This window comes from Anarhichas minor, unplaced genomic scaffold, assembly GCF_050575085.1.
Source record: "Anarhichas minor isolate MPS153535 unplaced genomic scaffold, ASM5057508v1 ptg000020l, whole genome shotgun sequence".
NCBI classification, from domain to species: Eukaryota; Metazoa; Chordata; class Actinopteri; order Perciformes; family Anarhichadidae; genus Anarhichas; species Anarhichas minor.
This window is the reverse complement of record NW_027466466.1, coordinates 1,341,647-1,413,144: the sequence shown is the minus strand read 5'-3', so window position 1 is coordinate 1,413,144 and position 71,498 is coordinate 1,341,647. Positions and strand designations below refer to the sequence as shown.

Below are 71,498 nucleotides of genomic sequence, written 5' to 3'. Positions count from 1 at the left end.
GGTGTCACATAAATATATGATAATTGGTGTGTTAAAATAGACAATATTGTTAGCTAACATCTCATGTTTAGCTCTCTGTTAGAAATAGCACAGAAATCAAGCACATCTAGACGCATGATCAGCTGATCTGACCCATGCAGCTCTTTTCCATCGCAGGAACTAGATATAAGAAGCCAGTGAGCTGGACCTGCTCAGCAGCAAACAGCAGACGGACACAGTTAAGAGACGAGCGGATGAACATAGTGGAGGAGTTACTGTATGTTTGTAAAGAGGACACAAACATCACTCCAAATGAATTCTAATGTTGCTTCTTAATTGCTAAATGTGTATGTCGCTGTTTTCTGACACGTTCATTACAACAACCCTCATAAACCATTCATGAGAATAATAATTACTCGTGATAAAACCTTACCAGGTTCTTAAAACAGGCTTATACCCACCGATAGTAATTATATATATAACCCATGTAACCTTGAGACAGGTCGTGCAGCACTGTCTCTGAGGAACTAGGGTGACATATTTGAAAGAGACAAAGTGCACGTATGGAGGAGGTCCGGGTGGATGGACGGGTCAAACAAACACAACTTACACCCAGGAGACCGCTGTGTGTGTCCTGTGTGAGACAGAAAGTCAGCGGTGACTTATTTGGCCTTACTTTTGTTTAATTTAACTGACTTACTTAACTCACGGCAACATTATTAGATCTTTTTATGTTAGAAACTTACGTATTATAACCAAAACCCCAATATTTTCTTAAGCACTAACCAAGTAGTTTGTTCTGCACTGCGCTTTTGTTGCTTTACGTTTGTAGGAAAACGCAGGAAAAAGTATATCATATGAACCATTGTATGAGGATATGTTGACTAATTTGCTGGAAAAGGCCAAACAGACAGCCGCAGTAAAACCTACTTGACTACTGGCAAAAAGGAAAATGACTGAAAATCCATAGCGCGTCATGTGGTACACTCCATTTGTCTAGACTGGGATGGTAAACAATGCAGTGTTGTCGTTTGTTTGACCTTTAGCAGCCGTTTACAAACACCATTTTCCACAAGCCCAAGTCCATCGTGGCTTAAACATCACCAGAGGGATGGATTGAGGCCAGCGTAATGCATGTAATGACACTTTGATCCAGAAAGAAAGCTCGGTGAGAGATTCCATTGAGATCCAAAGGCTAGCGTAACAGCAGCTAGCCCAGAGATGGAGCACGGACCTCAGCTGTCTGGATGTCAACCAGCGACTCTTTGTTTCCCTCCAAATCAGTTTGTGATCCCTACTTGGTAGAGAATGTACACCACAACAGTCAGTACCAGTCTTTCAAACTGGCTGGGTCCAATCCGGTAACTATAAATATTGATCTTTTTCACGAGGTCAAAGGTCACGATTTAACGGTCGCCATTCTTTGAAGGGGACTCTTAGAGGTGGAGGGAGCCCCGCTGGTTGTGGTCTTTGTTTTAATCCTCCTGCGAGACGATGAAACTTTGCTTTTCCGTCGGAGGGAAGGCTGCGTTTTCTTTCTGTAAGCTTCCCTCTTTGGACTGTCAGGAGCTCCCAGGTGCTCAGAGAGTCTCTTCTGAAAAACTGCTTGGAACTGCTGAGTCTGCAAGACAAAAGATTAGAATAAGGAGTTGATTCAAGGACATGTTGCCTGGCTGTAGCAGGTAAACTTGGCACCAAAGACTGTCCTTGACAGAAACAGGGGTTACCCTCCCACTCCACGTAACATAAGTACATGTCATCATGTGACCAAAGCTCTAAACTTAGATCACGCGATGACACCTGAGTCAACTCCAGTCCCTGCTGAGGACCATAAGATAGGTTTGACAGCCCTGGGAAAAACTAACAAATGAACTCTGAGTTAAGAGTTAAGACTACGTTATCCAGCTACCGCTCAAAGGTCAAGACTGAACCCTCACGCTCAATCAGTAGAGGTCATACCGTGTCCAGCTGTGTAGTGGTGTGACGTGCCGTGGTTTTGGTGTGAGGTGCCGTGGTTGTGGTTGGGTAAGCTGTCGTCTGCTGCTGGCTCTTTGGTTTGGCACAGTACATCTCCAGAAGCTGAAGTTCACAGCCAGCCGACCGACAGCACTGGTCCACTATCCCCTTCCCCCTGGGCCGAGTGCCGTAACCAGACCACGTACCTTTACCTGCAGAGAGAGAGAAATGTCCAACGTGGGATTCATGTTTTTAAATTTTTTTTTTTTAAACTTCAAAGAAGACAAACGTGCCAAATCCAATGTATTTGGGTGCCTTTTAAGCCAAAATATGCATGATATGCATATGCAACAGATAAATGAAACCTTTTTAACGTTTGCATGCTAGTCCATCCCCCTCTACCAATCGGCATTACACCCCACGACGCGTAGGTATTGGACGAGTACAAAGCCTGTCCTGGCGGTGGTGCTAGAGGAGAGACATTTGGACCAAAAGGGCCCATTCGATGTGCTCCTCTCGGGAACATGCTCAGCCAGTTTAACTACAATCCATGCATTACATTTTAAGATACTACACTGTTTTAGGAGGAAATGTATTCCTGATGGTTGCAGTAAAGGACGGTTCAAAATGTTTTCAAAGTCATCAGGGCTCATCTTTTTGGGAACCATGGATATGAAAAGACCACTTCATGTCAATCTGGATGGCAGTTGTCACGATAGCTTCCGACAAACAACAATTATCGACTGATTGTCGAATGTGTTTGTTTTGCTCATTGAGCTCATTTTCATTTTTTTGGTAATAGTATAATTTATAGGCTGATATTTATACCAAAATAAGGCTACATATCATGAATTATTTGGAGAAACCAAGCAATTCTTTGTAAAATCTGATATTCAGCACCCCCACACAGACGGAATGGACTGATCCTTTGTTTCCTAACCACACATTTCCACCACTGCAACGATTCGGCAGAAAACGTTAGTCGAATTAGGCTCTTTTAGATCGAATAGTCAAATAATCGACAATTTGTTAACACGGTGTCAATGTGAGCATGTTAGCATATGCACGATAGCATTTAGCATTCAATGCACTAAACTGCCACGTCTGAAATGTGTAGTTCTAACGAGGGGAATCTCATACTGTGAGTTCTCTGCTGTTTGTCCCCGTCCTCACCTTTTCTTTGTTATTACTGCGAAAGCTGCGCTGCTCTCAGATAACACGTGTTTTAACAACAGAGCTATCGCTCACCGAGGCACAGTGTTCTGGTGAGCGTGCTGCCATCTTGGTGGATTGCCACCGGTCTGATAGCGTGAGGAGTAAAGTGGCCTTGGTCAGAACAGAGCAAAGGTAATCAAGTGAAAGGTCATGTGGGTAATTCTGTGTGCAGTGCGAGTGATTATACTCTAATAATTATTACCTGTATTTTAAATGAAATGCTGCAACCTGCCTTACAGTAGCTATAAGGTCCAAGGTGAAGTGACCAATCAGGTCAGCTCATTTAAATGACACACATTTGTATCCAATGATGAACCACTATTGGATAGAACAGTAGAATCAAATGTGTCCCAGACAGAAAGACCAATCACGAGATATTAAATTGCATAAAAAGTCTGTCCAGTTGGCTGCAGCTCAGATGAGCATTGTTGTGGCTGGTCTTTGTGTAAATAAATGAACAGGCTGTTGTTGTGGAACTGATAACTTGCTCAGAGTTACTGCAGTGTGGGCATGATGACCATGGCCATATCTGTTCTACACCTCTGCTGGTGTAAGTGTTACCACACAGGGTGGAATAACCTTGATAGCACTCGGTGCTGTTATCTCTTTGTATCCTAAAGAAATAAACAATAGAATCAATGTGCATTTCTGTCATAACAAGACAGACTCTACCAATTTATACTTTCAGTGACAGTTAATGTTTTGAATTTGTTTTCCCCTCCATATGTTACATCTGTAAAACACAGAACAATCATACCATAATAGCTCATAGCCTATAGGACATAATGCATAGGTGCTTGTGTTGTGCGTGCAATGGGAGAAAGCCAAGATAACGTCAAGTTGTTTTGAAGTATGTTTGACAAAATATGAGAAAATCTATCAACAAACTCAAAAGCACTCTTCAGCCGGTCGTCATCGAGCAACGTGTCAGTTTCAATATTACACCGTGTCCAAAACATTATCTGTTTATATCTGAAGGTTTCCAGACAGTGAACCCTAACCACTTACTAATAACTAATAACTTTTACTGCAATGGTTTCCACTAGTATACAAAAACAAACTAAGTGGATGTGGACCTACCTATATAGATCCCACGGTCCCCACACACGAATATGAGGTCGCTGAGGAGGTCCGTGCCACAGCGGAGTCGGGCTGCCTCCGAGGACAGCGGCCAGCCGGCCAGACACATGGTGGAGTAGAACACACACATCCGAACACACAACACCTGGAGAGGAGAGGGGGGGACACACATGGTTGGTTCTGTCCAAGCTCATAATGAAAACACAGAGGGACCTTGCTACATGGACAACACTCCTCTGTGTTGTTGAAGTGGGGACACGTAAATGAGTTTCTTCTACCGATTGTGAGAATAACGCAAACAGTATTGAGACATAATCAACCGATACATCTTTCAGAGTCAAACTTTTAAAGTTGGACTGCTTTAGGCCAACGACAGATCAGACAAAGAGGTATTCCTTCAAAACCGTGTTGAGACAGTTGTGGGACATAATGTCGGTAAAGCTCTTTATAACTGGAATGATGATTAACAGTAACTTTTGGGATTTTTACTAGAACTTCAAGAAGTTGTGGTCACTGAATACATTGGTGTACTATGACTATATTCTCTAATATTGTTCAGAGTAGATTAGTGGTGGAAACCAACAACTCTCGTTAGTCAGTGAATGCAGCAAGTTTCCTATCATGACCCTGTTCTAGGTGCATGACCCCATCTAGCAATCACACCGCTGTCAAGCTGTTAATTCTATTATGAGGTTATGATTATAAACTGTATCCTGTGGTAAAGGAGTTTGAAATATCTCAAGAGAGCAAGCCATCACGCCTCCATCCACTGAGGAGGACCGTGAAATGTGGTTGAAAGCTCTGGAAAGAGCAAGAAGCCAGACCGAGAGATTTCTTGTTTTTGGTCAATATAGTCATTCAAAGTTGTGCAAGATAAGGACATTTACAAAATATCTATCAAATACATTTTCCATCTGCATGAGTCAGACCTGGACTCGGTTAGTCTGTGACCAGTCCATGAGCAGGTTCCAAAAGCTACAATCTTAACAGCTCAAAATCCAAAGTGCAGTTTTCAAACAGATGAAGTAATACTTTATTTTATGGCACCATCACTTCCAACTTATTTCCTAAATTGTTTCTATGAAAGAACAATTTTTTAAATATTGGTGAAAAATAAAGGCGGAATTCTCACTCAGTTCTGATTTTATGACACAGGTTTAGACTCTACAATCAGTAGTGCTACTAGCACTCCAACGCAGCATCGGTTCAGCAGAATCAACGGTCTTACCTTCAGCATGGGAGAAGGGCGGCATGAGGAGTGCATCCTGCCTGTGTGGACGGACTGATGTGGACCTGCAGTCTTATAGTCAGCAGCGGGAGGGGCAGGTTTCCTCCCTGCTCTCCTTACACCGGTCCACACTCAAATCTCATCTGGGACTCCTATCGGATGATTCAACACGCTGTCTCTGTTCTGCTGTGTTCCTACCGTGTATGTAACAGGATATTCATCCGAGTCACAGACACGATATCCTTATTAAGAAACAATCTGGAACCAACTTGTAACAAATACAAAAGTCCTCCCCTCATGAAAGGTTCACTTTGTGTTGGAGCTTTTTTTATTGAGGTGTATGCTGTGAGGTATTTCTATTATTTTGTCCACCCAATTTCTATCAGTGGGTAGAATTGTTTGGTCCTCTTCATTCCATACGGCGGCCCTGAGAGAGCGACGCGCTGCAGCTTTAAGGAAACATGCAACGAGACTAAACAAAAGCAAAGGAAGACAACAGCAAACATCAGCAATAACATGTCGACACTAGAACTAACTTATGTTTGCATGACCCGGAAGCATCATGTGGCAGCCAAGAACATTCTTCTAGAGGCTAAGGAAAGGTACTTCAATGCATCCTTTCTTATCTCCTTGAGCATAGGACACCTAGACCATCCTCTACGTAAGGAAAGAGGATTCTGCCGTCCCCAAAGTTCCTCGCTGAAAGTTTGAAGTTATCATCGCCCCGGTTCCTTCTACACAAATCCAATGGGATTCTTCCATCAGATCTTTTATTATTGCAGAAAATAAACTGTTTACGATACTTACAAGTTTTGTTCAGCAAATAATCTTCACAAATGTACACCACTGTTATTATATTTGAAGAGTGAACTGAATCATTAGAAGTAAAAAGCTAACGTTAGGCTATAAAGGATCTCCATCACGGTCACATGACTTCACGTCTCCACCACTAAGCTAAAGGAGGACTCGTGTTCTAGTGATGACGTTTAGTCGACTCATTCAGACACTCTTTGAAGTCACGTAAAAGCTTCTACATTCAGGAGAGGAGTGTTTGTTTTATTTATTTATTCAATGCTGGAGAACAAAACCTTAAAATCTCTTCAGCTTGTGTTTCACCGAGGTGCTCAGAGTCCGGCTGCTCGACCACGATGCAACGGTCGATGTTTTCTCTTTTCAAAGCAACTTTATAAACACATGGAAGATGAGTGCAGTGACAAACAAAGGATTCCTGTCCAACACAGAATCAGACCTTCAAAGGAGGCAGTTTTCACAGTCTTCACAACGAACAACTAAACAGCAAAGTCAACGCCAGGTGGGCTCATCGGGGTCCACGCTTCACAAACGGACATCACAGTCTCCTGGTTGAGTCACCGATGCCACTGATGACTCCACTGTTCAGAACGAGTAACAGAACAAACTGCCGTCAACAATACGTTTGAAACGTTTTGGTCTTCTAACAATGTCTCACATAGCGTTTGGCTGTACCAGCCGAAAAAAACCCCAAAAGAAGCGACAGCCAAAAACGCTGAACGCAGAGTAGTAGGTTCAAAACAACAGGCGACGTCACGGTGACGACGGCCTCTTCTTACCACAGTCCATGGGCCTGATAGCAGAGGTCAGGGGTCACAAAACTAGAGCTTGTGTGCTCCAGCAAAGGTCGAGGAAGTGTTAGGAAGGACAACTAGTTTATAAAAGGTCATTAAGTTAACATGCTCACTAGTATCCTGGTCTTAAGATCTGATCCTAGTCTGGATATACCGGGATGCTGATCTCTGAGAACGTTACATTGTAAACCACTAATCTGTGTCTAAACTGACAGGAGGAGAACAAAGGTTCTGTTACATTATGATGCGTTCAGGCTCTGCTCGGTATAAATGAGAATTGGGCTACGGTCAATTTTAACATAAACATGGTGTGTTCACATGTATATATACATAATGAATTATGAGCTGTTTACACTAGCTCTTATAATACATCATTAAACTACTAATGACTAGATTTGTTCAACCATAAAAAATGACTATATCAAAGTAAAAGGAGAACATTTAGAATGTTTGATGGTTCACTGACTTGAGAGCGGTGGAAATGATTTTTGGGACAGATGGATCCTTGTGGACCAGCTGCTATAACCAAACAACAAAGAGATCTGCGTCTGTTAATATGGATCATCAATGATCGGCAATTAGTATCGACAGCAAAACAGCGGGATCAGGGATCTCTCTTTTGTATTTTGTGCTGATCCGTGGCTCTGATCCGTGATCCGACCCGAGCGTTTTAGGATCCGTTGTACCACTAGTGATTGTGCAGGTTGTTGAAAGCGGCTACACGCTGCTTCAGCCTGGCCTTCATTCGATTTATCTCCTCCTCCTCTGCCAGCTGCTTAAAGTCAAACTCCTGAGGCTTTCTGGTGGGCCAGCTCTGGTTGCCACTTTGCTCTACAATACCAACCGTGTTGTCAGGTTGACCGCTGTCAACATGTATATAATCAGCTTCTTCATCATCCGTCACCATCTCATGTTCACCACAGTTGTTGTTGGCCTCCTCCTGCTCCCCCTGAGGCTGAAGCCACGGCGGCTCAGTGCCTGCTGCTTCCTCTGCAGCCTGCTGTCCATCACCCTCCTTATGACGACGGCTGCCGGCGGACTGAGGGACGTGATGTGTGGTCGTGGTTGAGGATACGTCACTTCCCCTGTGCATAGTAACCTTCTTGTTTTCACCGGGTGCTGCTTTAGGTGTGGTGCATCTCTCCTTGGGCCTGTTGTCATGTAGCAGCTCCTGCAGGACAAACAGAGTAGTATCGCATAGGGATGAGATCCACAGTTGACAGCCGAGGGTTCTAACTGAAGCTACATGGAAGCAGAGCACTGCAGAGACAAGACCGGGTGTATATAGAGACAGGACTTTATTCCTAATGTGAGCCCAAAGGTGCCCGAGCATTTTAGAGTGGCTTGGGACGAACTCGAGGCTTCGAAGCTGTAGTCCACAAACCAGTGGATGACACAGTGACGACATCCACTGCTTGTATTCAGTGTATGGTCACAGTCATAGCGCCAGGCGTTTCCCTACTCTCTACCTTAAAAGGGATGTCGTACTGATACCCAGCACTACAAATCTACATCTTTTAAAAAAATCTAATAATTTCTGTCTATCAATAACCTGGAGAAAGTTATCTCTGTCTCTAATTCAAAATGAAAGTTAAAAATGATATTTAAAAAGAAATACCTATTAATCACTTATAAGGCATTGACTAGAGTGGATCTAATATGTGCGGCCCACTATGCCCTCGCTTAAAGGACGCACACATGAGTGATGAGCAGATCGGCTCGAACGTCGTCCACATCCAAGTGTACGCTGGAGTGAAGGCTCTTCTCTGACTAGGAGACCTGTGTGGACATGTCACTCCCTCTCTACTACAGGGACTAGTGGAGAGGGAGTGACATGTCCATACAGGTAGAATTATTATTATTATTATTATGACACTCACCTGGTCTGTGGTGGAGTGATTATCTGGTTTGGTGAGACGATCCTTGAGCTGTTTAGAGGAGGTCTGGGGCAGAGTGACGTGTGATTTCTTCCTCTGTGGTTCTGCAGGTCCTAGAGAAACCGGGGGGGAACGGCGCTGCAGGAGGACAGACACGCCTCAGATGAATGTTACTATGCACAATATCTTTCTATAACTTCATACAGTCAAAAAACAGCTTTATATATGGGGCCATTTCCAATAAGCATGGTCAAAGTGAGGCAAAGGGAAGGTGCGGAGAAGGTGTCAGGATGAGCTAAAAATGTAAAGTTTGTCCCGAGGACGAGGCTAGAGGAAGGCTCATGGAGTCATTCAAATCAAAAGGGTTCATCCTCTGTGGTGCATGAATGTTTCAGCTGTACTTTGTGTTACGTGCTAATTAACGAATGTAAGCATGCTAACTAAGGTTGTGACAATGGAGAACATTATACCTGCTAAACATCACTGGCAACATTGTGAGCATTTAAACACGCTGACGAAGCACCACCGTACCGCCTCAAGGCTGAAGCTTTACATGTCAGCTGACCTGCTGCGTGTTTCCCACATTCACTGTTGTTTTTACTAGTTTGTAGCAGTGTCTTGAATGTAGTCATTAACTGAAATGTCATGTTACCTTCTTGAGGCTTTTAGAGGATACGTCTGATGTTGAAGGAATGGAAGACTGGGACGCTAGCTGTTGTTCACGTGTCTCTGGTTGAGTCCGGCTCTCATCGGGATTCCTGATGGACAGGTACACCTGTCCATCGTAGAGGATGACGGCATCTTTGTACACCCGCGGTGCAGAACCCCGAGGTAACGGGGAGGCATGGGATGTGTGCGCGGAGACCTTTTTTCCAGGCATGGTGTCCTTCAGCGCCTTGTATACCGCGTGGTTGGCAGCAACGAAGCTCATTTGGACGGGACCCGGATTAGCCCGAAACTCTCTGCCCAGCAGCGAGGACAGGTTTTCCATCATGTTGTTTCCTGCGTGGGAGGCCACTTTATGGCCTTTCCTCCGTATGACTGCTGGACAAATCCATATGCCTTCTGGAGAGTCTGAGAGCTTCTCGGAGCCCTTAGAGCCAGGCAGCGGGAGGCCCATTCTTCTGAGCACCGACCTCGGTAAACTCCACAGAGGGATGCTTTTTACCTCAGCCTCCACTGGGATGTAGATTTCAAGTTTGCCATGGAGATCCATGCTCGAAGTATTTCCCTGTTGACACATTAAGAGTTACATTGAGAGTTATAGATGCCAACAACACCAACACTTCCCATGATTTCCTCCCAGCTCAATACTGAAACATAATTTGGGGATGGGAACTTAACAGTTCTTGCATTTATTAGTTTACAAGTTGAGATCACTTTACTTTCGATTATTGATAAGCGGTTTCAGTTGACACATGTACACTATTTTCACACACTGTCAATGTGAAATTTGCTATTTCTCTGGTACACATCACTAATGCCTTTTCAAATCTTCAGACAAAGTGAACATTCTGATTCTCAGTAAACTGGGATGGACATACTCAAAAATAAAACGATAAATACTAATACAGAGTATTCCCTACGTTACATTACGTTGCTAGAGGCTGACACCCATCAGAAGGGAGTCACTATGCTGGAACTATTATTATTATTATGACATTCAGTTTTAATGGGAACTGGATGTAGACATAATCTGCCAGGATATTGATCACTGACTAGAAGAACTTTTACTTTGAAATGTATTCCTCAGTTATTATATCTATTATTATACCACGTGCTAAGCTTGTATAAGCTTTTTGTTGACACAATGGAGTTATATTCTATTTTAGGCATCTTGTCAGTAAGGAAATTCATGATTTTATGAGCAATACTGGTGAAGCCTTCCTGTGTTGGCCTACTAGTTAGGTGTCATAATTAGCATGCAGGTGTACCGGACTGACTCGGCCTGACGTTACCGGCACTGAGCAGAATGACGTCGTACCGAAACGGAAGTTCACCTCCGGGTTTAAATGGCTTGGAAACAATGTCAGTGTTTCTCTATCTACAACAATAAGGATACTAGGTTAGGGCGAAGACAGCCCTTCTCGTGCTCGACACCATTATGCTCGGATTCTCCACCAAAAACAACGTGAACACGCGCCCCTTCATTAGAAACCTACGGTAGTTAACGTAAAGAGAAGTTAGCTTACGTCACCGACGCTGTTGAAAATTGAGGTTGCTGTTTCCACACTATCGTCGACTTGTGAACCAAATGATGTCAACTAAAATACCAACCGTACTTAAATAAAAAGAAGCCCGAATAGTGTTGCCCACACCTTGATCAAGCATAAACGTATCCAGCTTTAAATGCTCCGACTCGTTTTTTGTTGCAGTTTCACTTCGTCGCAAAACAGTACTTCCGGTGCCGTACTCTCCAGAATAAAAGTCACCTAAACAAATATAAGCGGCAGAGACTGCATATCCCATAGTGCCTATTTTACCACACACAAACATGTAACGTCAGTGAGTAACATTTGGAAAAAACTAATCAGGACTTCACAATTGCCCATGTTATACAATAGTGGTACACGAGGACTAAAATGCATTGGGCATTCCTTCTTTAGTTCTTAATGCATGCCTCATATTAATTCTGGCCTGTTCTTAAACCTGAATTATGTGTTTAAATACTCATGGTGTCCCAGGGGGGTGAATATAAATAAACACTGCGGGGCAGTGCAGTTGTACTGGGGATTACCGATCACAATTAATTAGTAGATATGACTATCCAATATCAAATTACACTAGATCACTTTAACTATTCTTTTATTTTGAAGGCTAGAAGCCTGACTCGCAGTGCTTACGACTCTATATTATATACGATTTCCTAACATCTTTACTTCCGGTTTGGAATTTTATAATTAGCCAAGCTAAATTATATGTTGTCTTTATTGTCAGTTGAAGAAACTCAACTGAATTGTGATACCAACCTAAAAGTCTTGCCTTGTAATTTTATATGGTTTATTTTATTACTTTTGCACAGTATTTTTCATTTCTATTCTCTACTGTATTTTAAATATATAATTATTTGCTGTCCACAACCCATAAAATAAAAAAAAGGAATTTATTTGCATTGATGCCTTAACAAAATATAAATATAACATTAGTATTTGTAAATATCACATTTAACAAATCCTTTTTGTTAAGACAAAATGTAAAACTTTCACAAGAGATAAAATAGAAAAAGCTTTTTAGTGACCGACTATAAATTCAAAGTGTTTTCTGAGGCAGTTAATCGCCCATCAGGCGTTTATAGTATTTCCACAATGTCTCAATCGTCACTGATGCAGACAGACGACACACTTTTGAGTAGCTGCAACAGAAAGTATGGTATATGACGTACATTTAAACTCAGATATGTGGATTTAGACGCACGGTGTTAATATAAGACATCAGGTACAGCCATGTAGAGCAGTAGTGTTGAAAAAAAGAGGTGGGTCAACTCTAAATGTCTGCAGCAGTTCTCTCACGCAGTTATAACAAACTGTGGTCGCCCACATACCAGACTAGAACCACTGAAACCAAATCACACATTTGCACACATGTACTGAAGCCACAGTGATACTTGTGTTTGTCCTTGTTAACTCCAACACAAATAAATAGAAGCAATAACATTAAATACAAAATGTATCCAATTACTTTGTTAGAATGTTAAGAGTTTGAAATGCTGCCGTTTTTCATCAGCTCTAAAGCCGCCTCTTTCTCTTGCAGAAGCTCTTTGAGTCTCGTGATCTGCTCGTGCAGCTCGAGTTCATCAGAGTCCATGGACGGTGTGGATAAACCGTCACCGGCTGGATCCTCGGACGTCTTACAGCTGTGCTTGTTCTTGGCCGTTAGACAGCTGATGCTTAGACAGCTGATGCTTCCAGATGTTAGACAGCTGATGCTTCCAGATGTTTTCACGTCTTTACTTGAGGCCTTTGCTCTTCCCCCTTTCTTAATTGTCCGCTCTGTCGTCCACGCCCCCTTCTCTTGCTCGTCTGACTTTGCACTGGGCCTCGCTGCTGGATCTTGAGTGCCGGCGATGCAACATGGACACGTCGGGCGCTTCCTTTTTCTTCCCAGTCTCCCCGTGTTCGCATTCAGATCCGCACAGGTCTGAGAACGGCCAGCTGTGTCCCGGGAGTCGGGGAAGTCATTTTCATCAGCACTGAGGAAGTCCTCTTCTATGGGCTCCCCGTAGCCAATCATTGGCTCTGTTTCAACATCACCGCATGTTCCCTTGGGCGAAGTGTTTGTGTTCACTTTGAAATGTGAACACTCCAGAGGTCCAACATCTGAGTGAGGACTGGGAGTGGAGGTGTCTTCGGACAGCTCCTGTTGAGTTAGTACTTCCACTCTATTGCCATTGGTGAGGGCATTGCAGCTTTCAGTTTCTTGTTGACTGTAAAGGTGCTGCAAAAAAGGTTCTCCGTCTTCAAACCTGCTTGTCGTTTCCTGATGCTCCTCCACTGACCTAATGCACTCACTCTCCAGAGACCCGACTGAGGCTTCCTCAATCCTCTGCAGGCAAATTTTCACATCGGCCGTGATCCCGAATATCCGTCTCAGTAGATCATCAGCTCTTTGACAGGATTCGGGCTCCGGCGAAGACGTCCGACTGGTCATGGAGCTCTGCAGGAACAAAAAAACAACTTTTAAAAATACAAACAATACATAAACAAGACTACGAATCAAAAGTACTGCTAGTGGCTCAGACAATGCTGTGCTTTGAGCTAAATGCTAACATGCTAAAAAACACAACGTTGAAATGCTGATGTTCAGCACGTTATGTGGAATTCTACATTTGCTAATCAGCATTAAACACAAAGAAATGTGGCTGATGGGATTGGCTTAAGTTTTGGAGGTATTTGGTTAAAAACCGAAACAAATGAAAGAAGTCAGGGGATCGACAATATAAAAAACATCTTCTGGAAACCATTAAGGGCAATACATCCAATATTTGTCAAGATATATCAGTCTGTGTAGGGCCGACATTGCCATCCCAGTGAAATGCAATGATAAAGTTAATGCTGAATTCACATGGAATCAGACAGTTAGACAGCTAACACGACATCCTTTTTGTGGACGAGACCAGGAAGTCAAAATTAGGTGAGAGAACTCTGGCAACTGGCTCTGTCTAAAAAAATAAAATAAAATGCACATACCAACACTTCTAAAGCTCATTAATTGAGTTGTTGTACCCATCTGTTTAATATGTACACAGACAGCAATGTAAAAACTTTAATTTGTGGTTGTCTTATGCTGTACAGATTGTAAAACCTCTAAAAGCAAATGTGTGATATTGGGCTATATCATATAAAGTACCACCTCAACACCATTCTGTGGAAGTATCCAGTTGAAGGGTTAGGTTATCAATCACTATTTGGAAATCAAAAGCCCAACATTTCCATGTGTCTTCATCTGGGGCCAAGCAAGAATGTTGGGTTGGAAACCACTTTTTATATTTTTCAAGACATTTTCTGACATAATGCATCGTATAGGATAATCACATCAATGTTAATCCCCTGCATCGTCTTGCTGCCTGTGTGTGCTTTACATATTATGGCACCATCTTTGGTTGAATTAAAATACATCCGTCCAGCCAAAAGAACAAACCAAAGATAGAATTCCAACTAACTATCAAAACTCAAATAATAAGAGCTGACCTTAACATATAAAGTACCATCTCAAGTCTAGCTCTTCACTCAGTCCATGTAGTGGTAGTGTGTTTAGTTCATGTGTGTAAAGGGACAGATTACTTGTGCCACTAGCGGGTGGTGTATTTGTTAAATATGGTTGGATGTATGAGGGAAAGACAAAACGAGGCATGCATTTGATTCAGCACAATGTGGTTGAAATCCGACCCGTATTTTCGTTTCGTCCTCCCCGCCGACCGGCAGGCTGCTTCTCCCGGAGGAGAGGTGGGGCAGCTTTGGGAGACAGACTTTCAGTTAGCGGAGCAGCGGGGAAGTCCAGCTGCTACAGCCGCTAACTGAAAGTCCATCTCCGGGAGCCTCCTCCTGCCAAAGTAGTCTGCTGGCGTCAGCAAGGTCAAAACGTAAATAGTACTCGTTTTCTCGTTTCTGCCACTCTGGATTTGCATGGACCCAGTGGTAGAAGTGATATGCTCACATGTGGCCAGAGCTTACACACTGACACCATTAAGGTATGGTCACAATACGCTTCCGTTTAACGAAATTTCCCGCACTCACCCACGAAACAGGACACGTGGCGTGTCTGATGCGGGTAAGAGATGAATCTCGATCAGAGCGATCACAGACTGTCTAGTAGCGTGGCCACTAGATATGGCGATGAAACGCGCTCCAGTAGCCGTGTTTCCACTGACATCTGTTTTTGGGCATTTTGAAGTATTGCATTAAAAATACTGAATGAAAACGGCAAAATTCGATTAAACTTCCTCAATCGCGGAAAAAAGTCTTTACGCTCACTTGATGTGCTTTTTGCCTTTGTAGATAAAAAAAAAAAAAAAAAGAGGATGCGCAAAATGAATTATGGAAACGTCTTTGCCAAATAAATTCTGACGTAGCAAACAGTTAACTTACATGGCTTATGTGTTCTAAAGCCTTTCCACAACGTGCAAATGCTTTTCTTCGTCTCTGGACAGCATGAAACACGGCCAATACTAGCTGACATGAAAGAACTATTTAAACTTGCCATATTAAAATAAATTCCTGAAGACCTTTCCATGTTCGCAACCTCTACTTCTTCTACACTGTTTACTGGCGGATTACAACCATGTGTAGCCTGTAGCTAATTCTTTTTTTGCATCATTTTAAAAGTTTGCTTAAAATTCACTTGACAACTGAATGGAAACATGGCTACTGACAGCTTCTACATTTGTGCATCAACGTTTCTAAATTAAGTGCCGACTAAATGTACATTCATCAATGAAGTTCAATGTGTTAAAATATCTTAAAATCACACTGTTACACGACTCCCTGCTCGAAAATATTTCTATTAAAACTTTTTTCCAAAGTAATGAAGCAATAGAAGTGCCCTCACCTCCACGTTGTGGGTGTCCTTATTTATTTCAAAGCATATTCCATTGCTGCTGGGATCGACTTCCATGCTCTCCAACTGTTGGGCGGAGGTGCTCTGCTGACTGTTAATAATCAAGCAATCATCATCATCCATGTTCATCCCTGCTGAAACACCAACATGTGTATGATTTATGACCGGGTTGACTGACATGCTCTGGCCAAGTTCTATTCTTCCGAGAGCACCAGATGTCCCATCTGGCCTCTTTTGTACCGTCACATTGTTCGAGCTGCTTGTGGCCCCCTGGTCTGTTACACGTGCCATTTGTGTTATTAGTCTCACATCTTGAGACTCAGATCTGGGTGGAGTATATGACACAAATATTACATTGTCTTCATTCGCAAGCGTGACTGCTGACATATGAACGGATGCTGCTCGTTGAGACCAGTCATTTGGAGCATCGTCATCACAAAGGTCAATCACTTGGATCGACTCGTTTGGATTGAGTATTTCGAGGCCCTGCTTTTTCTGAGGTGCAACTGACGCAAGTGACTGTTGGGTTGAAGCTACAATTTGTTTTGCTGCGATGAGTGTGTCACTTTTTCCAGTTTTATATGGTCGGCTGGAATTCTTGGCCGAAAAAAAAACCTTCCCGTTACACATGACCAAGGGGTTTTCCTGTCCTTGTCCAATTTTTCCCTGACTCGACCCACAAACTGTATTTGTAGAGACGTCGCAGTGCTTCACAGTATTTTCTCTCTCGGCAGCAACTCGAAGAATCTCTGAGGTAACAAAAGAATCTATAGGATCAAGAGTTGGAGCCATTGAGTTGTCATCGTCTTCTTCAACTGACCACTTTATGGGGATGTTGGGCCTTTGTGGAACATTTGGAATTAATTTTAAATGTGGTTTTGATCCTTTTGATGGAGGTCCCCATGAAGTTTTATTTGATGTCTTGTGAAGCAACTTGAGCGTGTCAAGTGCAGAATCTCTTTGTGGAGTAACGCCTCGATTGACACTTGTGATAGGTGACGTGTAGACCACACTGGGTAAGCCTGAACTTGGAGAGGAGTTGGCTGATGGAGTAAAAGTAGGTTTCTTGATACCCGGAGGTAGTCCAGATTCTGAGACTGTTCGGACTTGTACCTTCGGGGGAATCTGAAGGCCCTGTCCTCTGGGGAGTGCTGGAGATTTCACTGTGACTTGGAGATCACTTGGAGGTCTTCCGGACTTTCCACTTTTTGGTACAGGTGTTGCCATAAGAGGTCCTATGGCCATTAAATGAACACTCTGTTGCTGTTGTGGTTGCTTCGTGTTTTCCTGTTCTTCTCCACTTTTGCCCTGACTCAACCCAGTAACAGATTTAGTACTGACCTCACAGTGCTTCCCAGCATTTTCTCTCTCTGCCGCAACTCGAAGAATCTCTGAAGTAACGGAGGAATTTATAGGATCAAGAGTTGGATCTGGTTTTGTAATGACCTCACAGTGCTTCCCAGCATTTTCTCTCCCTGCAAGAACTCGAAGAATGTCTGTGGTAAAAAAAGAATCCATAGGCTCAAGAGTTGGAGCCGTTGAGTTGTCCTCTTCTTCAATTGACCACTTTATGGGGCTGTTGTGCCTTTGTGGAACATTTGGAATAAAATTTAAATGTGGTTTTGATCCATTTGATGGAGGTCCGCATACGGTTGTATTTGTTATGTTGCAAAGCAACTTGAACGCGTCACGTCCAGAAACACTTTGTGGAGTAATTGTGATAGGTGACAAGAACGTCACACTGGGTAAGCCTGAACTTGGAGAGGAGTTGGCTGATGGAGTAAAAGTAGGTTTCTTGATACCTGCAGGTAGTTCAGATGCTGGGACTATTCGGACTTGTGTCTTAGGGAGAATCAGAAGGCACTGTCCTGTGACTGGGAGCTGACGGGGAGGTACAATTGGCAACAAATTCACACACTGTTGTATTTGATGTAGTGGATGGTTGTTTAGTGAATTACCAAGATCCGAACCTACTTGATAAGGGAGGGCATTCACGAGGGAAACCTGCTTCCTGAAAATTTGCTCGGTTGCAGAAGGACTCAAAGCTGCCTTTTTTCCCATGCCAACTGGTGGTGAGGTAATATCGACGGCTAAAGCTTTCGGTGGTGTAGTATCAGTTTTCATCTGGCTTATTTGAGATTTGTCAAAGTGTCTGTTGACCATTCGTACTGGAATCAGTTTCATGATGTTTCTTCCATCGGCACCAACAGCCGGTATTGCCTGGTACAAGACACCGGTCCCACTGAGAGACAAAACAACACAGAAACATGTCAGTTAAGAACAGTAAAGATTAAAAAGGTACACATTTTACGAGAATTCATTTTGCAGATGGTTGACAGATTTGATGACTGATTTGATCTATGTTCTCAAAAGGCAGCTTTTCCAAACAATATAGGTCCAGATCTTTAAAATGCTGCAGTTGAAATGTGAAGGTTGATATCAAAAGGCCTTTTACACAGCAGACATTTTGACTCGTCAGTGGGAAAAGCACAGATGTAAAGAATGAAAATAAGGAAGATAAATTCCATAGCTGCTTCAGTTTCAGGCTCCTGGGCCCAATCCCAATGTCCCCCCCCCCTATTGCCTTAGGCCCTGACTTAACTGTCATCACATGGTAAATGGTTGAGTGCGAGAGGCTGCAAGGGCTTGAAATGGTATAAATATGAAGCAAGCACTTTGCGGCGACATATCTCGTTACCCTGATGGCACCAAAACATGTCATCTACAATTGTGGCTGTTTATTTTACATTTTTACTCCCTAATTTGAACGTCTTTCAGGCTCTTAACAGACGAGAGGTAATTGTCAAATATATTTACTCATTTGTGTCAAAACTGCTAGAATAAGCATAACTAAAAGAAATGGTTGGTGAATAATCCAGGTGTGTAATATAGGCAATGCTTTCATGTGTTTTTATGTATCACCTTAAATCCTTAATGTTAATGCTTCTGTGTAAATTTCACATGCCAGGCTGAACACCTGCCGCCCTCTTTGTTTACCTGTTTTAATGCATTTGACTTTCCTTTGGTAAGCCAATGTTTAACGTCACAACGCTATGATTTGTGGGTAATTCTACCAGGTAAAGTCTGAAGAAATACAAACATAAGGAATGTTTAGATGAAGAGCTCAAAATGTCCGAGAGAGCCCTCAAACACTTGACGATTTGACAGTGAGACAGCCCTAAACCCTCACAAACTTTGTTTAGGAACGCGCCTTGAAGTCAGTGAGTCCGCTAGAGTGGCCAATGGATTGTAAGAACTGGCCCACTGCCACTGATAATGGTATTAGTAACACCTGGGATTTTGATCTCAATCATTTCTTTCGTTAATATCACAGACTGTACATAAGAAGTAGACATAGTCATCGTGACATCACCCATTGGTTTTTGGACAGCCGTTATGAAGCCTTGAGTTCGGCAGAGACGCCGTATACGGCTCTGGTAGAGACCTGTCAATCACAGTAAGCCCCGCCCTAAAGCATACCCTACTTTATGGTCTATTTGACTCTAAATGGACCATAATTTACTAAATGAACATCATGCTGTATTGAAGAAGACTTGAAACTAGAGATTGAGACCATAAACTCATGTTTACAATGTTTACTGAGGTAATAAATCAAGAGAGAAGTAGAGTCATTTTCTCATAGACTTCTATACAACCAGAGGAGTCGCCCCCTGATGGTCAGTAGAGAGAATGCAAGTTTGGAGACTCTTTTGCATTGGCTTCACTCAGCAGAACTGGAGGTTGCCGCCTGGTTAATACCAGTCTACGGTAAATGTAGTTAAGTTAATCATTTTAGTAAAGGGCTACCCAGAGCTTTGTGGTCTGCTCCACAGTCTATTATATTTGCTTTATTCTGTATTTGAGCAGTAAAGTTACTGTGAGGGATTAACAGGTCTGGAAATCCATTTCTCTTTGTTTGGACTCTGTTTAGTCAATGAGGCTTCTAATGCTAAATTACCGCAACTTAATATTAACGGCAGGCATGCATCTTCCCAAGCACCTTGGATAAAAAGGTTGAAATACAACATGTGAACACCCCTTGTTTCATGACGCTGTGTTTGTACAGAACATGGTTAGACTAGCTTAGCATAAAGACTGGCAGGCTGCTAATCTACTCCAACCCTGTCCTGACTCCAACTCAAGTAACTTTATTTCACAAAATGTTCAATTACTCCTTTAAGCATAACAATTCTAATCAGAAGTATTCCTGTCATTATGTGTGGTAGCTATTGGTATTATACTCTTTGCCATGATGTTAGCACTGTTTCATTACGATCCTACAACGCTTTTGCAGGCATGTCGTTACACCAGAGGGGTCCTCGCCACATTACTGGGTTAGTGAGCTATGTTGAGCCTAGAGCTAGAGTTTCTAATGCCACTCTATTAACCTGCTGGACCGCGATGGTAACTTATATCCACCCTGGGTTATAAGAGAGCCACCTTTGTGACATTGAAAACTCACTTTAAACTAAACATTTACCATTAATCTTACGTGGTAGTAACGGTACCCCACCCCCTCCCCCTCGCGGAAAACACTACTAAAACTAACCGTAAAGGGGACTGTGGATGTCGCAAAAATTCTACCAGTCCACGGTTCTTGTAATTCGCTTCAATGAACGTTACGTGCCCTTCATTGTAAACGAGATGACATCAAACGCATTCAACTTTGGTATACATCCAACGTTACCTGTGAACCGGACCCCTTTCCGTCATTGCAGTATACATGACTCGTGAAATTTCCCTTGTAGTTTTCGCGTCCAGTCAGTCAGCGTAACTAAAACATCCGTTTAGGCTAATTCATGAATCTCGAGGCAGACAGAATATGCTAACGTTAACGTTGGTCAGATGTGTTTACACCAAAGCCCAGAAAAGCAAAAGGCACGCTAACGCTACTTAGTCACGTCGTTATATCCTCCCTAAAAAAAAAAAAATATATATATATATATATATATATACACGACATGGTAAATCAGACTAAATAAACCACCGATTTAGTCGCATGTATCATCAAACATTTCACTTCTCGCTTTCCGTTCATTCCGCATCCGTTACACCAGGCTTCCGGTTTGTTACATTGGTCGTATTCTTCTTCTTCTTCTTCTTCTTCTTCTTCTTCTTCTTCTTCTTCTTATTTGAGGTTTATTGGCGGTTGGCAAACAATGAATTAGTGCATTACCGCCACCAACTGGTATGGAGTGTGGATCAGGATGTCTAATAGGCTACTTATATAAAAATGTAAATTCAAAAGGAAAAGAAAAAAGAAACAAAACAACGAGCTCATATTTTCTTAATAATATTAATTAATCTAAGATATTGAAATAATACTTGATAACACTCACTTTTTGAGTTATTTTGCAGAATATCCACTATATCCAACCATACCTTCATCTTGCCGAGGTCTCCAATCAGCTGCCCTCTTTCCCGCTCATATTTCTGACATTGTACAATTACATGCTCTATTGTTTCCTCTTGCTCACAATAGTCGCATTTCCCTGTTTCATGTTTACCTATTTTTTTAAGCATACCGTTTAGGCCTGTATGTCCAAATATATGCCTTGATATTACCGTTTCCTCTCTCCTGTTCCTTCCTGCACATCTCATTTCTCCCACTTTCCTCTGAACTCGGTAAAACCATCGTCCTTTCCTGTCTTCTTCCCATTGCTTTTGCCACCTTTCCTTCAACCTCTGTTTAATGATACTTTTTGTTTCTGATTTACTGAAGCTGACTGCAACATTAGTGCAGCTATTTTTTGTGGCCTCTTTTGCAGCTTTATCTGCCATTTCATTTCCTATGACCCCAATATGTGCTGGTACCCATAGGAATATGACTGTCAGACCCATCATTTGAATTCTGTATAATGTTTGTTGTATTTCTATAAGGATGTCTGGTCTACTGTCTGAATGGCTGTTCTGTAAGCTGGCTAATGATGAGCTTGAGTCTGAACAAATGATTGCCCTCAATGGTCTTGTGTCCTCTATCCCCTGTAGTGCTGACATTATTGCCAGCATTTCCCCTGTGTACACTGATCGTCCCTCAGTGATCATTTTACCTATTTTAATATTAAATTCTGGGACAATAAATGCCACTCCTACCTTGTTTCCTAAATTCTTTGATGCATCTGTAAAAGCCTGGATATAACTGTGGTAACTGTCGATATGTGCCTGTATTGTATGCCAATTGAAATGATCCGCTCTACCCTTGTTCTTCTTTTTTAATAACGTAAAGTCTACTGTGGCATCAGGAAGTATCCACGGTGCTATTGTTGGTAATGGGACTGTTGGACTGAAGTTTAATTTAGCTATGCCAAGTTCTGTTGCTTTCTGTGCTACTGTCCAGCCACAGCTTCTTGTCTCCCTCTTCTCCTTTTCCCAGCAAGGTTCTAACGTTTCCTGTGTTGGATGTTCTTCACTGTGTCCCTGTAGATTTGCCCAATAACTCAATGCTAACTGTGTTCTTCGTAGCTCTAGCGGCATTTCACCCATTTCCACCTGTAATGCAGCCGTTGGGGTTGTTTTAAAGGCACCGGTGCATATTCTCATTGCCTGATATTGAATAATATCCAGTTTTTTAAGAGATGTGCTTGCTGCTGATCCATACACCACACACCCATAATCTAATATAGACCTAATTAATCCACTGCATATGGCTTTCAAAGCAGTTCTATCTGCCCCCCATTCACTTCCCATCAAACACCTCATTATATTTAATGCTTTTTTACATTAATTCTCTACTTTATTAATATGTTGTTGGGATCTGACCCTGCTGTCCTGGCTGGCTGAGACCTTCACACGTGCTTTTCAAACAAAGGAGCAGCCATGTTCCTTCCTTTCACCAAAACGCCTGACATGGGGTCTACAAGAAACCTCATGCCGGATGACCACACCCTCCAGCTCCAGCAGAAACCTGATGCTGGTCCCTCATTGGCCAAGAAAGGGCCCCCCCACTGGTTGTGCCACCTGGTTTATAAGCCTGAGCACAGCTAGAATTCTTTCTCTTCCGTCCAGACACCGCTGGTGTAAGGAGATCCACAAGGCTCTCTTCACCCCGGACACACGCTGGTGTCAGGAGGTCCACAAGGCCTCTTCACTCCGGACTCGTCCAGGGGACAAGAAGATCCACGAGGAACCGCGGCCTCATCAAATCCTATCAGGTCACATGTAACATTCGCTGGTCGAACAGACTGTGTTTTATTTTGAGTTTTGGATCCTGTAGTGTGAGAACGGATAACTCCTATGCCCCGTTCTCCCACCCTTTTTGTGTACACACCGCCGGCAGAAGGTAACAATCTTTCCTCGCCGAAGATTTCCGGGAAGGACGACCCAAACCTCGTCCCTCAGCCGAAGTTAAAAAGCCCCTCTCTGCAGCGAGGAGGCCGAGTCTGCGCCAGCCAGCCCCGAGGCCGCGCCACCGAGAGCCAGCGGCTACTCGAGGACCGAGTGATCCCCACCACGGGAAACGTACCCTACCGAACGAAGCTTCTACAAGTAAGAGTTACTGGTATCTGGGCCTAGCTTAGCTTAACTTAGCATTAGCTTAATTTAGCCTATTTGTTATGTCGTTGTTATTCCTGTATCTTGTTACGTTAAGTTACTGTCGTGTTATAACGTGTTATTGCGCAAGCATCGCGGACCACGGAGTCCCGTTATATTGTGTATTTCCTGATGTAACTGTTTGCATTAGATCCGTCGCTGCTAGTGGATGTGGAGGTTGTGATTTTATCACTTCAAAGACCAAAACCACGGTGGCGGAACCTCGTCTCGCCGACCGAGTTTCGGGGTGATACGAGAGCAATACTCGCATCTCACCGCAGTGATAAAGATGTGTTTTGTTTTGGGGACTATTTTATTTTGTTTGGTTTTATTCTCTCTTCTTTAAATCGGCTCTGTGAGTGAGATCTGGAACCGCAACTATCACCGTACAAGCGTGACCGGTCGGTTCAGAATCCGACCGCAGAGTTTACAAGTGATCAGCTGTTCCTCACATTCTCACTGCAGCGCTGAGCACCGCGCTCAGAGCTCCTCTCTCCCTCTCTCTCTCTCTCTCTCTCTCTCCCTCTCGTCCTACTAACCCGCACACACATAGTTAGATTCACTGATTTTGGGTGAACCTCTCAGACACGTGGTCGCGTAATCTATTGTCCCAACCCACATTGTGCGCCGTCCCACGTGGTTACACGTAGCCACCTCTCAGCTATCTTGTCGCGGGTCAATAGACTCCGCCATCTTTGCTTGTAGGCTCACACGCCCCTTTTTAGGTTACGTACCATCACGGTTTGAGTAGCTCCCCCCCCCCTTTCGTTTCCACACACTCACACACACACACACACACACACACACACACACACACACACACATGTACATATATCTATATACATATCCTTACCCCACTTTATTCATTTGACTTTAGGTATTAGATATATAATTGTATGATAGTGTTTGTTGATTTTGATAGTACTTGATTTGATCATTTATTATTTTGATTTAATAAACTCTGTTATATTTTAAAGAGCAGTCGTCTGTGATTACTTGTGCATATGTGTGTAATAATAACTGGATGTGGTGGCCTGTGCTCGAACTTAAACCTTCACTTTCACTCTGAATGTGTAATAGTACTCAGACTATTGACATTATGAGTGAACGCTAATTATGAGACTTAGTTTTATTGTTTGGTTATTGGTCCCTGTTCGCAGGGTGGTGCCCCGTTATTATTAATAATCATTAATAATTGTTACTGACATTAATAATTCTATTGATGTCAAGAATTTAGTTTCTTAGATGCTGATAACCCAAACACGCTCCTCTAGGTTCCCAACAATGTACAGCCCATGTGATCCTTTCGTCAAACCACAAACCTAAATATTTAAAGTGTTTTACTCTCTCCAATTCATGATTATATAGTTCTAGTTTTACTTCACTACCAATGCGTCTCCTTGTAAAGAACATTGTCTTTGTCTTATCTACTGAGAATTTAAAACCCCATTTATATGACCACTCTTCTACCTACAAAATGTCTCTCTGCAGTTAGTTTACTATGAATTCCACATTTCTTCCCCTCTTCCAAATTGGCCCATCATCTGCAAATATGTGACAATCCCATTTTCAATTCACTGTACTTCTCCCTTTCCTGAAACCACTCTGGTATTTGGATATATATCCTTTACTTTCTACATAATATATTAATCTTTCATTTATCATTTTCTCCATTATTTTGCAGATATTTGATGTTAATGCTATCGGTCTATAGTTCCCTGGGTTCGTACAATCTTTACCGGGTTTGCGTATCAGGACTACAATGGCCTCCTTCCAGCTTTGAGGCAATTTCCCACTCTCCCAAACTTTATTATATAATTCGCGTAATATATCCTTAGAGGATTCACTTAGATTGCTTAACATTATGTAACAAATCTGATCCTTGCCTGGTGCCGACGTTTTGGTTTTCTTGAGACATCGGCTAAGTTCTGTTTTTGTAAAAGGCTTGTTTAGCAGATCATGAGTATCTTCCTCTTGCTGTAATAAATGTTCATTCTCCCTTATTGTAGCTTCCCTTCCCTTTTTACCCTCTTCACTAATATTATCTGAACTATGTATTTTAACATCTCTGATTTCTCTGCATCTCTCACTGCTGTTGTTTCCCCATCATTTAGGACTGGGTACCCAAACTCTCTTTTAATTCCATTCATTCTTTTTATCATTTTCCATACCTTATCCATTTTCATCTCCCTTCCTATTGAGTTACAAAATTTCCTCCAACATTCCTTCTTTGTATTTTTGATGATCCTCCGTACATTTGCTTGCAACTTTTTATATTCAATAAGGTTCTGAAACCTATGATTCTTTTTTAATACTTTAAAAGCTTTATTTCGAGACTTAATTGCTTCATCACATTCCTTAGTCCACCGAGGAACCATCTTCTTCTTATGCTTACCTCCCTTCTTCTGCATGGACTGTTTTGCGGCCTCTAGAATAGCTTGACAAATAGAATCATTTACATTTTCTACATCTTCATTAATACACACTTTCTCCATTTCTTGATCACTAACCCTTCTAAATGTATCCCAGTCAGCACTGCTGAAAGACCATTTCTGTAATCCTTCTGTCTCATACTCTCAAACTCTCAAACTCTGCCCCATTTCAGTCATTATTGGATGATGGTCACTTCCTACTGTTGTTCCTCTTATTACCTCCCAGGGGCTAACACCTGCCAATGAATCAGATACTAAAGTAAGGTCTATTGCCGTCTCTGTCCCTGTTCTGATGTTAAATCTTGTTCCAGTTCCATTATTTAAGCAAACTAAGTTTTTTATCTCCATTAATTCTTCTATCACCATTCCACTGTCATCATTACTATTACCCCATAATGTGCTATGAGCATTCAAATCTCCACAACATATCACTTTTCCTTCTAAATGTACAGCTAATTCATCAAGTCATTTGATTGAAAGTTTCTTACATGGGTTGTAATAGTTTGCAATTCTAATCGTTCCTTCTCTTGTCCAAATTTCTATTATCACATATTCCAGCTCTGTTCCCATCTCCAAAACTTTAAACTGTATTCCTTGTTTTATAAATATTATACACCCTCCTCCATTTCCCCTCTCTATCTCTGTGAATACTATCATATCCTTTAATAACAAAGTCTAATGCTGGTTTAAGCCAGGTTTCCTGAACACATGATTTCTGGTTTCTTTTTACGGTTTTTAATGAATCCTTTAAACTCTTGTCCATTTGCTAATAAGCTTCTTGCGTTCCATTGTAGTACAATCATACTGTCTTATCCACTGGGCCTCCTGGCTTCCCATCTTCTCCGAGTCTTTTATTAATATGCTCCCAAGACATTTCTTTTATCCCAAAAAATCTCTCAGCTCCCCTCACTATTATACTTGATTTTCTCTGTTTTTTGTTTGACTTGGTCAGTACAATTTATTACATATGCAATAAACAGGATCAACTTATCCACTGTCAGTGCTGTATTGGTTTCCTCGGACAGACTTGTCTCTACTCTCAAAACTTGTTTAGGTGTTTCATTCATTACTCTAATTGGCTGCAGTTTGTATCCACTCCGCTGTGGCATTTGTTAGTGTCACGGGAGTTCACGGATAGGACCCAAACGCAAGACCACAGGAGACAGAGTATGGTGAAACAGACTTTATTTAGCCAGAGTAGAGAGGACAGAAAGGTGTGTGAAGGTGTGGAGCCCGTGGTCCGACACCAGAGAGCAGATCGACGGTGTGAGTCCCGTGGCTCGACACCGGAGGGCTGGTAGCTCGACGGTGTGATGTCCCGTGGCTCGACACCGGAGGGCTGGTAGCTTGACGGCGAGATGTCCCGTGGCTCGACACTGGAGAGCTGGCAGCTTGACGGCGTGTGTAGTCCGCTAACACAACGGAGGGCAGAGCGGCGGTGAGTAGTCCGTAAACACAGAGGGCACGGGGGATTCCCGGACCGACGGACACCGGAGGCAAGCGCTCGAGGGAGAAGATGCAACGGGGTTGAATCGGGTGAAAGACTGTGTTGGGAACGTAGAGGAGCGTGTTTGGTTATCAGCATCTAAGAAACTAAATTCTTGACATCAATAGAATTATTAATGTTAGTAACAATCATTAATGATTAATAATAACGGGGCACCACCCTGCGAACAGGGACCAATAACCAAACAATAAAACTAAGTCTCATAATTAGCGTTCACTCATAATGTCAATAGTCTGAGTACTATTACACATTCAGAGTGAAAGTGAAGGTTTAAGTTCGAGCACTTAAACCTTAAAGTTCGACACTACATCCAGTTATTATTACACACATATGCACAAGTAATCACAGACGACTGCTCTTTAAAATATAACAGAGTTTATTAAATAAAATAATAAATGATCAAATCAAGTAATATCAAAATAAACAAACACTATCATACAATTATATGTCTAATACCTAAAGTCAAATGAATAAAGTGGGGTAAGGATATGTATATAGATATATGTACATGTGTGAGTGTGTGTGTGGAAACAAAGGGGGGGGGGGGGCCTACTCAAACAGTGATGGTACGTAACCTAAAAAGGGGCGTGTGAGCCTACAAGCAAAGATGGCGGAGTCTATTGACCCGCGACAAGATAGCTGAGAGGTGGCTACGTGTAACCACGTGGGACGGCGCACAATGTGGGTTGGGACAATAGATTACGCGACCACGTGTCTGAGAGGTTCACCCAAAATCAGTGAATCTAACTATGTGTGTGCGGGTTAGTAGGAAGAGAGGGAGAGAGAGAGAGAGAGAGAGAGAGGAGCTCTGAGCGCGGTGCTCAGCGCTGCAGTGAGAATGTGAGGAACAGCTGATCACTCGTAAACTCTGCGGTCGGATTCTGAACCGACCGGTCACGCTTGTACGGTGATAGTTGCGGTTCTAGATCTCACTCACAGAGCCGATTTAAAGAACAGAGAATAAAACCAAACAAAATAAAATAATCCCCAAAACAAAACACATCTTTATCACTGCGGTGAGATGCGAGTATTGCTCTCTTATCACCCCGAAACTCGGTCGGCGAGACGAGGCTTCGCCACCGTGGTTTTGGTCTTTGAAGTGATAAAATCACAACCTCCACATCCACTAGCAGCGACGGATCTAATGCAAACAGTTACGGCAGGAAATACACAATATAACGGGACTCCGTGGTCCACGATGCTTGCGCAATAACACGTTATAACACGACAGTAACTTAACGTAACAAGACACAGGAATAACAACGACATAACGAATAGGCTAAATTAAGCTAATGCTATGCTAAGCTAAGCTAGGCCCAGATACCAGTAACTCTTACTTGTAGAAGCTTCGTTCGGTAGGGTACGTTTCCCGTGGTGGGGATCACTCGGTCCTCGAGTAGCCGCTGGCTCTCGGTGGCGCGGCCTCGGGGCTGGCTGGCGCAGACTCGGCCTCCTCGCTGCAGAGAGGGGCTTTTTAACTTCGGCTGAGGGACGAGGTTTGGGTCGTCCTTCCCGGAAATCTTCGGCGAGGAAAGATTGTTACCTTCTGCCGGCGGTGTGTACACAAAAAGGGTGGGAGAACGGGGCATAGGAGTTATCCGTTCTCGCACTACAGGATCCAAAACTCAAAATAAAACAGTCTGTTCGACCAGCGAATGTTGCATGTGACCTGATAGGATTTGATGAGGCCGCGGTTCCTCGTGGATCTTCTTGTCCCCTGGACGAGTCCGGAGTGAAGAGGCCTTGTGGACCTTATGATACCAGCGCGTGTCCGGGGTGAAGAGAGCCTTGTGGATCTCCTTACACCAGCGGTGTCTGGACGGAAGAGAAATAATTCTAGCTGTGCTCAGGCTTATAAACCAGGTGGCACAACCAGTGGGGGGCCCTTTCTTGGCCAATGAGGGACCAGCATCAGGTTTCTGCTGGAGCTGGGGGGTGTGGTCCTCCGGCATGAGGTTTCTTGCAGATCCCAGATCAGGCGTTTTGGTGAAAGGAAGGAACATGGCTGCTCCTTTATTTGAAAAGCACGTGTGAAGGTCTCAGCCAGCCAGGACAGCAGGGTCAGATCCCAACAACGGTTAAAGACGGTACGACCTGACAACCCCAGACTGGAGGACCAGAGTTTATATATTGCCAGGGGTATCGTTATTGGGACCTGAGTCTGGTGTGTCAGGCTGCAGGAGGTGATCAGCTGGAGTGGCTGCAGCTGTGTGGCCATGGGAGGTGTAGGGTCTGACAGGGATCCTGACAGTACCCCCCCCCCCCTCAAGGAACGGATTCCAGACGTAGCTACACCGTCCAGAACAACAAACAAGGGTGGGCGGAGGGGGTCCGGAGGAGGGACGTCCCAGCAGATACCAAGCCAACCAGGGTGGGTGGAGGGGGTCCGGAGGGTGGGTGACTGGATCTGACTGGCCACGGGGCTGCAGAAGGGCTCCGGACACGGGTGCTCCGGCGGACGGCCGGGCGGGCAGAAGGGCTCCGGACACGGGTGCTCCGGCAGACGGCCGGGCGGGCAGAAGGGCTCCGGACACAGGTGCTCAGGCGGCCTGGACTCAGACTCTCTGAGTCGGGGCTCCGGGGAATAGGATGCTGGTCCAACGGCGGCAGGCCCTGGAGGTCGCTGCTGCTCCTCCGAGGCAGGCCCTGGAGGTCGCTGCTGCTCCTCCGAGGCAGGCCCTGGAGGTCGCTGCTGCTCCGAGGCGGCGACTGGAGGTCGCTGCTGCTGAGAGGCGGCGACTGGAGGTCGCTGCTGCTGAGAGGCGGCGACTGGAGGTCGCTGCTGCTGAGAGGCGGCAACTGGAGGTCGCTGTTGCTGAGAGGCGGCAACTGGAGGTCGCTGCTGCTGAGAGGCGGCAACTGGAGGTCGCTGCTGCTCCGAGGCGGCAACTGGAGGTCGCTGCTGCTCCGAGGCGGCAGCGGCCGGGACTGGAGGTCGCTGCGGTACGGAGACGGCGGCGACCGGGACTGGAGGTCGCTGCGGTTCGGAGACGGCGGCGACCGGGACTGGAGGTCGCTGCGGTTCGGAGACGGCGGCGACCGGGACTGGAGGTCGCTGCGGTTCGGAGACGGCGGCGACCGGGACTGGAGGTCGCTGCGGTTCGGAGACGGCGGCGGCCGGGACTGGAGGTCGCTGCGGTTCGGAGACGGCGGCGGCCGGGACTGGAGCTGGCTGCGGTTCGGAGACGGCGGCGGCCGGGACTGGAGCTGGCTGCGGGGCTGAGGCGGCCGGGACTGGAGCTGGCTGCGGGGCTGAGGCGGCAGGAACAGGAGCTGGCTGCGGCGCAGAGGCGGCAGGAACAGGAACTAGAGTTCGCTGCGGCTCCGAGGCAGCAGCTGGATACGGTGACGGCCGGAATGCCGTCCAAATACGGGGAGCCGGACTTGGCCGGACCACAGAGTGTTCCCCTACACTTGCTTGGCCCCGTCTCCGGCTGAGAAGGTGCTTAGCCATATGATCCGAGTCCACCGGAGGGTCGAAAACCCTCCTCAGATCCTCCACAAAGTCCACGAAAAGCACAGCATTTGGCCGATCAAAACCCAATGTTCTCACGGCCCAGTCCAAAGCCCTTCCCCGCAGTAATCCAACCACGTAGGAGACCTTGGACCCGTCCGAGTCAAAAGTCTGAGGCTGACGGTCAAATACCCGTTGGCATCGCAACAGGAAGCCCTGGCACTTCCCTAGTGTTCCGTCGTAGGGATCCGGAGCCGGCACGGGGGATTCCCAGACCGGCGGAGCGAGGACAGGAGGGAATAGTGCGGGTGCTGGAACTGGTGGAGACTTGACTGTCCGGGCTAGTTCCTGCATGAAACAGCGAATCCGAGAAACTTCAGCAGCGACAGTTCTCATCTCCTCCAGCAGACTGTTAGGCCTGTACGGCGTAGCTGCTCCTGTGGTTGCTGGGTCCATTATGGTCAGGTCGTTCTGTCACGGGAGTTCACGGATAGGACCCAAACGCAAGACCACAGGAGACAGAGTATGGTGAAACAGACTTTATTTAGCCAGAGTAGAGAGGACAGAAAGGTGTGTGAAGGTGTGGAGCCCGTGGTCCGACACCAGAGAGCAGATCGACGGTGTGAGTCCCGTGGCTCGACACCGGAGGGCTGGTAGCTCGACGGTGTGATGTCCCGTGGCTCGACACCGGAGGGCTGGTAGCTCGACGGTGTGATGTCCCGTGGCTCGACACCGGAGGGCTGGTAGCTTGACGGCGAGATGTCCCGTGGCTCGACACTGGAGAGCTGGCAGCTTGACGGCGTGTGTAGTCCGCTAACACAACGGAGGGCAGAGCGGCGGTGAGTAGTCCGTAAACACAGAGGGCACGGGGGATTCCCGGACCGACGGACACCGGAGGCAAGCGCTCGAGGGAGAAGATGCAACGGGGTTGAATCGGGTGAAAGACGGTTAAAGACGGTACGACCTGACAACCCCAGACTGCAGGACCAGAGTTTATATATTGCCAGGGGTATCGTTATTGGGACCTGAGTCTGGTGTGTCAGGCTGCAGGAGGTGATCAGCTGGAGTGGCTGCAGCTGTGTGGCCATGGGAGGTGTAGGGTCTGACAGGGATCCTGACAGTTAGCTTGTCTTGCTTTTGTTTCTCTATAATTCTCCCACACGCTGCATCCAAAGTAGTCTGCCGAAGACTTCCTCCACCGCTGCCAGTGAGCAACGGACTTTCAAAAATAATAATTTTTTAAAAAACGCGTTAATGCGAGATAAAATAATTGTCGGTGTTAATTAATGAATGCTTTAATGCGATTAACTTGCCCAGCAATAATATATATATACATACATATACATATACATATACATATATATTCTTACTCAGGAGCTGGACATGAACATGACCCCCAAAAAACATTGCTTCATGCTGGATGTGTAAAGAAGCAACAGTTACCTGGCAAGTTGGTCACATCTACTTTACAAAGTGATGAAAAATACAAAATAAAAATGACTCACTCGTTAACTGATTGTGTACTGTGTACTATATTTGGTGGAACATAGCATCTTTACAGTCTAATTCTGGAACGCTACCTTCACAAAATGTCCATCAAACAACCGTCATATCTGAAACTCCAACATCATTAACTGTCTAATTACAAAATAATTAAATAAAAATTATTTGAATTAACCATATTTATTATGTCACATTATGAATTAACTCAATTTAGAATGCATTTATTGGCCTGTGAACAGATTAGAAGCATGTGATCAGCACTAAGCTACTGTAGCTTAAATCTTTTTCGCACATACATTATGGATCACCTGTTTGCTAGAATAGCATGCTTGTAGCACAGTTGCTACATTAGCTGTATGAACTGGAATGAATAGGAGGTAAAGATAAATGCCTCTTAAAAAAAGGTCTTGAAATCTGGCTCAGAACTTCAGTGTGCATGTAGAAGGCACATTTTCCTATAAAACATTTATTTGGTGTTTATGTTTTAGTATGTATGATGAGGGAGGACTCAGCTCACAAAATTAATTACGAGAAGAACGTTAAAACAAATTCAATGGTGGGAGGTCTTCTCAGTCGCTTAAAAACAAGACGTCAGACGGGTGTAATCCGACCAAGAAATGTATCCCACATTATTTGAAAAGGAGTGCAATTATCTTTTAAAAACTGATTATTGTGGTTTGATTTTGTGAACAGACAAATCAGATTCAATCCCGTCATTACAACATTGACGTCAGAACACTCAGTCCTTGTTTGCCAGAAGATCATCCAGCATTCGCTCGCACATGTACAGGCAGCGAGGCACATGGAAGAACCCTGAGGAAGAGGAGAGAAACACGATTATCTTACTGAACAGGTTTAGCGGGAAGCTGCCCCAGGCCCCTGGCCCTCAGAGGACGCGACAGCTCCAAGTTCACCGTGTGGCAACTAGTTTGTCTGGTTGGTAATACTTAGGCATCACGAAAGCACAGCATAAACAGAGACGATGAAGGCCTTAAAGGGGAATTAAAGCATTTTTCCCCCATCAGTATATGTTGCCAGGTGTACAGTATGAAGCCTTTAGTGTCTCCAGAGGTAGCTGTGTGAAGTTCGATAAATGTCACTTATGTTCTTACCTTTAAAGGGGCCTCCCTTAAAATCCAGGGCCACTTTCCCTTCTTGAGTCAAATAGCCAAACCACTCGCCGCTCTTAGGATCAGGAAACTGCACAGAATCAGGCACACCTACACTATTATCAGGCCTATGGTGCATGTATTCTATACATTCACAAAACATTCGACAAGCTTCAAACGGTTTCATCTCTGTGGAGTCATCCACATAAAGCACATGAGATTTTCAATGTTACGTAATTTGCATCGAATTTATTTCGCTGATGCTTTCATCCAAAGCGGCTTACAATAAGTGCATTAAACCATGTGGATACAACCCAAACATGACACAACTTCAAATCTGCTGAAGGGCTTTCATGTGCTACATTTATAATTTATGGTTAAAATGGTAATTGGTCAAAGTTAATGAGCTGGTTTGCACAACTGTGGATGGTTAAAGGAATATTTCAAAAATCTTCTTTCTGAGAAAGATGTTAAGATGGATCTCAAATCTCATGCCTGTGTGTTAAAACCTGTTAAAAACTGACCTATTTTTTAGGCCTCTGCTCCAAAATTGCATACCCATACTAAAAAAAGTATATCTCTGCAACCACAAGGTCTATTTGAATAATATTGGTGTTATAATAAAGGGACCATGTAGTCTCTTTCATGCGACAGTTCTGTTGAAGTGATGAGGAAGGATGCTCCGTGGACACTGTTCTTGCTGGTATAATAAAGTTTATTACAAACAAGCAACACATGCCATTACGGACGTCTAGATCGTCCGGAGGTCTCAAGTCGAATCTGAAAGTCCCTCCTTCTAGGGCTCTCCCTTCATCTTTATATAGGGTACATGTTATGTTTACATCTGGGCGGAACGTAAGAGAATGTATGTGGCCTCCTCATTCTACACATCCACCCTTCTGCCCCTGGTCTCCTGCACATCTGGTTTTCATCTAAGACAACTACAGTTGGGATCTTTGCTGTATTGTGCAAGACCTGAAAATATACCACAACCACTTGTGAGATTTGTTCAGATGTGTAAATATCAGAATACATGTTACTGGTTAAGAGTAAATGAAGATGGCACACAGCTCAAATTGAAACGTTTCAGGTTCGCCTAAAAAAAAAAGAAGCACTTACAGGATTATTATTTCTTTGGAATGATGCAGCTGCAGGTCTCAACCTCTCCCAAATCATAGCACAATATGTGAACAGTCTCTTTGCAAAGTTTGACTTTGATAAAGTGAAGCAGAAAAAAATTGAGAGGTTTTAGTACAGGGGGTTCAGGCGAGGTCTCCAAAATGGTCATTCTGTGCCATTTGAATTTTCTCATGTACCAAACTGTATATTTCACTTGTATATCATTAATGGTGTTCAATTCATCCAAATACAGCAGTTTGGGCTTTATTTTGAAAACCAGAATCCTCTCTGCGTACTGGAGTTTTTCTCGATGTCAGCCCACTGTGAGTACTCAGGGCTCTATCTCAGCAACCCATTGGTTAATTTCAGTGATTGACACCTCATTTGAAGCGTTAGAGCTTATAGAATTTAGCTATACCGACCAAACTGAGATTGACAGCACTGTTAGCCAATCAGAATCAGCAGGGCGCCGTCCTGTGAGACATGCTGGTTGTAACGCAAGGCAATTCTCAGACTTCCTGCATGAACTCACAGCAACGTAGAAACGCCCGGAATGATTTTAGTGTAACACAGGATGTAGGTCTAACGTATTTCAGTGTGGAATTACTGGGAAAATACACATATCACGGAAAAACAGCAAAGGTAAGAGAAATTTTATAACTATTGTTGGATGAAGCGATTTCTGTTGTTGGTGTTCTTTGGCTCATATCTTGCTGATGCTTTGTTGTAGCTGGATTTGATATATGTCCGGAATCTGTGGAATGTCTGCTTTCTTTTGAGATATTGTGTGTGCGTATTGCATAAAATACCACAGCGGTAGAGCCAGAAATATGGCGAGTGGGTTGACTAGGTGGCGATATATGGATTTTGATATTTGGTAATTCATTTAGTTGTTGTTTGGGTTGTGTTTGGAGTATGTAAAAACGGCTTACATATTATTGTAGCCCAGGTTCTGCTGTTTAATCTGATGTGCAACATCATTATATTCGTTTGTGATAAGTGCATTCTTTCCAACGGTATATGCTAAACTTTCTCCACAGCCCCCAAAAAAGGGGGCGCTCGGGCTCAAGTGGAACAGTAGTAAGGATATGGTTAGCCTAGCTTAGCATGAAGAGCAGAGGGAAACAGCTAGCCTGGCTATAATCTGGTCACAAAACAGAAATTTGTAGTTTCAGGAGGGGGTTATTTGCTGGAAGTACTTCAGCCGCCCAGCTCTTTTGTGCAGTGTCTCAGCTAAAACCTGAAAAACTAATTTTGGTCTTTTGCGTCGCAGGAACGCAATGATTTAAGGCAGGGGTTTCTAATAGGCGGACCATGGTCTGGATCCAGATGCCGTTGTATCCGGACCCAGGACCTAAAACTGATCGATAATTGAACTATTTTAACCGGCGCAGCTTTTTAAGCACTTCGGATTCAGGAAACACACCACATGATGCAGTTCAGCCAATCAAATATGGGTATTCTCACAAGTTTCCTGATTCGAGTGAGATGTACACACACGACACGGGGGAGAGACAAGGAGAGAGAATGAAGAGTAGGAGAATAATTACGTGAGTCAGAGAAGTTATTTCACATGACGTTCTCCAAAAAGAGAAAACTGGTCAGAGAGGCCAGTCTTTAAACAAGAATGGACAGACTCTTATAGGTTAATTCTTCCCACGTGCAGTTTAAAACCAGTACGTCTCACATGTTCAGAGACTGTGGCGATCATTAAAAGCGGTAAATGAAGCGCCACTACGAGACAAATATACCAATATACCAATATACAAGCACCATATACCCAGGTATACATATACCCATATACCCAGGTATATATACCTGGGTATATGTATACCTGGGTATATGTCTATATGTATACCTGGGTATATGTACACCTGGTTATATGTGTATACCGGGTATATGTGTATACCTGGGTATATGTGTATCTGTATACCTGGGTATATGTGTATGTATACCTGGGTATATGTATACCTGGGTATATGTGTATCTGTATACCTGGGTATATGTGTATGTATACCTGGGTATATGTATACCTGGGTATATGTGTGTATGTATACTTGGGTATAGATGTATATGTATACCTGGGTATATGTGTGTATGTATACCTGGGTATATGTGTACATGGGTATATGTGTGTATGTATACCTGGGTATATGTGCATATGTATACCTGAGTATATGTATGCCTGGGTATGTGTGTATATATACCTGGGTATATGTATACCTGGGTATGTGTGTATGTATACCTGGGTATATGTATACCTGGGTATATGTGTGTATGTATACCTGGGTATATGTGTATATGTATACCTGGGTATATGTATACCTGGGTATATGTGTATATGTATACCTGGGTATATGTATACCTTGGTATGTGTGTATGTATACCTGGGTATATGGGTATATGTATACCTGGGTATATGGGTATATGTATACCTGGGTATATGTATACCTTGGTATGTGTGTATGTATACCTGGGTATATGGGTATATGTATACCTGGGTATATGGGTATATGTATACCTGGGTATATGGGTATATGTATACCTGGGTATATGTATACCTGGGTATATGTGTGTATGTATACTTGGGTATAGATGTATATGTATACCTGGGTATATGTGTACCTGGGTATATGTATACCTGTGTATATGTATACCTTGGTATATGTGTACCTGGGTTAATGTATACCTGGGTATATGTGTATATGTATACCTGGGTATATGTGTGTATGTATACCTGGGTATATGTGCATATGTATACCTGAGTATATGTATGCCTGGGTATGTGTGTATATATACCTGGGTATATGTATACCTGGGAATATGTATACCTGGGTATGTGTGTATATGTATACCTGGGTATATGTATACCTGGGTATATATGTATATGTATACCTGGGTATATGTATACCTGGTTATATGGGTATATGTATACCTGGGTATATGGGTTTATGTATACCTGGGTATATGTATACCTGGGTATATGTGTATATGTATACCTGGGTATATGTATACCTGGGTATGTGTGTATGTATACCTGGGTATATGTGTATATGTATACCTGGGTATACATATACTGGGTATATGGGTATATGTATACCTGGGTATATGTGTATATGTATACCTGGGTATATGTATACCTGGGTACATATGTATAAGTATACCTGGGTATATGTATACCTGGGTATATGGGTATATGTATACCTGGGTATATGTTTACCTGGGTATGTGTGTATGTATACCTGGGTATATGTGTATATGTATACCTGGGTATATGTATACCTCGGCATGTGTGTATGTATACCTGGGTATATGTATACCTGGGTATATGTGTGTATGTATACTTGGGTATAGATGTATATGTATACCTGGGTATATGTGTGTATGTATACCTGGGTATATGTGTACATGGGTATATGTATACCTGTGTATATGTATACCTGGGTATATGTGTACCTGGGTATATGTATACCTGGGTTAATGTATACCTGGGTATATGTGTATATGTATACCTGGGTATATGTGTATATGTATACCTGGGTATATGTGTGTATGTATACCTGGGTATATGTGCATATGTATACCTGAGTATATGTATGCCTGGGTATGTGTGTATATATACCTGGGTATATGTATACCTGGGTATGTGTGTATGTATACCTGGGTATATGTATACCTGGGTATATGTGTGTATGTATACCTGGGTATATGTGTATATGTATACCTGGGTATATGTGGGTATGTATACCTGGGTATATGGGTATATGTATACCTGGGTATATGTGTATATGTATACCTGGGTATATGTATACCTTGGTATGTGTGTATGTATACCTGGGTATATGTGTATATGTATACCTGGGTATATGTATACCTGGGTATGTGTGTATGTATACCTGGGTATATGGGTATATGTATACCTGGGTATATGGGTATATGTATACCTGGGTATATGGGTATATGTATACCTGGGTATATGTATACCTGGGTATATGTGTGTATGTATACTTGGGTATAGATGTATATGTATACCTGGGTATATGTGTACCTGGGTATATGTATACCTGTGTATATGTATACCTTGGTATATGTGTACCTGGGTTAATGTATACCTGGGTATATGTGTATATGTATACCTGGGTATATGTGTGTATGTATACCTGAGTATATGTATGCCTGGGTATGTGTGTATATATACCTGGGTATATGTATACCTGGGAATATGTATACCTGGGTATGTGTGTATATGTATACCTGGGTATATGTATACCTGGGTATATATGTATATGTATACCTGGGTATATGTATACCTGGGTATATATGTATATGTATACCTGGGTATATGTATACCTGGTTATATGGGTATATGTATACCTGGGTATATGGGTTTATGTATACCTGGGTATATGTATACCTGGGTATGTGTGTATGTATACCTGGGTATATGTGTATATGTATACCTGGGTATATATGTATATGTATACCTGGGTATATGTATACCTGGTTATATGGGTATATGTATACCTGGGTATATGGGTTTATGTATACCTGGGTATATGTATACCTGGGTATATGTGTATATGTATACCTGGGTATATGTATACCTGGTTATGTGTGTATGTATACCTGGGTATATGTGTATATGTATACCTGGGTATATGTATACCTGGGTATATATGTATACCTGGGTATATGTATATCTGGTTATATGGGTATATGTATACCTGGGTATATGGGTTTATGTATACCTGGGTATATGTATACCTGGGTATATGTGTATATGTATATGTATACCTGGGTATGTGTGTATGTATACCTGGGTGTATGTATACCTGGGTATGTGTGTATGTATACCTGGGTATATGTATATGTATACCTGGGTATATGTATACCTGGGTATGTGTGTATGTATACCTGGGTATACAGTTGTGTGAAAAAGTGTTTGCCCCCTTCCTGATTTCTTATTTTTTTGCATGTTTGTCACACTTAAATGTTTCAGATCATCAAAGAAATTTAAATATTAGACAAAGATAACACAAGTAAACACAAAATGCAGTTTTTAAATGAAGGTTTCTATTATTAAGGGGAAAAAAAATCCAAACCTACATGGCCCTGTGTGAAAAAGTGATTGCCCCTCCCTGTTAAAACATAAATTAACTGTGGTTTATCACATCTTTGGAAAGCTGAGTTCAATTTCTCTTGCCACACTCAGGCCTGATTACTGCCACACCTGTTCTCAATCAAGAAATCACTTAAATAGGACCTGCCTGACAAAGTGAGGTAGACCAAAAGATCCTCAAAAGCTAGACATCATCTGCCAGCGAAACACAGTGAGAGCCATTATCCACAAATGGCGAAAACATGGAACAGTGGTGAACCTTCCCAGGAGTGGCCGGCCGACCAAAATTACCCCAAGAGCGCAGCGACGACTCATCCAAGAGGTCACAAAAGACCCCAGAACAACATCCAAAGAACTGCAGGCCTCACTTGCCTCAATTAAGGTCAGTGTTCATGACTCCACCATAAGAAAGAGACTGGGCAAAAATGGCCTGCATGGCAGAGTTCCAAGACGAAAACCACTGCTGAGCAAAAAGAACATAAAGGCTCGTCTCAGTTTTGCCAGAAAACATCTTGATGATCCCCAAGACTTTTGGGAAAATACTCTTGTGGACTGACGAGACAAAAGTTGAACTTTTTGGAAGGTGTATGTCCCATTACATCTGGCGTAAAAGTAACACGGCATTTCAGAAAAGGAACATCATACCAACAGTAAAATATGGTGGTGGTAGTGTGATGGTCTGGGGCTGTTTTGCTGCTTCAGGACCTGGAAGACTTGCTGTGGTAAATGGAACCATGAATTCTGCTGTCTACCAAAAAATCCTGGAGGAGAATGTCCGGCCATCTGTTCGTGACCTCAAGCTGAAGCGCACTTGGGTTCTGCAGCAGGACAATGATCCAAAACACACCAGCAAGTCCACCTCTGAATGGCTTAAGAAAAACAAAATGAAGACTTTGGAGTGGCCTAGTCAAAGTCCCGACCTGAATCCCATTGAGATGCTGTGGCATGACCTTAAAAAGGCGGTTCATGCTCGAAAACCCTCCAATTTGGCTGAATTACAACAATTCTGCAAAGATGAGTGGGCCAAAATTCCTCTACAGCGCTGTAAAAGACTCATTGCCAGTTATCGCAAACGCTTGATTGCAGTTGTTGCTGCTAAGGGTGGCCCAACCAGTTATTAGGTTTAGGGGGCAATCACTTTTTCACACAGGGCCATGTAGGTTTGGATTTTTTTCCCCCTTAATAATAAAAACTGCATTTTGTGTTTACTTGTGTTATCTTTGTCTAATATTTAAATTTGTTTGATGATCTGAAACATTTAAGTGTGACAAACAAAAAAAATAAGAAATCAGGAAGGGGGCAAACACTTTTTCACACAACTGTATGTATACCTGGGTATGTGTGTATGTATACCTGGGTATATATATACCTGGGTATGTGTGTATGTATACCTGGGTATGTGTATATGTATACCTGGGTATATGTGTATATGTATACCTGGGTATATGTGTGTATGTATACCTGGGTATATGTGCATATGTATACCTGAGTATATGTATGCCTGGGTATGTGTGTATATATACCTGGGTATATGTATGCCTGGGTATGTGTGTATATATACCTGGGTATATGTATACCTGGGTATGTGTGTATGTATACCTGGGTATATGTATACCTGGGTATATGTGTGTATGTATACCTGGGTATATGTGTATATGTATACCTGGGTATATGTGGGTATGTATACCTGGGTATATGGGTATATGTATACCTGGGTATATGTGTATATGTATACCTGGGTATATGTATACCTTGGTATGTGTGTATGTATACCTGGGTATATGTGTATATGTATACCTGGGTATATGTATACCTGGGTATGTGTGTATGTATACCTGGGTATATGGGTATATGTATACCTGGGTATATGGGTATATGTATACCTGGGTATATGGGTATATGTATACCTGGGTATATGTATACCTGGGTATATGTGTGTATGTATACTTGGGTATAGATGTATATGTATACCTGGGTATATGTGTACCTGGGTATATGTATACCTGTGTATATGTATACCTTGGTATATGTGTACCTGGGTTAATGTATACCTGGGTATATGTGTATATGTATACCTGGGTATATGTGTGTATGTATACCTGAGTATATGTATGCCTGGGTATGTGTGTATATATACCTGGGTATATGTATACCTGGGAATATGTATACCTGGGTATGTGTGTATATGTATACCTGGGTATATGTATACCTGGGTATATATGTATATGTATACCTGGGTATATGTATACCTGGTTATATGGGTATATGTATACCTGGGTATATGGGTTTATGTATACCTGGGTATATGTATACCTGGGTATGTGTGTATGTATACCTGGGTATATGTGTATATGTATACCTGGGTATATATGTATATGTATACCTGGGTATATGTATACCTGGTTATATGGGTATATGTATACCTGGGTATATGGGTTTATGTATACCTGGGTATATGTATACCTGGGTATATGTGTATATGTATACCTGGGTATATGTATACCTGGTTATGTGTGTATGTATACCTGGGTATATGTGTATATGTATACCTGGGTATATGTATACCTGGGTATATATGTATATGTATACCTGGGTATATGTATACCTGGTTATATGGGTATATGTATACCTGGGTATATGGGTTTATGTATACCTGGGTATATGTATACCTGGGTATATGTGTATATGTATATGTATACCTGGGTATGTGTGTATGTATACCTGGGTGTATGTATACCTGGGTATGTGTGTATGTATACCTGGGTATATGTATATGTATACCTGGGTATATGTATACCTGGGTATGTGTGTATGTATACCTGGGTATACAGTTGTGTGAAAAAGTGTTTGCCCCCTTCCTGATTTCTTATTTTTTTGCATGTTTGTCACACTTAAATGTTTCAGATCATCAAAGAAATTTAAATATTAGACAAAGATAACACAAGTAAACACAAAATGCAGTTTTTAAATGAAGGTTTCTATTATTAAGGGGAAAAAAAATCCAAACCTACATGGCCCTGTGTGAAAAAGTGATTGCCCCCCCCTGTTAAAACATAAATTAACTGTGGTTTATCACATCTTTGGAAAGCTGAGTTCAATTTCTCTTGCCACACTCAGGCCTGATTACTGCCACACCTGTTCTCAATCAAGAAATCACTTAAATAGGACCTGCCTGACAAAGTGAGGTAGACCAAAAGATCCTCAAAAGCTAGACATCATCTGCCAGCGAAACACAGTGAGAGCCATTATCCACAAATGGCGAAAACATGGAACAGTGGTGAACCTTCCCAGGAGTGGCCGGCCGACCAAAATTACCCCAAGAGCGCAGCGACGACTCATCCAAGAGGTCACAAAAGACCCCAGAACAACATCCAAAGAACTGCAGGCCTCACTTGCCTCAATTAAGGTCAGTGTTCATGACTCCACCATAAGAAAGAGACTGGGCAAAAATGGCCTGCATGGCAGAGTTCCAAGACGAAAACCACTGCTGAGCAAAAAGAACATAAAGGCTCGTCTCAGTTTTGCCAGAAAACATCTTGATGATCCCCAAGACTTTTGGGAAAATACTCTTGTGGACTGACGAGACAAAAGTTGAACTTTTTGGAAGGTGTATGTCCCATTACATCTGGCGTAAAAGTAACACGGCATTTCAGAAAAGGAACATCATACCAACAGTAAAATATGGTGGTGGTAGTGTGATGGTCTGGGGCTGTTTTGCTGCTTCAGGACCTGGAAGACTTGCTGTGGTAAATGGAACCATGAATTCTGCTGTCTACCAAAAAATCCTGAAGGAGAATGTCCGGCCATCTGTTCGTGACCTCAAGCTGAAGCGCACTTGGGTTCTGCAGCAGGACAATGATCCAAAACACACCAGCAAGTCCACCTCTGAATGGCTTAAGAAAAACAAAATGAAGACTTTGGAGTGGCCTAGTCAAAGTCCCGACCTGAATCCCATTGAGATGCTGTGGCATGACCTTAAAAAGGCGGTTCATGCTCGAAAACCCTCCAATTTGGCTGAATTACAACAATTCTGCAAAGATGAGTGGGCCAAAATTCCTCTACAGCGCTGTAAAAGACTCATTGCCAGTTATCGCAAACGCTTGATTGCAGTTGTTGCTGCTAAGGGTGGCCCAACCAGTTATTAGGTTTAGGGGGCAATCACTTTTTCACACAGGGCCATGTAGGTTTGGATTTTTTTCCCCCTTAATAATAAAAACTGCATTTTGTGTTTACTTGTGTTATCTTTGTCTAATATTTAAATTTGTTTGATGATCTGAAACATTTAAGTGTGACAAACAAAAAAAATAAGAAATCAGGAAGGGGGCAAACACTTTTTCACACAACTGTATGTATACCTGGGTATGTGTGTATGTATACCTGGGTATATATATACCTGGGTATGTGTGTATGTATACCTGGGTATGTGTATATGTATACCTGGGTATATGTGTATATGTATACCTGGGTATATGTGTGTATGTATACCTGGGTATATGTGCATATGTATACCTGAGTATATGTATGCCTGGGTATGTGTGTATATATACCTGGGTATATGTATACCTGGGTATGTGTGTATGTATACCTGGGTATATGTATACCTGGGTATATGTGTGTATGTATACCTGGGTATATGTGTATATGTATACCTGGGTATATGTGGGTATGTATACCTGGGTATATGGGTATATGTATACCTGGGTATATGTGTATATGTATACCTGGGTATATGTATACCTTGGTATGTGTGTATGTATACCTGGGTATATGTGTATATGTATACCTGGGTATATGTATACCTGGGTATGTGTGTATGTATACCTGGGTATATGGGTATATGTATACCTGGGTATATGGGTATATGTATACCTGGGTATATGGGTATATGTATACCTGGGTATATGTATACCTGGGTATATGTGTGTATGTATACTTGGGTATAGATGTATATGTATACCTGGGTATATGTGTACCTGGGTATATGTATACCTGTGTATATGTATACCTTGGTATATGTGTACCTGGGTTAATGTATACCTGGGTATATGTGTATATGTATACCTGGGTATATGTGTGTATGTATACCTGAGTATATGTATGCCTGGGTATGTGTGTATATATACCTGGGTATATGTATACCTGGGAATATGTATACCTGGGTATGTGTGTATATGTATACCTGGGTATATATGTATATGTATACCTGGGTATATGTATACCTGGTTATATGGGTATATGTATACCTGGGTATATGGGTTTATGTATACCTGGGTATATGTATACCTGGGTATGTGTGTATGTATACCTGGGTATATGTGTATATGTATACCTGGGTATATATGTATATGTATACCTGGGTATATGTATACCTGGTTATATGGGTATATGTATACCTGGGTATATGGGTTTATGTATACCTGGGTATATGTATACCTGGGTATATGTGTATATGTATACCTGGGTATATGTATACCTGGTTATGTGTGTATGTATACCTGGGTATATGTGTATATGTATACCTGGGTATATGTATACCTGGGTATATATGTATATGTATACCTGGGTATATGTATACCTGGTTATATGGGTATATGTATACCTGGGTATATGGGTTTATGTATACCTGGGTATATGTATACCTGGGTATATGTGTATATGTATATGTATACCTGGGTATGTGTGTATGTATACCTGGGTGTATGTATACCTGGGTATGTGTGTATGTATACCTGGGTATATGTATATGTATACCTGGGTATATGTATACCTGGGTATGTGTGTATGTATACCTGGGTATACAGTTGTGTGAAAAAGTGTTTGCCCCCTTCCTGATTTCTTATTTTTTTGCATGTTTGTCACACTTAAATGTTTCAGATCATCAAAGAAATTTAAATATTAGACAAAGATAACACAAGTAAACACAAAATGCAGTTTTTAAATGAAGGTTTCTATTATTAAGGGGAAAAAAAATCCAAACCTACATGGCCCTGTGTGAAAAAGTGATTGCCCCCCCCTGTTAAAACATAAATTAACTGTGGTTTATCACATCTTTGGAAAGCTGAGTTCAATTTCTCTTGCCACACTCAGGCCTGATTACTGCCACACCTGTTCTCAATCAAGAAATCACTTAAATAGGACCTGCCTGACAAAGTGAGGTAGACCAAAAGATCCTCAAAAGCTAGACATCATCTGCCAGCGAAACACAGTGAGAGCCATTATCCACAAATGGCGAAAACATGGAACAGTGGTGAACCTTCCCAGGAGTGGCCGGCCGACCAAAATTACCCCAAGAGCGCAGCGACGACTCATCCAAGAGGTCACAAAAGACCCCAGAACAACATCCAAAGAACTGCAGGCCTCACTTGCCTCAATTAAGGTCAGTGTTCATGACTCCACCATAAGAAAGAGACTGGGCAAAAATGGCCTGCATGGCAGAGTTCCAAGACGAAAACCACTGCTGAGCAAAAAGAACATAAAGGCTCGTCTCAGTTTTGCCAGAAAACATCTTGATGATCCCCAAGACTTTTGGGAAAATACTCTTGTGGACTGACGAGACAAAAGTTGAACTTTTTGGAAGGTGTATGTCCCATTACATCTGGCGTAAAAGTAACACGGCATTTCAGAAAAGGAACATCATACCAACAGTAAAATATGGTGGTGGTAGTGTGATGGTCTGGGGCTGTTTTGCTGCTTCAGGACCTGGAAGACTTGCTGTGGTAAATGGAACCATGAATTCTGCTGTCTACCAAAAAATCCTGAAGGAGAATGTCCGGCCATCTGTTCGTGACCTCAAGCTGAAGCGCACTTGGGTTCTGCAGCAGGACAATGATCCAAAACACACCAGCAAGTCCACCTCTGAATGGCTTAAGAAAAACAAAATGAAGACTTTGGAGTGGCCTAGTCAAAGTCCCGACCTGAATCCCATTGAGATGCTGTGGCATGACCTTAAAAAGGCGGTTCATGCTCGAAAACCCTCCAATTTGGCTGAATTACAACAATTCTGCAAAGATGAGTGGGCCAAAATTCCTCTACAGCGCTGTAAAAGACTCATTGCCAGTTATCGCAAACGCTTGATTGCAGTTGTTGCTGCTAAGGGTGGCCCAACCAGTTATTAGGTTTAGGGGGCAATCACTTTTTCACACAGGGCCATGTAGGTTTGGATTTTTTTCCCCCTTAATAATAAAAACTGCATTTTGTGTTTACTTGTGTTATCTTTGTCTAATATTTAAATTTGTTTGATGATCTGAAACATTTAAGTGTGACAAACAAAAAAAATAAGAAATCAGGAAGGGGGCAAACACTTTTTCACACAACTGTATGTATACCTGGGTATGTGTGTATGTATACCTGGGTATATATATACCTGGGTATGTGTGTATGTATACCTGGGTATGTGTATATGTATACCTGGGTATATGTGTATATGTATACCTGGGTATATGTGTGTATGTATACCTGGGTATATGTGCATATGTATACCTGAGTATATGTATGCCTGGGTATGTGTGTATATATACCTGGGTATATGTATACCTGGGTATGTGTGTATGTATACCTGGGTATATGTATACCTGGGTATATGTGTGTATGTATACCTGGGTATATGTGTATATGTATACCTGGGTATATGTGGGTATGTATACCTGGGTATATGGGTATATGTATACCTGGGTATATGTGTATATGTATACCTGGGTATATGTATACCTTGGTATGTGTGTATGTATACCTGGGTATATGTGTATATGTATACCTGGGTATATGTATACCTGGGTATGTGTGTATGTATACCTGGGTATATGGGTATATGTATACCTGGGTATATGGGTATATGTATACCTGGGTATATGGGTATATGTATACCTGGGTATATGTATACCTGGGTATATGTGTGTATGTATACTTGGGTATAGATGTATATGTATACCTGGGTATATGTGTACCTGGGTATATGTATACCTGTGTATATGTATACCTTGGTATATGTGTACCTGGGTTAATGTATACCTGGGTATATGTGTATATGTATACCTGGGTATATGTGTGTATGTATACCTGAGTATATGTATGCCTGGGTATGTGTGTATATATACCTGGGTATATGTATACCTGGGAATATGTATACCTGGGTATGTGTGTATATGTATACCTGGGTATATGTATACCTGGGTATATATGTATATGTATACCTGGGTATATGTATACCTGGTTATATGGGTATATGTATACCTGGGTATATGGGTTTATGTATACCTGGGTATATGTATACCTGGGTATGTGTGTATGTATACCTGGGTATATGTGTATATGTATACCTGGGTATATATGTATATGTATACCTGGGTATATGTATACCTGGTTATATGGGTATATGTATACCTGGGTATATGGGTTTATGTATACCTGGGTATATGTATACCTGGGTATATGTGTATATGTATACCTGGGTATATGTATACCTGGTTATGTGTGTATGTATACCTGGGTATATGTGTATATGTATACCTGGGTATATGTATACCTGGGTATATATGTATATGTATACCTGGGTATATGTATACCTGGTTATATGGGTATATGTATACCTGGGTATATGGGTTTATGTATACCTGGGTATATGTATACCTGGGTATATGTGTATATGTATATGTATACCTGGGTATGTGTGTATGTATACCTGGGTGTATGTATACCTGGGTATGTGTGTATGTATACCTGGGTATATGTATATGTATACCTGGGTATATGTATACCTGGGTATGTGTGTATGTATACCTGGGTATACAGTTGTGTGAAAAAGTGTTTGCCCCCTTCCTGATTTCTTATTTTTTTGCATGTTTGTCACACTTAAATGTTTCAGATCATCAAAGAAATTTAAATATTAGACAAAGATAACACAAGTAAACACAAAATGCAGTTTTTAAATGAAGGTTTCTATTATTAAGGGGAAAAAAAATCCAAACCTACATGGCCCTGTGTGAAAAAGTGATTGCCCCCCCCTGTTAAAACATAAATTAACTGTGGTTTATCACATCTTTGGAAAGCTGAGTTCAATTTCTCTTGCCACACTCAGGCCTGATTACTGCCACACCTGTTCTCAATCAAGAAATCACTTAAATAGGACCTGCCTGACAAAGTGAGGTAGACCAAAAGATCCTCAAAAGCTAGACATCATCTGCCAGCGAAACACAGTGAGAGCCATTATCCACAAATGGCGAAAACATGGAACAGTGGTGAACCTTCCCAGGAGTGGCCGGCCGACCAAAATTACCCCAAGAGCGCAGCGACGACTCATCCAAGAGGTCACAAAAGACCCCAGAACAACATCCAAAGAACTGCAGGCCTCACTTGCCTCAATTAAGGTCAGTGTTCATGACTCCACCATAAGAAAGAGACTGGGCAAAAATGGCCTGCATGGCAGAGTTCCAAGACGAAAACCACTGCTGAGCAAAAAGAACATAAAGGCTCGTCTCAGTTTTGCCAGAAAACATCTTGATGATCCCCAAGACTTTTGGGAAAATACTCTTGTGGACTGACGAGACAAAAGTTGAACTTTTTGGAAGGTGTATGTCCCATTACATCTGGCGTAAAAGTAACACGGCATTTCAGAAAAGGAACATCATACCAACAGTAAAATATGGTGGTGGTAGTGTGATGGTCTGGGGCTGTTTTGCTGCTTCAGGACCTGGAAGACTTGCTGTGGTAAATGGAACCATGAATTCTGCTGTCTACCAAAAAATCCTGAAGGAGAATGTCCGGCCATCTGTTCGTGACCTCAAGCTGAAGCGCACTTGGGTTCTGCAGCAGGACAATGATCCAAAACACACCAGCAAGTCCACCTCTGAATGGCTTAAGAAAAACAAAATGAAGACTTTGGAGTGGCCTAGTCAAAGTCCCGACCTGAATCCCATTGAGATGCTGTGGCATGACCTTAAAAAGGCGGTTCATGCTCGAAAACCCTCCAATTTGGCTGAATTACAACAATTCTGCAAAGATGAGTGGGCCAAAATTCCTCTACAGCGCTGTAAAAGACTCATTGCCAGTTATCGCAAACGCTTGATTGCAGTTGTTGCTGCTAAGGGTGGCCCAACCAGTTATTAGGTTTAGGGGGCAATCACTTTTTCACACAGGGCCATGTAGGTTTGGATTTTTTTCCCCCTTAATAATAAAAACTGCATTTTGTGTTTACTTGTGTTATCTTTGTCTAATATTTAAATTTGTTTGATGATCTGAAACATTTAAGTGTGACAAACAAAAAAAATAAGAAATCAGGAAGGGGGCAAACACTTTTTCACACAACTGTATGTATACCTGGGTATGTGTGTATGTATACCTGGGTATATATATACCTGGGTATGTGTGTATGTATACCTGGGTATGTGTATATGTATACCTGGGTATATGTGTATATGTATACCTGGGTATGTGTGTATGTATACCTGGGTATATGTGCATCTGTATACCTGGGTATGTGTATACCTGGGTTAATGTATACCTGGGTATATGTGTATATGTGCGTATGTATACCTGGGTATATGTGCATATGTATACCTGGGTATATGTATACCTGGGTATATGTGTATCTGTATACCTGGGTATATGTATACCTGGGTATGTGTGTATGTATACCTGGGTATGTGTGTATGTATACCTGGGTATATGTGTATGTATACATGGGTATATGTGTATGTATACATGGGTATATGTGTATGTATACATGGGTATATGTGTGTATGTATACCTGGGTATATGTGTATATGTATACCTGGGTATGTGTGTATGTATACCTGGGTATATGTATACCTGGGTATGTGTATATGTATACCGTAGACCATTTAAAGGCCTTTGCAGGTGTTTTGAGTTAATTAGCTGATTAGAGTGTGGCACCAGGTGTCTTCAATATTGAACCTTTTCACAATATTCTAATTTTCTGAGATACTGAATTTGGGATTTTCCTTAGTTGTCAGTTATAATCATCAAAATTAAAAGAAATAAACATTTGAAATGTATCAGTCTGTGTGTAATGAATGAATATAATAGACAAGTTTCACTTTTTGAATGGAATTAGTGAAATAAATCAACTTTTTGATGATATTCTAATTATATGACCAGCACCTGTATATATATTATGAAAAACACTAGAAATGCACAGCAGATCTGAGAACCATCACCACTTGGGTGTTTAAAAAGTTAGATTAAGGAAAGCTCATAGTAGGGGGGTTATTTAGTTGCCAGTGTGGAGAAGAAACTCATTGATGCTGCACACAGCGCCTGCATGTTTGTCAAGAAAACAGATTGTATCTTTCTCTAAAACCATAAACAGTTTCCAGTCTTCATGCTAAGCTAACCGCGTCCTGACTCCAGGTCTGCACTTAAAGTAGCACATGTGCATGAGACTGAAAAGTAAGAGAAAAATGCTCATCAAAATGTTTTGACATAAGTAATGAAACGCTACAGCGCCAACAACTCACATGGTTCAAGGTGTATTCGTAAACTTCAGAGAATCTCTCCAGCAGCTCGGGCTTCTTGGTCTGACTGTAGGCCATCAGGAAGGCGATGAGAGCCTCACAGTGGGGCCACCACAGCTTCATATTCCACTCCAACTGGTCAAACATACAAGCAGCAGCACACAGCCTCATTTCATGCTTTTTTAGAAAACTCAGTGATCAGACAAATGCAAACAATATCTTCTATCGCAACTGTGTCAACTGTCTAAAGCGAAACACCATCGTGTGTATGGGTGATTGGTTCACCTGTGTGGGGCAGTGACCATCCACATCCAGGAAGTAGAAGAGGCCGCCGTGCTCTTTGTCCCAGCCGTCCTGATAAGGCAGCTCCACAAACTTGTTGATGGCGGTCCTCCGGAGCTCCTCGTCCTCCTGCTCTGCACTGACCTGAAGCAGGAACCAGCCCGCTTCCAGGGCATGGCCTGAGTCAGCACGGGTCGACATGTGGGGGAAGACCAAAGACACGTTGGAAAATGTTGAGGTCGGCAACAAAGGACAGGATAAGAGCCCAACCCGAGCTCCCCCATGCAACTCACTGTGCTCACCATCATCTGGCTGACTGGTCAGCAGGCGGTGCAGTGTTTACCTGGGTTCTGCAGTCGGCCCTGGCAACCTGGCAGCTCTGCTCCCTCCAGTGACACACTCTCTAGAATAGCGGTGCCGTCTCTCTGTACCAAGTTACAAGAGAAGAAAAAAAGAAATGTTATATCAGCATATTAAGCGCAGGGTTGGTAATCTTGAGCAGCAAGAGTATGCTAGATTTTAAGTGATTTAACCATAAACCCAGCTCAGTGTTGCCAACTCTTTCCCAACAAAATAATTACTGAAAATATAAGGTGGCCATCATATTTTCAGTTTTGGCAACCAAAAGATGATGCCTACTTGTAAAAGTTAGCGTTGAACTGCCCTAAATCTCACCACTTTATGGGGTCATTTCAATCACGAAGCATACCTGGATGTGTTGTAGAATCTGCTGAACACACCAGCTGGCCAGCTCTCTGTACTTCTGAGCAACCTCCTGACCCCGGCCTTCCGTTAGCTGTTCCACCAGACACAGCAGCATCATGGGGACCGCCATGCTGTTGGTGGGAACGTCTCCGGGAAGCTGGGGCCGGCCCAGGCCCGACGAGTCCACCCGAACCCAGTAGATCAACTGCTCCATCATCTGCTCAGCCTCCAGCTGGTGACACACGACAGAGCAGAAGCTCATCAGAGTGATGGTGTAACCATGTGGGAATGTGAGGGCGGTTGTAGGAGGATCAAGCGTGTTCAGGCACATTCACCTTCCGTTTTACTAAACTTCATGTATGTTGAGTCACTGATGCTGACTCTGTAATGCATCATTTTATTATTATAGCAAAGGTTATTATATTGACGGCTCAATTGTGTTACATATTTGCGGGGTCCAATAGTTTGTAGAGGAAACAAAAAAAACAACTATATTTGAAAACTCTAACTGTAGATTGACCACAAAGTACAAAACATTTGCATACAAAGTGGTATATTTTACTTCCCTTAATATCCAGAATCATCAGAATTTTAAGTTTTTGTCAGCACTTACCCCACTATAGGGAGTGTTTTGTTGTCTAACAATGTCAAAATAGATTTGGGACCATTTTCTGGGAACCACGATCCAGAGTTGCAAAATAAAATAAAATAAATAGGGGAACTAGTTTTACCATAGCGTGATGAGTTTCAACGTCTGTTTCTGTTCATGTACAATCAGCAAAAAGTGGGCATAGTGCAATACATGTGGCAACTATAGTCACAACACAGAGCTAGGGATCAACCGGCTGTGATTTGTGAACGACCCGCTCTACCTCCTGAGACATTCATCTTTCACAAACATTGTCATGGACCAGGAGTTTCCAACATATGTATTATATACAAATAGTTTTGATTATTGCTTTGTACCTGCATGTCCTTGTCACCAGTGACCCTGCTCAGTTCATCCATGGCCATGATGTAGAAACACTCGCTGAATATGGTCCTCTGAATCTTGAGTGCTTTACCATCTCTTGTTAAGCAGAAGGCACACTTCCACTGGCCACTGCTGCTGCTGGAGACACGAGCAAACTTCCTCAGGAAAGCTCCCCCTAAGATGCAAACAGAACAATGTAACATTAGCTTATGATTCATGAGCAATACTTATAAAGCCCTTTTTTACACACATGAATACGTCAGATTGCTGGCTTCATCTATCTGTTCAATTTGTTGACAATGTTCACTTCGGCTTTGTTCAGATATGACTTTAAAGGGGACATACTGTACTGTGCTAATTTTTTTAGGTTCATAATCTTTTTTTTTTTTTTTTTTACTAGAACACATTTACATGCTTTTATGTAAAAAAACACACATTGTTTTTCGCATACTGTCTGTGTGAATATACCGCTCCGTATTAGCGCCCGTCTCTTGTCCTCCCGAAAATAGCTCAGTCTGCTCTGATTGGCATGCTGTATTAATGGATGTATTGGCTGGAATTGATCAATTGTATTACCTTGTTATACATCTACGGGCTGTGTGCTGTAAAGCCTGTACCGTGGTGAATGCATTAACATATCTGTTCCCAAACAACCGGCTATCGGCCAGTAGCACAACATATACAGAAATGAACGCAGAATTATTAATTGTAGGTTATTTACGAACACGCTGGACAAAAGCAAGGCCTCTCATATACATCCATGGTCTGTGGTCTATTGTACATCTACTGTGGAGGTCCTAGACACTAGATCCCAGCTCCTCTGGGAAGTGTGGGGGGGGGGGGGGATGTATTAAAGAGATAGTTAAGTAAGTAAATAATTGAAATAGAATGCATATTGTTAAACACAGGCCATTTTGATAGAGGCATAAAATATATCACAATAGAATAGAACAAATTTAGCTTTACTTTTGTACAGCACTCTGTAGGCAGACGTTCCACTGGTGCCCTTTGATACTACTGTGGCCGCTTTCAGTCCATTTCCAAAATGGCGGAGGCGTAGCTCTGCTGCTGCATGCTGATGTTGCAGTGAAATGACCATTTAGCTATCCCTTCTCATTAATATACGTTTTTTTGGATGGGGGGGTAATCTAATGAGCATGGATGTGACATAGGAAGGGGAGGCAAATCTGAATGGCTTGTTGAATCACATGTTTTCTGACATAGGCAGCCTGATTATTTTCTATAATGATGTCTTATTTCACAGTTTGTGGGTTGGTAGGCACTCCAGACACCCAAACGTATGTGCACAAACATTGACAAAGACAGCTCTTCATGCTATGTCCCCTTTAAGAGCTGTAATGCTCGCACGAGTGCACAGCAAACACTATCATGACTGTCATGAATCACCGGAGTCTACAAAAGCAGTGTGCACCATCTGTTGCAAAGATTGAGCTGAGGTCACATTAAACTAATGTTCACGTGTAAATGTCGACAACATGTGAACAGCCAGACTTTTAGGGTAATAACAAAGAACTCATTTGTGTCGAATTTGCACTCTGTGTTTTGCTTAATTTTAAATGCACATACATTTTATATTTACACATGTTGAGTATGATCCAGTAATCTGTAAAAACTATTAAATAATATATTGGAAAGTAAGAAGTATCACCTGAGATTTAAAAAAGCTCTGCTAAGCAGTTTCTTGAGGCTTCCATCGTTGCTAAATCCAACAACACGACAGTGAACTGGTGAAAGTAAAAAATAACACACCTAAGTATGGTCTGCATTTTGTACTACCATGTCATTTGAAAGTGCCTTCATCATTTCTAGTGTTAATTGTGAAATGAAATGCTATTTGGACTGTAGGAACAACAGCGATGAATTTGCTCTTCTTCCAGAGGCTCTCCAGTGCTGAGGCTAAACATTGTCTGGGTTCATTAAAACTAAAGGGTTCATCCTCTGTGGAGTGAGTTACTGAGTTCATGGGTGAGGGTAAAATGGAGATGGGTAGGCTGTTCGGTCAGAGGGGCGGTGACGCAAGCATTGTACCAGACCTACGTAGTGAAGAGGGAGCTGATCCAGAAGGCAAAGCTCTCGATTGACCAGTCCTTCTACATTCTGACCCTCACCTGTAATCATGAGCTTTGGTTAGTGACTGGAAGAACGAGATTACAGATACAAGAGGCCGAAATGAGCTTCTTTTATAGGGTGGCTGGGCTCAGCCTTAGAGATAGGATGGGCAGCTCAGACATCCGGCAAGAGCCGCTGCTCCTTTGCGTTGAAAGAAAGCCAGTCTAGAATACCAAAGATTCAACCAAAGAGAGAACAGAAAACTCTCTCTTGACACTTCAGTAGTGCTAACGCTAAGAGCTTTACATTCCAACACATACACACACACACACCGGCTTTTGCTGCTTCCAGAATTTCAGGCTTGCGGAAGCGTTCCATGGTTCGGTACAGGCGGCAATACATCCACACCTGTGAAAGAGACAAGCCAAAATATATTCACCTAACATCTGATGACCACATATCAGGCAGTGGATTACTTGTTCCGCACTGCCAGTATCATGAGAGAGACTCACCTGTCTACCCTGCAGCCAGACATACTTCAGCTCATCATAAACCTTCCCATCCCTCCCGATACAAGTGAAGAAGCCTCTGAAACACAGAGCAGGAAATTTATCACAAGGAAACACAAACTGCATGCACAGTACAAACAGCTGTACACAACTGCTCAGCATGCAAGTTATGAGTTGTAACTTTTTGGTACAGTACCCATGTGTCGTATCATGAGAGTATTTGAGCCAGAAGGCCACTGCGTTGTCCAGTTCTTTACGAATCCGCTGTCGCCACTCCTCCAGCTTCACCACAGACATGGTTCCCTTCAAACATGAAAATCAATGAAAAACACTTATCATCTTACTAGTGGTGCAATGGATCATAAAACTCATGGTTTGGATCGGATCACGGATCAGAGACACAGATTGGATCACAGACCACAAAAGAAAAAAGGGAGCAAATAGAACTTTAGATCCCTCTTCACGTTTTTTGTGATCTGGGATCCGGCTCCTGTGTGGCTTTGACAACGATATTTAAAGAAGTAAAGGGAGATTATGGTTGTATAAGAACATTGTTTATGTTATATTTATATTGTTGCTTAATACATATAAATTAACTGTTGTCTGTGTCATTGGGTCTTCTTTGTCCTGTAAGTGGAAACTGATGATGTGTTACTATGACTAAGTATTTAGTTGCTACCAGTGGTGGGCCGTCAGGGCCAGCAAAGCCTTTAATTTAATAATTTTTCACAAATACACTACATGTATTTCCCATTATCTTATTATCTCATTGCACAGCTACTGTCTTCCTCAGTTGCGCTGCTTCCAGTGCAGCTTGTTTTAAGTAGAGCTTTTATCCAATCAGATCTCACCTCTGTGTCTCTAGGTAAGAACAGAGGCCCGAGGCCCTCTAGGTAGACTTTGCAGATTAAAGTAAATGGGGACGATATTGTTGATTGTCATAGTCTTCAATCAATCAGATCTTTAGTTTGACATGTTGGGCGTATTCTTTGACGTGTCAGAGCTGTCTAGGTAGCCTACAAGTACGTCAGCATTAACGTGCGCTGTGATTGTTGAAGAAAATCATTATATAATTTAGGATTGAACTGAACACATTTTGGCTTCACAAGTAAACAGCTTATATAACACATTCTGGCTAATAGAAACATTCTTAGGAAGTGATTAGGAGGCGCCAGACAAATTGTAATAAATCTCTCCTATCTTACCAAAACATTTCCCGTAAAAGAGTCATGTGTTCTGCCAAAAGGTTACCTTGACCCAAACAAAGTCATGAGAACATGACATAATGAAGAGGCCAGATATAATTTGTTTTTGGTTCAACGGACTGGTTTGATTGGTGGAAAGTAACTTAAGGGGGGGTGAATCTTGACTATAAGAGTGATCTGTGAAAAGTAATACATTTGGATTGTTTCGATATGCTGAACTTGTAATATGTTGGCAAGTGTGTATTAAAAGACTCCTCGCTGGTTGCAACATCAGTTCGCCGTCTCTTCTCGTCATTTTGCCACAACATGATTGGTCATTGGGCTAGCGTCACTATTGTGAAACTTAAGCTAGCTAGCTGAAGTTAGTAGTAATAGTAAGAGTTCAAGTTGAAAGATATGTAAGAAGTTATGACATTTTTAGCGTTTTGCTTGGTGTAGATTCTTTTTTTTTTTTTTTAACCTAGCTTTGTTTTTTTAACACTCAATGGCTGAAGGAGGAGAAACGGATTTGGTGGCGGAGTTACTGACAACGCCTTCCTGGAGAAGGACATTTCAGGAGAAAAGGACATCGTATCAAAGGGTCGGCCAACCCCACAGCTAGCAGCCTTGACCCAGCCAGGAAAAGGATTTGTACGAATGGTATTCCTGGCTAACAGCTCGGAGAAGCGTTGCCCATGTTATGGCTGGGAATGCGTTTCATTTGCAACTGAGCGTCTTGGTGTTTGGAGCTACGCTACGCTAACCTGAGGTGGCTAACCAAGGCAGCAACAAGACACCATAGCACGGCAGGACACTTACAAGCTACGGTGCTTTTGAAAACTTTTGCTGAGACCCGAGTGGATCTACAACTCAACCAACACGTTCACAGGAGGACCTCTGGCTGGAACTGAACCGCACCGATGTTCTGTACAACCGCGGTATTAAACTCTTTGTTAACAAAGAAAGGAGGATGGACTTTGTCTTTAAATAGTGAACAGCAGCTTTGGTAAGTGAACTTATTTTGTTTTTTTTTATATCTGCAGTAGTGTTCATTTGTCTATGGTGTTGTTTTTATAATATGGTTAATATTGTTCCCTCTGATGTGAATGATATTTGAATGGTGCTATTTAGTGTGCGGCGGAATACATGTTTTAGCGCTGCAGTGTTGCTGGATTGATTTGTCATGCTTTGTTGTCATATGAATATATGCGACTGGTTCTTGTGAGTTTGTTCTTGTCATTGTGTTAATTACGTTGATTTTGACTATATGCATTGTCTGTTAATGACGAAGCATCCGGCCATGCGCGGGGTTAGGGTCGGACATTTGATTCTCTGTTTGGAGTTTTCTTTTCTTTTACAAAGCAAGAAATATGGTCTGCAGAAATGGGGATTGTGTGGCGATTGCTTCAGCCCCGTTTGATTCAGTAGATTCAGCTGCCTAAATGCTGCGGGGAGAATGTAGCGTGTTTGCTGCTGTTGTTTTCCTACTGAGCTAGTTTAGCGTAGCCTCCCAGACCACATGCGCCGTACCAGAATGTTGTGGTTCCGGGGGGTGGGAGTGTCAGACAGCATGTTGCCTGTTGGGTGGTTGCCAGGTTGAAGGCAGTCCAAAAAAAACATTATATTTCCCACAATTTAAGCTTCTGCATTTTCCAAATGCACTAGTATTATTCAAACGTATTGTTCGGTTCGTAAGCCTCGTACCGTACGGTTTAATACGAATACGTGTATTGTTACACCCCTAGAAACAAATTATAACCGTAGCTGTGGCGCCATCATGAGGTTATTAGGAGGTGGTTCAACTGTAGTAGGACAGCACTGAAGGCCCAGGTATGAAATGCACGGCCCGCCACTGGCTGCTACATATTGAACTGTGAGCATTTCAACGTTTAAAACATGGTGACGTTTAAAAGTGGTTGAAAAGTGAACGTTTTTTCAACGACTATTTGAAGGCGTTGATTAAACGTTTAGACCAGATTTCACCAGCATTTGCAATATTGGCTTTCAACTGAGAAATGTGGATCTGGTTTCTTAGTAAGCCTCTAAAATGATGATATATTATTATTAGCAAAATGTGGAGGACACAAAATTGTAGTATTGCAAATCCCGTTGAAATCTGGTCTAAACGTGAACGTTCAATCAACGTCTTCAAATTGTCTTTCACTTTCACTTTTCGTCTTTTCAACGGAAAAATGCTCGCTGGGTGGTGCTGATTCACCACTGTGGTCTGCGTGAGTGAGGGACCAAAAGAAGGAAACACTATCTGCCTACAGAGTACCATAAATAAACACTATCTGCCTACAGAGTACCATAAATAAACACTATCTGCTTACAGAGTACCATAAATAAACACATCTGCCTACAGAGTACCATAAATAAACACATCTGCCTACAGAGTACCATAAAGAAACAACAACGTACCAGAGTTGTGAGGCGTTCAAGTGTCTTGTCTGACAAAATACTTAAAGAGACAGGCACTGTACTGCAGCAATGGAAACATATTTTGAACATTAAAGCATGTCAACACTTTCTAGTAAAGCCAGGAAATTTAAAAAGCACGAACCTGAAACTGTGCTAAATCTGTCCCCTTTACAGTTCAACTCTCTAAACTCACAAACACAAAATGTGTCATCTTGTTTTTTCTAGCTCGGCATCTTTCACCATCAAAAGTCTCGAGCCAACAACAAGCTATTATCCGACCAATAACTTGTTGTTCCCTTATTCTTGCTAAAAAGAGAGAAAAACAGTTCCTCTGCTGTCGGCACACACATTGCAGCAGCCGTTAGTGTTTCTCCTGCAATATGTCAGTGCTCCGTTTCAGTAGCGGTTAGAAGAAAGAAGACAGAAGCACCGGAGCACCGCGGGTTGACTGTTCTTACCTTCTGCTCCAGGTACGGACAGACAGTGAAGAGACACGCCTCCTGCAGCGGCGCTCTGCTCACTCCCGACGAGCCGTCCGTCACATGACCGGGCATCAGCGCTGCTACAGCGGCGAAGAGGAAGTGGAAGCTGGTCACGGAGCGGTTTCAACACGGAGCGCTCCTACTCAAGTAAATGGAACTGTGCTATCAAAAGGGCTGGCATGTGCACATGCGGCATAAAAAGTAGATTACTCTGTTGTTCTCACGAGCTCGTAGGACAGAGGTCAGGAAGCAGGGGGAACATTGTGCAATAATGTTGAAAATGAAAGAAAGCATTATACACTGTTCTTATTATTATTTATCTTTATGTCAGAAAAGAGGAGAAAAAAAATAAAAACATGCTCTTTTAGACTCACCACGTGATTTTAAGAAAGTACTAAGTGATTGAGTTGAAAAGATTAATTTATATACAAATATGTCAGTGTCTGAAGGTATGCCAAGTAATTAATTTTCATGAGTGGTTGTATTTTATGTGTGCTGTCCTCTTCATACATGTTTATTAAGCGTCCCTACAGTATTTGTTCACAAACCAGCAGACGGCAGCATGGGGTCGTCCACTGTACCAGCATTCAAATTTCCTTAACTACCTGTCATTTGTTAATTTATAAGAGACACTGCACACCACAGGAAAATATAAAAACATTTCCACAAACTTCTATTTGTCATTAGTAATTGTGTCATTGAAACTAAACCTTTGTCCCAGGCGGCAACATCCGGGTCTGAAAAGTAAAGCCAATAGAGAAGTGTCTTAAACTTGCATTCTTTCTAGTGGTCAGCAGGGGGCAACTCCTCTGTTTGCAAAAAGTGTCAATGTTTATCTTAATAATGTATGGTCCCATATACAGTCAAATAGATCATAAAGCAGGATATGCTTTAGGGCGGGGCTACCTAGTGATTGTTTTCAGTTCATTAAACATTTTGGTCGCCGATAAATGTCTTGTTCAGCATTTGGTTGTAGCCTACCAGATGTCCCAGTTTGTCCAGGATTGTCCCAGTTTCAAGCGAGTCCCAACACTTACCTGTGAAACATTCAAATGTCCCGGTTTTCATCAGTCACTACCAAATTGTCCCAGTTTTAACCACAATTGAAAAAAACATAACGTGTCTGAATTCAACACTGATTTGTCTGTATGTGTCGATAAATCAATGTGTTGTTTCAATGATGCTTGCAGCTGTTCCTGACAGAACCTGTCAGTATGCTAACTGTTAGCCGTTGGTCTTTTATAAAGAGCTCGTACAGTACCGAGCAACAAAAATGCTGCATTGTGCACACACTGCAAGAACACATTTTCCATTACATTACATAGCATTACAGTCATTTAGCAGACGCTTTTATCCAAAGCGACTTACAATAAGTGTATTCAACATCGGTTTTCGAGAGAACAACTAGTCACCAGAAGTAATAATCTTCTTTCTTCAAACACGCATCTAAGAGCATAAACCAGAGCCAACATACAGTGCAGAAACAAACGAATGCAATAAGTGCCACAAACTAATATGAATACAATAAGTGCAGTAAGCTAGTATGAATACAATAGAGCAGAGGTAGCCAACACGGTGCCAGCGGGCACCCTGTCTGAGTCGCCCGCAGGGACCACGTGAGTCGCCTGCAAGGCATGTTCTAAAAATAGCACTAGTCACCATGGAGCTCCGTCTAAAATTGAGCGCACCCCGTCGTCAGGTCCGTAAATCCTCGAAGCAGGCCTCGGGGCAACAACTCAGGGGTGGCGGGGGTAGAGGCGAGGCAACGCAATCCGACCGAAAAGGCCCAGACTAGAGGTTTGAACGCGGGCGCCCAAAGACGCTCGCGCGCCTCGGAGGGTTGGATCCCCCGCTCGGCTATAGACGAGACTTTTTACTGGTTTCTTCGTGGAGAAAAAGGTACCGTTGGAAAAGCTGGTGTCTGTGACAACAGACGGGGCTCCCGCGATGACGGACCGGCATGCAGGCTTCATTGCGCAATGCAAAGGTGACCCAGACTTCGCAAAATGTCTACATTACCACTGCATCATTCACCAGCAGGCGCTATGTGCAAAAGTAACCGGCTTTGATCATGTGATGATACAAAAATATCAGAGATGTGATACCTCTGACTTTCAAATGTTGAAACAGATTAACAGAAATAAAAGTTGCATGTTTAAATATGTATGTGTAGCTATACCATCATTGTTGTGGAAATCATTATTAATAATTAGTGAGGAATAATTAACTGACATGTGATCAAACAGTCTCTTCACATATATTATTATTATTAAGGTGATCTGTGCAACTTTGTTATTCAGGAAGTTTGTATCAAATCAGTAGCCCTTCGTACTACTCGGTACCCTTGAAGTAGCTCTCAGTTTAAAAAAGGTTGGTGACCCCTGCAATAGATGCTAAGTGGAAGGCTCAGGGTAGGCCTTCTTGAAGAGGTGAGTTTTCAGCCTGATGAAAGATGGGCAGCAACTCTGCTGTCCTGACGTCAGTGGGGAGTTCATTCCACCACTGTGGGGCCAGGATAGAAAACAGCCGCGACCGGGTCGATCGGCCGTAGGGACCTCTGAGCGACGGGGCAACCAATCACCTCGAGGCAGCAGAGCGAAGTGGTCGGGCGGGGGTGTAGGGCTTGACCATGGCCTGGAGATAGGAAGGAGCTGTTCCGTTCACTGCCCTGTAGGCTAGCACCAGAGTCTTAAACTGGATGCGAGCTCTTACAGGGAGCCAGTGTAGAGAACGGAGAAGGGAAGTTGTGCAGGAGAACTTGGGGCGATTGAACACCAGGCGAGCTGCAGCTTTCTGGACAAGCTCCAGAGGTCTGATGGCCGATTTTCCATTGAAATGCTGATAAAACAGATCACATTAAGACGGACAGATGTACAATATACAGTGGCTGGCAGAGAATGTCACAGGGGTCAATTTTGCTGCGCTTGTGCATACTGACAAATTACTTGTGTTTAGTTCTTTAGTTTACTATTGTTACACAGTTATCAAGATTCTCTGAGGCGCTGTCCATGGTGCTGAAAGACGTGTTAGCTCGCTAGCTAGGTGAGCTAAATGCTGGAATACTCATCCCCCATCCTGATGAAAATGTCTATGGTGCGTGCATAAGGCCATACATCTGCATGCGTGACGATGCGGTACACTTAAGGTCTCGGTTTGGGAGTTTGAAAATATGGTCACACTGTACTCAGCTCCACACTCGTGTCACTTCTAGTTGTGAACATAAACAAGATGGCGACGACCAAACTAGAGGCTTCAAAACCAAAGTTGACAAATCAACGGTGACAACATCCACTTCTTAGTCTCTGCCTTGTTCCCAGACAGCAGACAGACACAGAGACTAGCTGGTGAACTTTTTAATGTCATCATCTATCTGTTTGTTGTGTTTACAATTTGTTCTTCTGCTCACAAATAGTCAAAAAGAAAAAAATATATGTCAATTTAGGCAGATTTAATTCATATCCTGGGAAGTCGGTAAAGTTTGGACCAACAGCAGCCCAAATGTGGTGGTCAGATGACTGATGAATCACCAATTCAAAAGGCAAAACTAGCCTATGTGACCATGATTCTCAGCCCCCAAATCCTCCTCTGATGTAGCAGTCATACACTGTATGAGTGAGAAGCAGGTTCAGTTGGCATACAGGAGTCACATGCTTGTAGTTGTATTGGTCACGGCTGCCAACAAGACACCACTTACACGTGTTGAGTGACATGCTGATCGTTTTTATACTTCTATTAAACGTGACATTCATTCAACAACACACGTGGGATTATAACCACATCGTAACACTAAACCACTTATTAAAATGGCAGACAGTAAATATGATGTACTGTACAGTAAATAGGGAGTGATGTTAGACACCAAAGTGTTCATGAAGCTGTATGACTGACAGGATGTAACCCCGATGCATTACCTCTGCAGGCCTGCTATTGGCTGATTGAGTGATCAAGGGAACATTGTGTGTTCACAGAATTACTCTGTAAACAAAAGGACAATATTTTCCAGTTAACTTTGTACTGTAATGAAGCAGCCTGAGACATTGTATTCCAATCCATTCCATACATTTTATTTACAAAATGTAACAAAGTAAAACTAGTTAAACAAAGTTAACTAACCAGACATATGTTTTCAAAGACCAGAAAACAGTAAACATATAAGTGAATATGGAATCAGTCCTTCATCGAAGTGGTTCATAATCAAAAGAAATAATACAGTTATATTAGAATAGAAACTACAGTATTACTCAACAACATCACGTTGCAGTTCATTCTGAAACCCAACAGAGGGCACTCCATGACCGCAAATGGCCACCAACTAATTATAGAACGGGGAGATCATCTCTTTTTTGGTGATATAAAACTCTTTGACATTAGATAACTGGAGAACTACAACTAAATTACATTTCTGTGCGAACAGGAACAAGCCAAAGAAGATATATTTTCATATTTTTACACATGTTCTTAAAGGAATACTCCACCATTAAAATGACCAATATTGTATCATCAATTACTCACCGCATGTTACCCAGAATTCTAGAAGAAATCATCATTTTGAACGGTGAACGGGCGAAAACAAAGTGGATCCTTGCTGAATTTAAGTAAATTGCGGCCACGTTTAACAACAGCAAAACTGTATCAAAGATCTGATAACAAACTCTCACACAACTCGTGCAGTATAATCCAAGTCTTATTGATCCAGCCGTGTGTTCACTACTACCCAAACACGTGCATTTTTGCAAAAATCATACTATTTAAAACACTTCCTCCGCTGTAGTACGAGTGGAGGAAGTGTCTCAGAAACGCATGTGTTCGTCAAGGATTTACTCCATTCAGGGAGGCATGCGAGAAAAACTAAGTTTTCTTTCAGAATTCAAGGTAACACAGGGTGAATAACTGATACACAAATGGTCATTTTGCGGGTGAAGTATTCCTTTAATGATGGCCATGGTCTTAAGCAGGGTCCACATCTATTTACAGACCAGAAGTTAGATCTGCCACACTCTTCTTCTTTTAAAAAAGGCAGCAAGAATGCGTTCCAAATGGATGCTCAACTTCAGAAACAAAAGTACATCAAAAGTAGAGTTACAACTCTGCAAACATAGGCAGACCTACACGAGCTCTTAAAGTCAGTGTATCTGAGTACAGAACAGCCATCAGAACAGGAAATCTGGACTACATAATGGTCAGGCGCTACATTACACAGAGGCACACCATCCTCTCTTTGTTTCATTGGCTTAGAATAAATATGTCTCAACAGAGAAGGTGATACATCCCAAAAGATCTTTCCCAAAGACAGATATTCTGAACCGACATACTCAACGGGCCTCAATTATGTTGTATAATTATTGGTGTGTGGTGTTCTCAATATTAGATTGAACTTGTGGTTTTCATGAGACGTTACACCCCATTTGGATATGGTTTGTGCTTCACTTGTGTTGAATTGGGTTGCTTTGATCGCTTGTAATATAAATGATTTGACGATTCACTTCACTTTATTGAGAGAAGTCTTCATTTTAGTTGATGTATATCAGCTACATGACGTCATGTGAAATCTTTTATTTTCACTAATAAATATATTCAACTGGATGCTTGGTGCAACTGCACTGCTTGCACTTTTGATATTTATGGCACTTAGATCAACTGCCATCGTCATCATCCTCGCCGATCACTCGAAGACAAGTATGGTGGCATGACATTGCATGCTTGTACAATTTCCTTTCAGATAAAAGTGTCATCGAGCATGCATCCAAACTCACCGGCACCACTCAGACCCAACTCTCAGTCCTTTACAGCAGTAAAAAGAAGAGTCGACTTCATCACAGAGGACCCTTCACCAATCCTTCCAGCTGCTCCCATCAGATTGCCGATTCAGAGCACCTCTGACCAAAAAGAGAACCAACAAAAACATCCTTCATTCCCACTGAAATATCCATTTTAAACAAGGCCAAACACTGTCACTACTGTTTAATGCATCGTTGCACACACATTCTTATTTATTTATGGGACTGTTTGTGCGTTAATGTCATTTTCTGAGTCTTTCATGGCTGTATGATTTTTATGTTGTTTGTGAGCCCCAAATCTAAGCCAATTTTCTATCATGATGGGATAGACAATAACGATTTTTGAATCTCGAATCTTACAAACCATGAAACTCATTGATTTGTTTTAGTAGTGTTTTTTACAGCCTGCATTCTCTTCCTGTCCACTAAGTGGAGATCATTCTGCAGCTAACAACATCTACATCTCTCCTTTGTTAATAACAGAGAGGAAAGTTTTTATATTTTCAAGTGAATTCTCTTTTAGGGTATAATTAGCCAACTGCCAACTGTAAATGACGAGGAGAGAGAGAGGAGGAAGAGCAGCAGACATCCATCATCACAGTGTTTTCTAATAGACATAATTGAGCTCAGGGATCAGCGCTAGCCTGGCAGCATCTGCTTCCTCTGCCAGCCATGCTCTCCGAGGAGGGGGAAAACCTGATTATCCGAAATGACAGCAGTGTAAGTGAACTGGCTGCTTGTCAACAGGACAGAAAAATTGCCACCTGAGTGTGTTGGGACTGACTGTTTGGATACAAACACTTTTGAGTGCTGGCAGCTGGTCTGGGCCGAGAGAAGGCTCCAGAAAATCATTAATGTGTTGAGTTTAGCTGCTAACGCTCCTTTAAAGAGCATCTGCTTGGTTTTTAGCAGGGTGTGCTGACTGCACATACTTGTTTGCCTTTAGCAAAGTCTAATCTTTACACACAGTCTCTCTTCTGTTCTGCATTAAAAAGTTTCTCGCAGGTTTCCGTGGATCCTGGTTATACCTGGACCCTGGTCCTGCCTCCTGTCGTGGTTCTGTCGTATGCATTGAATGTGTTGAAACTCTGTTATGTTGTTCATTCTGTCCACATGACATCTATCACACTTCTGTCCCTCCTGATAGAGGATCCTCCTCTGTTGCTCTCCCTCAGGTTTCTCCCTCTTTTCTCCCCGTTAAAGGGTTTAAAGGGTCCTGGGACAGAGGATGTCACATGTGTACATATTGTAAAGCCTTCTGAGGCAAATTTGTAATTTGTGATTTTGGGTTATACAAAAATAAATTGAATTGAAGTTGTTGACGATATATAATGTTTTGCTAAATGACACCGCAGTGTTGCTTCTGACATCATTTTTTTGTCTTAATTTGTTGTTTTTTTGTGTTTTTTTACTGGAGCACTATTGTCATTTGATACAATACATTCATCAACATCTGAAAAGGACGCGTGGGGATTAAGAGCAGTGGACTTTGAGACGATCACTGCTCCACGGCCGACCAACCAGCCAGACCTGCCGGACCAAACGCCACCAAACTGCCCCATGGAGGAGAGCCGAGATGGAAGCTAAGCTAAACCAGCTAGGACCTACGGCTGCTCCACTACCCAGCATGTTTCTGGCTGTCTGATGTCGGCCATATTATCTGCCCAGAGAATAGTTTTTGTTGCTGCTCTTTACATTCCTTATGATGGAAAAGAATGCACTACAGGAATATACTGTTTTAGTTTAGTTTGTCATGTGTTTGCTGTGTTGCAAATGGGCTACAACTGACTTTCGTTGTGCATCACTGTGTTGCATAATGACAATAAATGACCCTGGAATCCTTGAAAAAGTTGAACGTAGTTACCAATTCTTTTGACATTGGTCTTGGAGCCCCCGGTGTTCGTAGCTCTGCTTGTTTCCTCGGGCAATCAAGCTATTTCTCGTCCACTAGAACCTGCATTCCCAACCAATGGTATATTTCTAAACAGATATCTTCCTTTACGCCATTTATTTCATTCGCTCTGTCATATCTTTTTGATTTGTTCCTTAATCACCACTTTAGCTTCCTTATATTTACATTAATGTTATTTCTCCCACTCTTCAAAGCCCTTTTTGCTGCTTTATCCGCCTTCTCATTGCCATCGACTCCAACATGGGCAGGGACCCACACAACATCAACAGCCACCCGCATTTGATGGATTCTGAATAGTGATTGTGTCACAGTTCAGCTCCACACCCTCCTCACTCTACCTGTCACTCTCTCCTCATCAGTCTAACTCCCTTCACCTGTTCACTCACCTGCCTCTGATCACTAATCAAGCCACTATATACACTCCTGCCTCTCAAAGACAGAGATTGCCAGATTGTTCTTTGCTATTCAATGCCAGACTGTCCAGTGCTTTATCCCGGACTGATTTCCTGTTGTTGGCCCTTCCTGCCCCTGATCGATCCGTCTCGCCTGACTCCCGGAAAACTCACCAGCCTTTTGTTCCTGACCTGGAATCATTCTGCCTGTTGTTTCTGCTGCTCTGCCAGAGACTTTGCTGTAACACTCTGTACCTGTTGAGTTTACATTAAAAGCCAATGGTTCCTGGAATCCTGTGTGCTGCAATTGGGTCCATACACAACCCGTTACAGATTGAAGTATTTCATACAGTAAATCCTCTCTACTTCTGGAGTTGCAAAATTTCAAACTCGTTAACACTGCACATGAGTCTGATGCTATCACCACTCTCTCTGGCCTGACATCCTCTACCCACTGTAAGGCAATAACTATGGCCATCATCTCACATGCTAACACAGATAAATCATCACTGAGTCTCTTCCTACACTCAACATTGAATTCTGGGATTACTGCTGCTGCTAAAGGTCTTTAGATGCATCTGTAAATAATTGTAGTAATTCTTTCTGATGTATGACTTGAAGTTCTCAGTTTCCCCCACGTTCATCTCTCATCAGTTCAAGGAGGCGAAGATCAGTTTCAGGCTGTGGCAGTAACCAAAGAGGAATAGCTGGCAGAACCACAGTTGGAGAATAACTCCGATCCAGTAAACCCAACTCACTAGCCTTCTTCTTAACAACCCAACCAAAACTCTTTGTTGGCTTTTTTTCCATGTTCCCAGCATGGCTCAATAGCACTTATTGTTGGATGGTTGTTATGTACTGACCCAATGTCATTATGATCTGGATTATTCTCAACTCTAATGGCATATCCCCCATTTCTCCCTGTAATGCTGGCACAGATGCTGTTTTAAAGGCCCTACATATCCTTAATGCTTGTATTACATCCAGTTTTCCCAAACAGGTTTTAGATACTGACTTATATGCCACACAGCCAGAGTCTAGAACTGATCTTATCAGACCTATACTGTGTGTGTGTGTATATATATGTATATATATGGCTTTCAAAGCAGACCTGTCAGCTCCCGACTCTGTTCCCACCAAGCATCTCACTACATTTAAAACTTTTTCGCCCTGACTGGAGGCACCTGGGCCCGGTGCTCTCAAAGTATAAAGCTCTGCCTTTCTGGCAACGAGGCGGCACGTTCTTCACCACCGTGCATTGTTGTTGCATGACGTGGAATAAACGACTTACTTTTGCCATCCGTCTGCATCTCCCTCTCTTGTGTCATGGCTTCAGAGCCAGGTCGGACATCTCCAAACAGCAGACAGTTTGAGACTGCAGCTGGTGAACATAGTGGCCAGAACCTCTTTTCTGACATATGAAAAACGTGTGCTGATGATCCTCTACCTTAGACAGTGCAGGTCAGAACACTTGACATTACAAGACACAACAGGATGACGAGAGCTGTTCTGTGATGAGGGTTCAGGGAGGTAAAAGGTCTCCGGAGATATTTGGAGCCTGATGCAGATTTACAAACGATAAGCCTGTCTGGATGTCAGGTTTGTAGACGTCCAAGAGGAAGAAGCAGCTCCTCGTTAGTGTCGACAATGCTCTGATGTCCTACCGATGGACCCACTGCAACTCTCAGAAGGACAAAAATACATGAAGATCCATTTTGGTAAATGATCAAATGGTAATTATATCAAATCAAACTACAGAATATAGCAACCACACAAGATTTGTACATTACATGCTTTCAATAAATACATATTTAAAGAAGCATGAAGGAAAACTCTTCAAATGATACAACAAAAGTGTTGTTCAGTAACAATAAAACAGGTCTACCTCTTAATGACGATGTGTTAATACGTGTTATACCACAATTCTGAAATGTTTTCTCCTTTTGCCCAGTAAAACCTTGAAATATTACTATGTTAAAGTGACTAATGCCTACCAATAATTAACTCCTGAGTACAGCCTACAAACTGGTATGTTTTTGCTATATTGGAGAGAAATATCAGGTAAAGTTTCAACCACTTTATGCTGCACTTGAACCCTAGACGAATTACCAGCCAGTCCAGTCAGCTTGCACATGAACAGATCATTCAAAGATTTTGATAGAAAATACGAAACTACAAAGTCTATCAAATACATTTATAAGAAATACTGCCCAACCTGACTAGATCACTTTGTCTTCCATCATTTAACAGTGGGCAGTTTCTCTACCAGGCAGTGAATGATCAGAAACAGCAGTAATCTGTACATTTGATATACTTTAGATGATCAATTCTGTAAGAGAACTACACCTAATAATCATTCTCATATTAAAGTATTCAAACAACCTCATAAACAGATATTTGGAGATTTCCCACATTTTATTAGCATCAGTATAAGTTTTAATTTAATTAAAAGTGATATTTACAAGATTCGACTGATACAATCCAACATTTTATTGAACATGGCCCGATGACCATGAGACCATGTTAAAGGCACTTCAGCATCGGCTTCACTTCTCAGACCCGTTGGTTGACGCTTGGTCTCCACATGTTCCAGAGGGTCAGCCTGCCAGGACAGATGTTGAGTGTGTGGTTTCAGGCTCAGTGGCTCTAGCTGTAGTTCCTCAGGTACACCAGTCTGTGAGGCTGGAACTTCTCCCGACACAGGGGGCACTCTGCCTGAGGGACGTCCAACACAAACACACGTGTGACATTTGTGTGCAAAAAAAAAAATCAGGGTTGTTGCTCATGATTGACATTTGCCAGACTGATATAAATATTTGATTTAATTCCTTTAAAAGATACTCTTGAATATCTTCAGTTTAAAGAAAATGTATAAAACGATTCAAGCTGCTTTTTTGGGGGAATATCATTTTGAAGATGGCAGTTTGGTTTTTACATCACATGTAACATTATTGTAATGTATTGTCTTACTGATTACTCTAATTGCATGTTTGCAGCTGGAAATATTTATTTTTCTCTGTCACATGAAACTGTTTATATTATTGCAGCCTACATTCAGGGAAAGTTGAAGCAGAAAGTATCAGCACACTATTACAGACTAGAGAGGCTTCGATCCATCGGCCGCCCAACGCAACCAGCCTGTTTCCAGCCGACCCGCCACCACGAGAAGGCAGACTGAATGAAATGAGAAGCAGGAGATATGAGATGTGGATCACATGGATCTTAACGGTTGAAATACTGGAGGTCGTGGTTCAGAACGGCTCGTTTAATAAACTCACTGATATAAGCACACGTTTCACTGAGATCCTCCTGAACTCTTGAGCCGCTATATCACCACTCCATTCTTGGCTGAACACACAGAGCAGTGTGCAGAGAGCTCATTCACCGGAACATAGCCAAGTGTCAATTTACAAGTTATGGAATTAATGTTAATTAGCAACATCTGAGATAATCTACTGCTGCTGATGAAAGGTGATCCTTTTGAAAGTAATGTTTGTTTGGTGCAAATCTGACACTTTCAGTATTCAACCTGTAGAGAGAAATGTAGCCCGACTTTCA

General features: G+C 42.4%; 6 protein-coding genes across 10 annotated transcripts in view; all 6 read right to left on the bottom strand.

Moving 5' to 3' along the window:
- igf3 (insulin-like growth factor 3) overlaps positions 1–6,354 on the bottom strand; it is a 6,607-nt gene extending 253 nt beyond the window's left edge. Inside the window, exons 1-4 of the mRNA XM_076095436.1 lie at positions 5,459–6,354; positions 4,231–4,375; positions 1,939–2,147; positions 1–1,600 (exon numbers count right to left, since the gene is read on the bottom strand). The exon at positions 1–1,600 is cut by the window's left edge and continues 253 nt beyond it. Of these exons, the coding sequence (XP_075951551.1) occupies positions 1,379–1,600; positions 1,939–2,147; positions 4,231–4,375; positions 5,459–5,494 (612 nt within the window). The 5' untranslated portion in view covers positions 5,495–6,354 and the 3' untranslated portion in view covers positions 1–1,378. The remainder of the gene's footprint in view (positions 1,601–1,938; positions 2,148–4,230; positions 4,376–5,458) is intronic.
- A 152-nt stretch (positions 6,355–6,506) lies between these two features.
- On the bottom strand, positions 6,507–11,349 carry LOC142954431 (uncharacterized). 4 transcript variants are annotated; one of them, XM_076095433.1, is made up of 4 exons: positions 11,258–11,349; positions 9,592–10,170; positions 8,943–9,077; positions 6,507–8,233 (listed from the first exon to the last, which is right to left on the bottom strand). In XM_076095433.1, exons 2-4 carry the CDS (start codon positions 10,153–10,155, stop codon positions 7,751–7,753), a joined length of 1,182 nt encoding a protein of 393 aa, XP_075951548.1. In that variant the 5' UTR covers positions 10,156–10,170; positions 11,258–11,349; the 3' UTR covers positions 6,507–7,750. The 4 variants fall into 4 exon arrangements, with proteins under 4 accessions (XP_075951548.1, XP_075951547.1, XP_075951549.1 ...); XM_076095432.1 differs by having other exon boundaries at positions 11,132–11,336; XM_076095434.1 differs by having other exon boundaries at positions 11,222–11,327.
- Positions 11,350–12,023: 674 nt separating this feature from the next.
- Positions 12,024–21,153, bottom strand: lrif1 (ligand dependent nuclear receptor interacting factor 1). Its single transcript, XM_076095452.1, has 3 exons — positions 20,680–21,153; positions 15,984–18,234; positions 12,024–13,592 (listed from the first exon to the last, which is right to left on the bottom strand). Exons 1-3 carry the CDS (start codon positions 20,715–20,717, stop codon positions 12,630–12,632), a joined length of 3,252 nt encoding a protein of 1,083 aa, XP_075951567.1. The 5' UTR covers positions 20,718–21,153; the 3' UTR covers positions 12,024–12,629.
- Positions 21,154–32,428: 11,275 nt separating this feature from the next.
- On the bottom strand, positions 32,429–59,973 carry renbp (renin binding protein). Of its 2 annotated transcripts, XM_076095284.1 has the most exons (11): positions 59,836–59,973; positions 55,969–56,075; positions 55,776–55,851; positions 55,596–55,671; positions 53,187–53,368; positions 52,225–52,452; positions 51,859–51,940; positions 51,519–51,694; positions 51,237–51,368; positions 33,531–33,618; positions 33,012–33,231 (listed from the first exon to the last, which is right to left on the bottom strand). In XM_076095284.1, exons 1-11 carry the CDS (start codon positions 59,929–59,931, stop codon positions 33,158–33,160), a joined length of 1,317 nt encoding a protein of 438 aa, XP_075951399.1. In that variant the 5' UTR covers positions 59,932–59,973; the 3' UTR covers positions 33,012–33,157. The 2 variants fall into 2 exon arrangements, with proteins under 2 accessions (XP_075951398.1, XP_075951399.1); XM_076095283.1 differs by lacking the exons at positions 33,531–33,618; positions 59,836–59,973 and adding an exon at positions 59,378–59,821 and having other exon boundaries at positions 32,429–33,231.
- LOC142954484 (uncharacterized) lies at positions 39,658–45,981 on the bottom strand. The gene is made up of 4 exons (XM_076095524.1): positions 45,950–45,981; positions 45,285–45,364; positions 41,327–44,944; positions 39,658–41,288 (listed from the first exon to the last, which is right to left on the bottom strand). Exons 1-3 carry the CDS (start codon positions 45,979–45,981, stop codon positions 44,004–44,006), a joined length of 1,053 nt encoding a protein of 350 aa, XP_075951639.1. The 3' UTR covers positions 39,658–41,288; positions 41,327–44,003.
- Positions 59,974–70,334: 10,361 nt separating the features above from the next.
- Positions 70,335–71,498, bottom strand: part of pex10 (peroxisomal biogenesis factor 10) — a 5,145-nt gene continuing 3,981 nt past the window's right edge. Inside the window, exon 6 of the mRNA XM_076095404.1 lies at positions 70,335–70,655. Coding sequence (XP_075951519.1) covers positions 70,587–70,655 — 69 coding nt within the window. The 3' untranslated portion in view covers positions 70,335–70,586. The remainder of the gene's footprint in view (positions 70,656–71,498) is intronic.

Bases quoted from the DNA above. Each gene is read 5' to 3' on its own strand.
- LOC142954431 (XM_076095433.1), bottom strand. From the start codon at position 10,155: ATGGATCTCCATGGCAAACTTGAAATCTACATCCCAGTGGAGGCTGAG. The intron at 9,078-9,591 runs GTAACATGACAT...GTCCTCCTGCAG, and splicing joins CCTCTAAAAGCCTCAAGAAG to CGCCGTTCCCCCCCGGTTTC. The intron at 8,234-8,942 runs GTGAGTGTCATA...TTTGTCCTGCAG, and splicing joins ATCACTCCACCACAGACCAG to GAGCTGCTACATGACAACAG.
- lrif1 (XM_076095452.1), bottom strand. From the start codon at position 20,717: ATGTATACTGCAATGACGGAAAGGGGTCCGGTTCACAG. The intron at 18,235-20,679 runs GTAACGTTGGAT...TTTGTCTCTCAG, and splicing joins GAAAGGGGTCCGGTTCACAG to TGGGACCGGTGTCTTGTACC. The intron at 13,593-15,983 runs GTGAGGGCACTT...TTGTTCCTGCAG, and splicing joins AGGACACCCACAACGTGGAG to AGCTCCATGACCAGTCGGAC.
- LOC142954484 (XM_076095524.1), bottom strand. From the start codon at position 45,981: ATGGCTCTCACTGTGTTTCGCTGGCAGATGAT. The intron at 45,365-45,949 runs GTCTAGCTTTTG...CCATATACCCAG, and splicing joins GTGTTTCGCTGGCAGATGAT to GTATACATATACCCATATAA. The intron at 44,945-45,284 runs GTATACATATAC...ATATATACCCAG, and splicing joins CCAGGTATACATATACCCAG to GTATACATATACACACATAC.
- renbp (XM_076095283.1), bottom strand. From the start codon at position 59,467: ATGTTCAAAATATGTTTCCATTGCTGCAGTACAGTGCCTGTCTCTTTA. The intron at 55,852-55,968 runs GTACTGTACCAA...TCTGTGTTTCAG, and splicing joins TCTCATGATACGACACATGG to AGGCTTCTTCACTTGTATCG. The intron at 51,369-51,518 runs GTGAACCAATCA...ATGTTTGACCAG, and splicing joins ATGGTCACTGCCCCACACAG to TTGGAGTGGAATATGAAGCT.